The 72,089-nt window shown below is 45.5% G+C and overlaps 1 protein-coding gene across 1 annotated transcript; it reads right to left on the minus strand.

The window, feature by feature from the left end:
* Nucleotides 1-32,687: 32,687 nt before the first annotated feature.
* On the minus strand, nucleotides 32,688-51,406 carry LOC147732811 (uncharacterized). The gene is made up of 4 exons (XM_086957364.1): nucleotides 51,124-51,406; nucleotides 42,421-42,619; nucleotides 39,091-39,146; nucleotides 32,688-35,964 (listed from the first exon to the last, which is right to left on the minus strand). Exons 1-4 carry the CDS (start codon nucleotides 51,353-51,355, stop codon nucleotides 35,678-35,680), a joined length of 774 nt encoding a protein of 257 aa, XP_086813490.1. The 5' UTR covers nucleotides 51,356-51,406; the 3' UTR covers nucleotides 32,688-35,677.
* Between the last annotated feature and the right edge of the window lie 20,683 nt (nucleotides 51,407-72,089).

Raw genomic sequence — 72,089 nt, forward strand, 5'->3', positions numbered from 1 at the left:
GAACGCCTCAGCCAGACTCATCCTCGACATCCCACGACACAGCCACATCTCCGGACACCTAAGAGACCTGCACTGGCTCCCGGTCAACAAGAGAATCACCTTCCGCCTCCTTACCCACGCACACAAAGCTCTCCACGACCAAGGCCCGAGCTACCTCAACAACCGAATCAACTTCTACGCTCCCAAACGCCACCTCTGATCCGCCAGCCACGCCCTCGCCGCCGTCCCACGCATCCGCAGAGCCACTACAGGAGGAAGGTCCTTCTCCTACCTGGCCGCCAAGACCTGGAACTCCCTCCCGGCCGACCTGCGCCTGACCCAAGACCACCTCTCCTTCAGGAAGAAGCTCAAGACCTGGCTGTTCGAGCAGTAGCCCCCCCAAAGCGCCTCGAGACCCTACGGGTAGGTAGTGCGCTCTATAAATGTCTTTGATTGATTGATTGATCTTCTTCCTGGGCCCAACCCCACTGGTCACCCTGTCAAGAAAGCAAAATCACTTCTCTACACCCAGGCCTTCTTTGTCCTCTGATCTGGAAGCAGTTTCACACCTCTTCAAATGCTATTCACTGACTGACAAGAGTGGGAAAGCAACTGCAAATTTAGCATCCAGGAACATAATTTTATAAAAGTTAATTATCATTATTATTCATTAAAAAAATCTGAAATTCTTGTTGAATTGGATTTTTAATAGCTATTGAAAATAGTTTTAACATTATTTTTCTAGCCTATCTCCTTCCCAAGATGCAATTTTAGGATTTTCAATCTGCACTCTGGTTTTTTAATATACAAGAGTTAGGCCTGCCACAGTACTAGTCACTGTAAGGATATGTTAATATTATATTTATACATGTCCTACTTTTAAATATTGTTCTCACTGCCTTTTGGGGGACCAGGTCTACATTGGGGTGATATAGTAATATGTCAAATGGAGGGTTTTTTTCCTGTTAAAAGGGTTTATTTTGACAGGCCAAATTACAGTTATTATACTACTACTGTCAGCGGTAATTCTGAGGCCAGGTTTTAGGGGTCTCCAACCAGTAGCTCGTGAGCTACTGTAGCTCTACAGCTACCTCTGAGTAGCTCACCTGTGTGCAGCTCACCGTATTAAATTAGAAAGCTTTTAATTGGTTGAATTCTTATACATATAATTGTTATTTTTTTTATACAACACTAATAATATTGGTAGCTCTCAATGCGTTTAATTGAACATAAGTAGCTCTCAATACAGAAATGGCTGGAGACCCCACAATCTCTGTAGCGGATGGCATAATAGGAGCAGTCCATTGGTGGTATTCAACGTCCAAGCGCTTAAAACACTTTGGACTATGCGTTGGTGACTTATAGGTAAGTTAAAAATACCAGGTAGGAGTATTCCTATGCAACCATGTTTAAAGGGGGAGCACAGACACTCTACCACTGGATAGGAGGGTTAAAGTGCACACAGTGACAGCAAAAATGTAGGGTCCAGCAAGAGGCATAATATGGGGTTACCACACAATAAAAGTGGATTCCCTGCACAGGGCCCCCAGCCAAGACCTAGGGTAAACAAATCAATCCCTTCATGGGCTTTCCTGCTAGGCGCCATGTTCAATTCAATTCATTCAAAATATCTTTATTCGATTGTTTCGGTGCAATCATAAAAGTACAGATAAAATTTCTTAATTACATGTTATATAAAAATACAGGAATTTATTAGATTCATAAAAACAGATACAGGGGGGGGAAACAATTACAATTATAAAGTGCACATTTTATGACCATACGTTTCCTAATGATCAACACATTTTTTAAATACAAAGTTGTTGTTGCTACAAATACATGATTGTCTAGGGCTTGAATACTGATCATCGTCGCACGACAATGACGAAGTCCTAATTCTCTTAAAAAGGGCATTAAAACTATTTTCCTCATTTCATCATACAGTTTACAAAATAGGAATACATGGATGGTACTCTGGGGTGAGATATTATCACAAGGGCAAAGAGGTAGATTGTTCGTCCAATTATTAATTATAGGAAAACTAACCAATCTGTGGAAAATATTAAATCTACAGGGTGTAAGTAGAAAGCGCTCGTAATTATTAGTTACATGGATTAAATAGGCTGAATCTTAAAAGTGGCTAAAACCAGTTGATGATGCTGAACAGAAGTTTTTAAGACCTCCGCAGCAGTCCTGTGGGAATCCAAAAGGGCTAGACACTCTTTCTTCAAATCTTTTCGTGAGATTTCTGAAATATCCATGGGATTCAAAAAATATTCTTCTCTCCCGATGTCTTTTAAAAAATTAAAAACATACTTCACCCATGGTATTTTAATAGCACCCTCCAGTTTCAAAATATCTGTCAGGACATCTCTGTTTAAGTGTGTCGCTTCTTGGGTCCATAGTCTGTGCCATAACAGTACTGGCTCTATTTTAATCAGGTCAGTGATGAAACAAAGGCCTAAATATGAATGACAGTTAAAATTAGATGAGCTTTTGGGAAGTGCCAATATATATTTTAAAAAGGAGTTTTCAGGAACCTGTATAGGCGCGGGGTTAACAAAACCCCAGACCCCACTACCATAGGTAGCACCAGCTACACATTTGGCTTTATAGATTTGAGTCAATTCTACAGGAGGTCTAGTCCCTAACTAGCTTGAAAAAATTTTAAGAGCAGCGGTCGATCTAAAAAGCTCAAGCTTTTTAACAGAAATAGCTTGAGACCCCGTCTCATTTTGGGCAAAGAGTATCCCAAGATAAGAGAAGTGCTTGGCAAATTTCTTGTCCCGCTATGAAGATTAACCTCTTAGATTTATTTTGCCTACCACAATACATAGTGAAAGTCTTTGATGTATTGACTTTCAGGCCCAACTCATTCATAAAGCGGCAAAAGCTGTCGACCACCCGCTGTAAGCCCACTTGAGTACGTGACATAAGTACAGCATCGTCAGCGTACAAAAGTGCTGTTATTGGGCGGCCACCTACAAAAGAAAGGTCCAAACTATCTTGGCACAAGACATCTTCCAATCCGTTTATATACAAGTTAAAAAGGAAGGGGGCAGGGACACAACCCTGCCTGACCCCGCTCCTGATTGGTATTGTGTCTGTGCGCTCTCCATTTAAGCCAAAACGTACGCGGGCCGACGCGTTGCTATAAAAACGTTTAAGATAATAAAAAATGTTAGATTCAACCCCAAGTTGTTCAAATATAAACCACAGTTTAGAATGTACCACACAATCAAAGGCAGCCAAGAGATCTACAAAGGCCAAAAACAAGTTGCCCTGTTTTGCCCTTGTATATTTCTTGACCAGCATAAGCAAATTCAAACCCTGCTCTACTGTCCCCAGACCAGGGCGAAAGCCATACTGAAGATCAGATAGAACAGAGTTTTCCTCTGCCCATTCCAGAAGTCGGTCCAGAATAACTCTGCCCGCTATTTTAGTAAAGGAATCCAGTAGGGAAATAGGCCTGTAACAGGCAGGATCCTGTATATTTCCCTTCTTGTAGATCGGGACGATTACAGATTCTACCCAAGTGGGCAGGAATTCAGCAACGCAACTAGCGTTAAACACCTGAACCAGAAGGGGCGCCCACAGAGCAGGAGTGCTCTTAAATAGGTCTATGGGATCCCCGTCTGGGCCAGGCGCCTTAGCGCCCTTGCTTCTACTCAAGGCCTTTTCAACCTCCTCTAGAGTGAAATGCAAGTTACTATTAGGGGGATAATCATCAGAGGTCAAAGACCCCACTTGTCCTTCTTCTTCATATTCTTCTCCTTCGTAAACTCTTGAGAAATGTCTTACCCAGTCTGAGTCGCATATTGCAATGTCTATTTTCGCACTAACCTCTTCACTAAGAAATGGAGTTCTCACAATTTTCCAGAAGCTCACACTATCATTTGTTGTGGAGGCTGAATGAAGAGCCTCTCAAGCTTCGGACCTCAGAGTATTTTTCCTATCTTTAATTGCCATTTTGTAATCTTTCCTAAGTCTGCGAATTTCCTCAGCAGATCTAGGTTTGTTATGCAGAGCCTTTTTAGGGCTGCATAAGCCTTGGTACATCTGGAATCAAACCAACCTCCCTTCTTCGGATTCTTAAATTGCCTAGTAAGGGAGTTTTTAATTTCATCCGATATTACCGAGAAGGATGCAAGGCAAGTTTCAGGTGGTGAGTCTATCTCTAGACACTTATTTATTTCTAGAAAGCATTTTTCAACCACTGTTTTAATTATCTCTGCCTCGTTTATCATATCCCATTTTAAAGTGTTTCTATTAATTTTGTCAATTGCTAAATCAGCATCTAAGCTATTGCATTCTCCATTGCTAATTAATGTTGAGACAGTAAGCAACAGGATAGACAAGCGTAGCGGAAAGTGGTCGCTCAACGCTATATCAGGAACGTTAAGGGAGTGGATTCTGTTCCTGCATTTATTAGAAATGGTAATAAAGTCTATAGTTGTAGAGCAACCTCTACCGTTAAATGTTGGGGCACTTTAGGGGCAGAGATGAACATTTCATTAGCAAACCCTAAATTAAAATTAGCTAGCAAGATGTTAAATTGTTCCCCTAGTGAATTATGTTTAAAATGGAAATGTCCCTCGCCATCATCCCGTGCTATGCCGCACCTATTGTCCTTAGTTAGTTCACACAAATTACAGTTGAAATCCCCCAACATGATTACCATCAGTTTCTGCTTAAAAATGTTCTCCTGTATAAACAAAACTTTAGTCAATTTCCTTAGAACATTCGTAACATCATCACAGGGAATATTATTATATATATTGACAACTAGCAGCCCGTCCCAACGTTGTCCGGGAGCAATTAGGCTTCAGGGTCCCTGCCCGCCCCGACGTTGTCCGTGGGTCCCCCGGAGCCTTCCTCCATATATTGCAGTATTATACCTCTATGTTTACTTTGTACGCTTTTGTAACCTGCACACGTAACTTTTTACTCCTATAATGCACCGTTTGGCTCACTTTTTTAATGCTCTGTTTGCTTCCTCTTGCTACCTGCACACGTCACTTTTTCCTCCTATACCTCTATGTTTACTTTCTACGCTTTTGTAACCTGCACACGTAACTTTTTCCTCCTGTAATGCACCATTTGGCTTACTTTTTTAATGCTCCGTTTGCTTCCTCTTACTACCTGCACACGTCACTTTTTCCTTCTATACCTCTGTGTTTACTTTCTACGCTTTTGTAACCTGCACACGTAACTTTTCCCTCCTGTAATGCACCATTTGGCTCACTTTTGTAATGCTCCGTTTGCTTCCCCTTGCTCACGATGAACAGTATTCCTCCTGGTATTTGCTTTATGCAGGTAGCGATTGCCAAAATGTTGATAACAAAACAAATCACCATAATTTGCGGAATCAACATACAAATCATCAGCACCAAAGGCAGCATAATATTTCAAATCAGAAAACAAAGCTTAAACGGCCTGAACATCCCAATCATCAGAACGTATATTTTGTTTAATTACATCCCCCATAAAAACTCTTAGGACATTTATAACCTCAGTGGGCCCATGGATTTGAAATCAAATAGCATCCCACACAATCCTATCTAAGACGGACCAAGCAGTGATGTTAACAAAAGCCAGGTCCCTCTTCAGTCTGTGTAATGAGGAATGGGGAGCCAACGTTCCATTAATATGTCAAATGCATGTTCTTTTTTCAACATAGTGTCTGTTGACAAGGCGGAAAAAGTACACCACAAATCCAATAGACATGAACAGGTAAATCGAAAAAAGCACCAACAAAATGTAGGTCCAAGGAGGAATCAAAAAATGTTTTTTAAATAGTGTTGCCAGAACAGAAACCTTGGAAGGGGTCTTCGATGTGTGAGAGTCAGTGTCAAATGAAAATCTGGATTCTGTAGCCAAACAAGTTTGCAAATCAGGAATCGATAAGTCCGTGGGGTAAGTATATTCAGTCTCATCAAGGTGAGCACCAGGTAATGAGCTCAATAAAGGACTCGAAATTGCAGGCATCTCGAGGGCAACATAAGGTCTGGAATCAGCAGCCAGGGCCAAAACAGAATTTCTCAAAATCGATGGACATGAGACTGCCGGAGTCATACTAAGAAGAATCGGCCACTCTGTGTAATTTGACATTGTCAATGGATATGTACCTTCGTTCTTTACGACCTGGAAGCGGTGGTAAAATGACTGTTCTTGTGCTCTTCACGCGAAGCACTGGAACCGGAGCTCGATATGAGGGACCAAACTCTTTCTTGTTCACAATCTTCTCTCGAACCAGTTCTCCAACTTGTGGTATCCAGCCAATTACCAGAATCAGCAAAGCATCATCAGATTTGGAGGGCAAGTGTTTCTTTGCAAGACTGTCTCTCGTCTTTTGTAGATCCTGCGAAACATTTCAATGTTCATCTATGTCTAAGGAGGCAGCAACTGCCGCCTGGTCTAGACTGTCAAGGTCCCGGACAAACATCTTGATAACAAAGAGCATTTCGTATGGGGTCCGCCCACCCAAAGACCTTCTAGGGAGATTATTAAGGGCACGCTGCACGGTATTGAGGTGGGCCAGCCAGTTACTGCCAGTGCCAATAACCCTAGCTGTCAAAGACTGCTTTAAATCACGGTTCATTCGTTCCACTACACCAGGGCTCTTCTAACTGTGGGGCGCGACCGCCAGGGGGGCCGTGGAGCAATGCAAAGGGGGTCGTACCTTCACAGTTACACTTCTGCCCAGGCCCAAGGGCTTCAGCCCCCCTCCTCCCTCATCATGTTTCTCAGCCAGGCTGCTGCAGTGAAACTCGAGCTGCTGGGGGCTCGGCTGGGCAGTGTCTGGAGTCATCTCCAGCCGCCCAAGTTTTTCACAGGTCTTTAAAGACCATTTGCTTATTTACATGCCTTTCTAAACTGGTTACAGAAGCTTAGTTTTTTTTGCCTGGTTCCAGTACCCCCTGGGCCCCCACTCTGCATGTTCCTTACATTTGTATTTTACAATTTCTGTTGTACTGTTAGAATGCCTTTAATGAAAATGAATATAAAGTTGGGTGTCCAAAAGAAAAATGCCTGCCTTTTTTGTTTAAAGAGCCGGGAAATACTACCTCTTGACACTTAATAGACTTTTAAATACAAAAGTATGTATGCATCCTTATGTGACTTTTCTGTCTTTTTTCTCTTTGTCAGTCATGGATCATAGAGGCAGCCCTAGAACACAATTAAAAGTGCTTTCTATTTCTATTTGCTGCTCAAAGTATGCACAGATAAGTGCTGAAAATACAGCTTTAGGTGACTGCTTAATTTTGTACCGACTGGGCCATCAAAATAATCTGCTGGCAACCCTAACCGTAGGACTGTAAGTTTGCTGCAGGATCAGCACATTATTTATTTCCACCACCCTTGATTAATACCGCAATAGTTTAGATCTTAAACCCTACGCCGCTGTCAATAACATGATGAGTTACTTCAAGTGTCTGGGAATGCACCCTGCATTTAGACAACTCACTCCTCATTCTCACTCTTCACTTTCACGCTCACCCTGCACTCACACTAATCACCCTACACTCACACTGATCACCATGCTCTCACACCATTCACCCACTCACCCTACACTCACAGTGATCACTCTGCACTCACAATGCACTTGCGCTGTTCACCCTATACCTCACCCTGCAGTCACACGAGTACACTACTCATCCTGCACTCCTGTGACACTTCACTCACCTGTCCCCCTCACTGCTCAATATGCAACTCACTCAAACAAGCCCATCAGAATTCATACATTCATTCGTCCCATACTGAACTTGCATTCGCACCTAAATTCATAAATTCATACGCCACCTCACTCACCCTGCAGTCACTCCTCTTACCCTAATCTTGCACTGTTGAATCGCTCACCGTGCACTCACATGCGCACTCTTGTCACCCACACAGTGTGCAGAGGGTTAATGTGCCTGCTACAAAGAACGTGCACCATGCAGATCACAGAACTGAGTGTGAGTAAACTATGAGTAGCGCTATAAAAAATGTGCTATAGAGAGATGAGGTGCATTTTTGGTGAGTGGCAGTGAAGGAATTCATGGAGAAGGAGGAAACGGGGTGGGGCACCAAAAAAGACTGTTGCACCGTGTGTGATCAGTGTTAGGACCAGCCCTGCCTGGGAGTGTTAGTCCCCTCCGAAATTCTGATCTAGTGACTCCCCTGCTTCTGGCTATTATTATTATTTAAATTTGTAGTGCGCTACTGTTACCAAAAGATGTCCTGGGGCTAATAACCATCTGCTGCCTGTAGGCAAATGAGAAACACAGAAGGAGAAGGAGAACCAGCCAAATGGGGTAACCTACAGAACATAGAGAAAGGTTTTTATATCTTCCTAAAGGATAATAGATTCTTGGTGGAGCGAAGAAAAGAAGGGTGCAAGTTCCATAACTGCGTGGCCTGCACCAAAACAGCGAGACAGACAACTCAAGCCTTCTTGAATTAGGGAAAAATAAGCAGAGTGGCACAACCGAGAGGAGCATACGGGTCCGGCCCTCCAAACCAACATTGTATGCTTGCAAATGATTGCGAACCGCAATGCGACTATGCTGTGGTATAACAATGTCAGCTATAGTGACACAGAGAACAATAAGCTACAATGTAAAACTCAGTAGCTCAACTGGGTATTAATTTGAAAGGAAAACTTTTGAATCGATTCAAGCTTGAAAAGACCTATGTAACTATAGGTAGGTTTGTCCAACACCACTGTTATCCGGAAACAGGAGAGAAGGGGTTAAGGACTGAATGATGTACTACTCAAGTGTCATGTAATAAGACCACCAGCGTTGGGCGCCATGTAGCGTTGCTGCAGGTTACTATGTCCTACTTGTATTCTGTGTGTGCCCATTTATCACTTGGTTTCTGCAGGACTCCGCTGTAGTGTTTGGTGTGTATTGTTGCTTTGTTATGTACCTTGTTGGACATGAATAAAGAAATGTGAAACAAACCAGCCTCTAATTCACCTTCAATTCTCAAACAGATTTTAGCAGCAGTATTCTGTGCCAGCTGAAGACCTGGAGGCCCTGAAGCAATATGATAGGGAATTCCAAATATAATGAAATGTCAAGGATCCACTGGAAACATTTGTATCTTCAATCTAGAGGAACGCATCGAAGATTGCTCCAACAGCTGCAAGATGATCTTCTTGATTGTAAAAGATTGCACCTCTTCCTCATCCTCTGTCAACAACATTGCTGCCACCCAACAGCACTGAGGAAACCTATCCAACTTTTTCAACCGCAAAATCGCAAACATCTACAGCAACATTGCATACCAACCCAATCCCAGATAACTCATTGCTAACCTGCCCATTCCCAACTAAGATAGCTATCTGATCGAATGGGCAACCCTTACTAGAAATGACACAGCAACAAAAATGAGGAACATCTACTAAGGGGCCCCAACAAACCCATGCCCCCTCCACATCTATAACCTGGGAATATCACCTATCAGCAACACCTGAGCCACACCAACAACACCTCCATCATGTGCCACCACTTTCCCGAATGAATGGAAACTTGCAGAAATCAAAGTCTTCCTCAAGAAGCCCACAGCTGACCCAATCACCTGATGAACTTCCGACCCATCTCCATGCTCCCCGATCCAGCCAAAGTGATTGAAAATGCCATCAACAAGCAACTCACAACCCTCCTCTAACTTCATCATCTTCTGGACAACACTCATACAGGATTCAGAAAGAACCACATGTCTGAAACAGCACTCATTGCAGCCACCAACGAAATTCCAATCATCTTGGACCAAGGAGAAACAGTGGCCCTCATCCTGCTTCCCCTCTCCACTCCCTTCCACAGTGTCTCCCTTGACACCCCCATCCGTAAATTCCACAAGATTGGCATTCAAGGTACAGATCTCAAATGGATCTGTTCCTTCGTCACAGAAGAACTCAAATGCTCAGGCTGTCATACTTCACATCAGGGACCAAGAAACGGATGTGCAGATCCCACAAAGATTTTCCCCCAACCCCACCCTTTTCAAAATATACATGACACTTCTTGACAAAATCCAGTCACAAGACATGACCATCATCTCCACAGATGACACCCAACTCTTCCTCTCACTGGCAGAGAATAAAGCCACCACCAGAACCAACCTCAACTGCATGAACATGGTAGCAGACTGGATGTGAACCATTTGCCTCAAGCTCAACTCTGACAAGACGGAAGTACTGTTCTGTAGCAACAAGGCCTCCCCGTGGGAATCCACATGGTGGTTATTGGGCTAGGGCCAACACCTACAGACAGCACAAGAAAAATAGGGATCATCCTAGACAATGGCTCAAGTCAATGCAGTGGGCAGCTCCTGCTTCCACATCCTGTGCATGCTGCGAAAGATTTTTTGAAGTGTTACCTCAGAACACCAGGCGGACCGTTACGCAAGCACTCATAACCAGCAGGCTTGACTACAGCAACACTCTCTCTGCTACAATCTCCAAACAATTCTCACTTAGACTCCAGACCATCTAAATGCACTGCTGCCAGACTCATACTCGATCTCCTATGTTGCAGCTACATCACACCTCATCTCTGGAAGCTTCAGTGGCTCCCCATTCACAAGTGCTGCCATTGCTAACTTCTCATGCACACATATAAAGCCAGACACAGCAAAGGGCCATAATATCTGAACAACCTCAAATACTTTAATGACCCGCCAGACACTTACCTTCTACCTCACTTTTACTTGCACACACTCCTTACATCCGCAAAAGCAAAACTAGAGGTTGCTCATTCTCCTACAACACACCCAAGACATTGAACCATCTCCCTCAATGCATCAGAGCCTCTTCCTCAACTGAGTTTCGCAAGAAGCTGAAAACCTGACTCTTGGTATAAGCACCTTGGGGACCACACCTACACACCCTTCCAAGAGCCTGGATACTCATTTGGGTGATTAGTGTGCTATACAAATCAAATGATTATAGAAGAATAGCTATAATTAGAAAATCTGTAATAAACAACACAATGAAAAACACAAGAAAGGGAAATATAAATCTGGGAAATACATTTCATCAAACATGATATTTTGGTGAAGAGTATAATAAGGTAATGGGATAGAATTAAATTCAGGTTAGAGTCACAGTGAAATTTAGGGGCATATGTACAAGAAAACGGTGCAGCGTGGTGGCAAATTTTGCAGCGCCATGCTGTGTCATTTCCAAAATGTAGGGATGCGCTGTATTCATAAGAATACGGTGCACCCCTATGTTTTCCCAAGGGTTGGCGCTAAAAATAGCTTCCTAGCATTACCACAGACACCCTTGCGCCATAGTGCAAGGATGCCTGCTTTGCAGGGATGATTGTGCATATGCCTGAAGGTGAACCTTCCAGCAAAAAAACAATCAATAATGGCAATTTGCTACTTCTATGTGTGCTGTAGGATAATGTATTTCTCTTCGGAGCACCAATCTAATGGCTACTTTTGCATGGCGTTCATTTATGGCGCTGCTCAGATTTACAAATCCTTGTAAATCTGAGAGGCGTCAGAAAGTAATGGGTGTTGCGGAAGAGCGTCGACAGCAACACCCATTGGACACCCTTTCATGCAGATACCTGCAGAAAAGGGTACCATATTTACAAAGAGGTGTTAAGTCATGCAAAGTGTCTTAATGTTGCTTTGTAAATATGGTGCAGGACTTTGCACCACTGGAACATAGAACACATTGACGTTCCAGTGGTGCAATCCTCTTGTACATATGACCCTTAGTGGCATGGGCAATCATGTGAGGATTAAAGTTTGAGGTAGGTGAAGGTCACAGTAAGTGTGTGACTTAAAGTTCTGAATACGTCCAAGGTTAGGGTAATGACAACAGTAGTGTTACGGAATAGTAAGCATCATGATTAGGGGTAGGGTCGGGGAAAGGTTACTGTCATGATAAAACTTAAGGTCCGAATTGAGTAGGGCAGTGGTGAAGGCAGAAACAGAACTTTGAAAAAATTGTATGTATTGAACAGTGGTTGGGGTTATGAGCAAGTCTTGGATATAAAAAGGATTAGGTTAGAGTATAGTGGCTGCAGGCAACAGGGCAGAGGATGGGCTGGAAATAGAGTTATTGAGGGAGTCAAACAGAAATGTGGGTAGCACCTAAACATCCAGAAGTCTAGTTTATAACTAATCTGTTCCTCAACAGGAAGCCATTGAGGTACCCTCTTTGAAAGATGGACATGATCTTTCTGTCAAGACAACTGCAGCTGAGCAATGATAGTTGTAGACAGACCTGTTTATAGAGAATTATTGTAGCATACTCTAAAGGTAATCTCTTATTACCAATGCTTTACGTTTCAGTGATAGCAGACGGTGAACAGTTTTCAGCTTTTTAAATTGTTAAAAGCAGTTACCAGCTATCTAATCCAGCATTCAAAGTCGTGGTTTGATCAAATACGATACTCAAATACTTGTCAGTGGTGGAAATGCACATGGATTCGCATAAGACGATGCCAAATGCGGTTCAGTCACTATTTAAAGGAAGCTGATTCCGATGCATCCAAGTCTTAAGTTAAAGAGTAGCTCTTGTAAAATATGGATCGCACACAGGGGCATATTCTCAAGAACGTGTGATAATCATCACAAAAGTAATTTAACGCAACTTCCAACATTGTGGTCTATCGTGGGAAAATTACGCTGTGTTAACGAAGCATTCTCAACACGGCGGCACCATGCAATACACCCCAGATAATGTGTCAACTGACCACGTCAAAATCAACGCCACACCGCAAAAATGTGAAACGCGAACGCAAAAATAGCTGTGATGAGGCCAATCGTGATACAAAAATCAGTAAAAACCAGTTACAGGCCTGCAACCCACACACAAATTCACCATAAAAGCAGAAAATAAACCTGACAAACAAATACCAAACAACAGCGTAGCACAATGGATGTTACCGGAGCAATTACGGAGAAGAACCAGAACCCCACAAGTTCCCCGGAGGACCTGCCTGGGACCTCTGGGTCAGGGAAGGCCAAGGAGAAGAAGAGTTGAGCGAAACGCTTCAGTCCGCAGGAAAACAGGATCCTGATAATGGAGGCAGGGGCATAGCTAGAGCTTGCGGCGCCCGGGGCTATCCCTCATATTGCCGCCTCTGGGGGGGCGGGGTTGCTGGGGAAAAAAGACGGTGAGCACTTGAAAGATTTCCAAGAGACACGTAGTATTGCTGCTAATAGTTACCTCGATCATGCAAGTTACATGCACATACATGACACGGTCAAAGGGTACACAGTTGAATACACCGGTGACTGGCAGTACAAAAGAGAACACACAGACTGCATGATCTATCTGTGAACCTTCAACCTAAAAAGGTACCGGCGAATGCTTTACACTAGATGATGATGCAAAGAACCCCATGTATGCTTAAAGTCATCAGGATGAGGCAGCTATAATAAAGAATTAGGGCGCAATCTCTGATTTACAAATGTGCAGCACTAGGCGCTTTATTTTTTTACCAAATAATGTGTATAAGCGGCCCAGTATTTCATAGAAACAGCTAGGCCCTCCAAAAAAATAACTAAAAAACGGCTGAAGAAAACATGCAAATAGAGTGCAGTATCGGCACATAAAAAAAACAATTTACAAAACAAAATAACAGCATAATGTACGTGAACTACACCACTCATTCCAGTGCCTGAAGCCAGCTAAAATACAGTAGCTAATGGCTGAAAGGGGTTGTCAAAAGTACATTTCTATAAGTCTATATGTATTTCTTGGTGAATATTTTTGGTGAGTGACGACATGAACTTTTACTATACATCTAAAGTTGTCCGAAATGGATAACTAAAAAAGAAATAGTGTGAGATGAAGAATGAAGGAAAAGAGACACATGAAGGAAATAAGCCAAAGACCAAAAAAGGGGTATAGCTACAGAAATATAGCAATGAAAAAAGATTGGGAGAAAAGAAAGACAAAAGATGGTGAGATGTAGAAAGAAAAGTGAACAAAGATGGTAAATAACAACTCGGAAAAAAATCAAAAAGAAGAAAGAAAGACAGGGCGAGAAAGAAAAATAGAATGAAAAGTAAACAGAAAGGCAAGAATGAAAGAAAGAAAGAGTGAGAAGGAGGAAGAAACAAAGAAGAAAGATGGACACATTCAAGAACAGAAAGAAAAAACTGTTAAAGAAAGAAAGAAAGGAAGAGGGAAAGAAAGGAACAGAAGAAAGAGACAGTATGAGAAAAGAAAAAGAACCAAACAACCAAAGGAAAAAGAACGTAAAAACGAATGGAAGAAAGAATCTGTAAAGACAAAGTGGGAGATAGAAAGAATGACAAAAGATAAAATAAAGAAACAAACAAAAAGCGCGAAAGACAAAATGGATCAAAGACCATTATTATAGGATAACAAAATGTCCCGGATTTCCCCGAAAAAAGTCCCGATTCTGGGAAAAGGGACGGGTAGTCCTGGACATTATCTTTGCAATAGAGTGCTGGCTGGCATTCCCTCTGGCCTTCTCTTGTTAGATGACCGTGGGAACCGAAAGTTAATCGTTTTATATTTGTTAGAGTCTGCCCTTCTGTGCTCTAGTGTCTTACTAAGGTAGCAAAGGAGGATGTAAAGAGGAGCTAATTAGCAACGAGAAGACCCTCAGGTGACACCCAAGCTCAGGAGCTTTCCCTGTAACTTTATCACAAGTGGGAGAAGGGGTATTTAATTAAAGCACTGCACTATTTTCATTTAAAATGTGAAAAGTCAGCACATCTTTAATGCTAAGTCACGTTTCCAAAAAAGGGCCGGTACGTTTTATTTTCCGGCCCATATTGTAACAAAGCAAAGGCAAATATATTTTGATGGCTCCTCATTGTGCATCTCTCCACCTTCTACCTCCTAGGCAGTGCACCAAGTGCTGACCACAGAGGGCGCTGTTATTAACACATGGCTGCTGGGCGTTTCCCCCCCCCTGTGCTGGAAAATGCCATTTTAGTGGCACCATGACGAGCTCAGCTCGTCATCAGCACACGACACCCGTGGGTGATGACGAGCTGAGCTCGTCATCAGCATAGAAAGGGTTAAAAGCACCTGCTGGAGAGTTGCTTGTGTGTTCAGTGGTTTTCAGGCTACAATACAAATGTCAAGATAAGTCTGGTGATTAATGTTTCTGCTGAGAGAGATCAGGGTTTTGTCTAGAGGCAGTTTTGACCCATCATAAAGTAACTCAGAGGGTTAGTGTGCGTGCTGCAAAGAACGTGTATCATACAGATCACAGAACTGTATTTTATGTGAATAGATCAATGGGCTACTGCTTTGGTCACAGAAATCCTTTTTGTCCGATTCTTTTTTTTTTTTCCCAGTCATTCATTATCCTAATGTTGCTACAAAAGTTATTTGTGCTTCTACAGTCCGAATACTCTTAAAATGTCTACCGTTATGACATGTGGCTCCTACACCTTGTAATCCTCATTGTTTTATTTTGTACTATAATGTGGCACTGGTCGAGCATAAGGCTGGCTTGAAGTTGAGAACCACACATATGTAACACACCATATAACAAAAGATTGGAAAATGAAAGTCAAGGACGCAATGCTTGGAGTCTGCCTGACGCACTGCAGGCCTGGCAGCTCTTTGTAAATAAATAAACTAAAAGCATCAATATTTCATTGTGCAATCAAAGTAACACAATGTAGGTAGGTTTCCGTTTTTCACTCTCACCTCTCAATTAGTCTGACTTGAGAATAATAGCTGCCTGCAATGCAAGTATAGAAAGCACTGCCCGCCGGCGCCCCCAGGCCAGAATTGACTCATCATGACGAGAGCATAGCGGTGAAGCGCATAATGCATCCCTGCTAGGTTCTGATCGCGAGGTAAGGGCTGGCCAAAAATGTAATTACAGGGCCATCATTGGTAGTGCTCGCGCTTGCCACACACGCTACAACTGATTGACGGCCCTGGAGTCTGACTCTGAGGCTGGGATGGGGGAGAGGGCCAACAACGGTCGGAGGACACTGTGGACACACTAACGCGGTGGGACTTAAGCCGTGCTGCAGCCTGCACTCCTTCTGACCTGCGAGTTTGAGAAAAGGGGAGTGTGTACTACTTGAAAAGTCAGTATTGTGCTTATTGGGATGAATACCCGTTCTTACAGATTCTCATATAGGGAACACGACTACTTCAAGTTGCAGTGTGACATCTTTATTGTTGTGTTGTGAGACATAGACAGCCGACACGTGTTTCGCCCCCTATTGGCGAGTTGCGCCGGGGCTTTCTCAAGGCTATTTACACAAATGCAGCGTATAATACAACTGTTTCCATATTGTCAAAATTCCAAAGACAAGAGTTTCAATACTCGCAGAACAATATTCTTCTGTAAGATTGCAGAAGGCTGAGAAATGCAGTTCGTGCTGCAGGGACCGAACTGCATTTCTCAGCCTTCTGCAATCTTACAGAAGAATATTGTTCTGCGAGTATTGAAACTCTTGTCTTTAGAATTTTGACAATATGGAAACAGTTGTATTATACGCTGCATTTGTGTAAATAGCCTTGAGAAAGCCCCGGCACAATTCGCCAATAGGGGGCGAAACATGTGTCGGCTGTCTATGTCTCACAACACAACAATAAAGATGTCACACTGCAACTTGAAGTAGTTGTGTCCCCTATATGAGAATCTGTAAGAACAGGTATTCATCCCAATAAGCACAATACTGACTTTTCAAGGAGTACACACTCCCCTTTTCTCAAACTCGCTTTTCCTTACGAAGCTCAAGAGGTCCAGAGCTTTGAGTTTGTCTCCATTTACTTATAAAATCAGCTTATTAAGCGTTGTTTTAGCCTTGGAATCCTTGGACCTTCCTTGTCTTGCTAGTAACTACTTCTGACCTGCTTTCGGTAACTGCAGGCTGGACAGTGCACACAAACGCGGGACTTAGTTTTTGGCAATGGCAATTTAATTAAAAGCACTGTTGTTGCGCCAGTGCTTTCAATTAAATTGCCTAAAAGGAAGTCCGGCGTTTGTGTGCACTGTCATGTGCAGCCTGCAGTTACCGAAAGCAGGTCAGAAGGTCGGAGTGCAGGCTGGAGCGAGGCGGTGCACTTTTACAGTCTACTGGGCCTGGCCGCGGGCGGCCGCGGCACTGTAGGCCCTTTGCAGCCGCAGCCGCCTTTATAATTTTTTGTGGAGTGGGGACACTGTGTACGTTCGCTCCCAATCCTAATAAATTATAAAGGCTGCCGTTGGCGCAACAGCCCTCCAGTGCCGCGCGGCCACGGCCGCCTCAAAAATGGTGCTGCCCGGGGCAGACCGCCCCCACCCGCCCCCTCTTAGCTATGTCACTGAACAGAGGTGGTCGAACACCATCAACAACTGTTCGTCACCTCCACTGTGTCATTGGCAACCAAAAATGGACTATGGCAGCCATAGTGGACAAGGTGAATGCAGTCGGAGTGCTGATGAGGGCAATGGAAGAGGTCAAGAGGTGCTGGAATGAATTCAAGTGCAAACCAAAGCTGAAACTTGAAGGCAGCAATGCAGACTGGATGTAGGAATCCTGCGCCAAAGGAGGAGCTGGACGATATGAAGGAAATGGCGTCCACAGCCATCAGTGGGAAGACAGTGGCTGGAGTCGGGGGACCGGACACTGCCCAACATGACCGGACACAACAGCAGCAGGGTGAGAGGAGCTGTTGGACCTAGATTACCCAAGCCTACATATGGTAGCTTGGCACAGTAGTGGTCTACAGCTAACTCCAGGCGTTGGCTAAGTACTTACAAGTCTTACCCACAGTAACACAGTGATGAACCACTAAAATAAAGACACAACACCTCTGTTTGGAAAAATACCGTTACCTTTTATAAAAATAATATGGCTCTTTGGATTTGAAATCATACAGGTTATAACATCAATTGCTTTTAGGAATAAACATTACACTTTTACTAGGGAAATTAGTTTTCACTCCTCCAGCTGTGGAAAAAGGGCAGTAAAATACATTCACTTGATAAGAGTTCAGTAATGAGGAAGTGACACTCTTTTGAAATTAGAAGAAACCTGTTAGTTTTATACTATGTAGGGTTACACACTTGTATCACTTAACTGGCATGTACATTTTCTAACAGTTTCAAAGTGCTATTCAGGGTTATTGGCCTGCTTCAGTAGTAATTTTCAAGCCCCTAGTATCACTACCCTGTAATCAATTCTTTAATTACTCTGGGATATCAAGCTAGCTCCCAGTTCAGATCAGCCCTGGGCTCCACAATGAACTACTAATTCTGCTATTCACAATTTAGGATTTTCACTAGCAGTTCCCAATTTATTAGATTCTTTAAGGGCCCCTCTACCCTGCTCCTTACTTTAGCGTGGGGACGATGATGTCCCAGTCCCCACGCGTCACTGTTGCCTCTGGGCGCCGAACCGGTGCTTTGTTGGGGGGTCTGGCAGTAAATCGATTGGGGGCCCCGCTCACCTTTCCCTGCTCGTGTCTACTTCACACACAAGCGGAAAGGCAAACCGGAGCAACACGCCTGAGCCTTCGTTTTCCTCGCTCGCGCTGGCTCCTTCAGCCGGCGCTCGAGCGTGGGGGGGATTGGTGTTACTGACACGGCGCTCCAGGAAGCCTTCCGGCGCCTCCTCAGTCACGCCGACAGTCGCGCTGCTCCTCCGGTCATGCGCGGAAGCGCTCTCGTACCTCTCCCTCCTCCGCACTCGCTCTCAGGAAGGACGCTACTCCTCACGTCGTCGCTGCTCTCCTGGGCCTGCCCGACCCTAGGCCCCTCCTGCTTTCGATAGCGGGCGCGCTCAGGACATGCGCGGAAGCACTACCTGCTCTGCTTGACGCGGCTGGTGCCCCCGGGGTCCCGTAATCCACTAACACAGCGCCGCTACTCTTCCTCAGACACCTTCAGCTCCGGCCTCTCAGGAAGGATGTGCACACACGGCGCCCTCGCTCTTTAGGGCGCTAGGGTGCCACAGACGCCCGCTTCCACTACAGCTGATCCACAACACCGGTGAGCACAGCGCTGGGTATGGTCAATCAAGAATGCCTTCAATTAAGGGAGATCTGAGTGGTTTTACTGGGCTCTGTGATAAAAGGATCTTCTTCCTCCAGTAACTCGATTTCCTTGTCAGTAGTGGTTGTCTTGGTAGAGGGATCGGTCAAAGGCTGAAGGGGGAACAATCCTCTGAAGTAACTGTCAGCCTCAGTGACAAACTAGCTGCTCTCAGTGTGTCCACCTCCTCTCACCACTGCCTCACTCCTCTACTCTGGGGTCAGCACAAAATGGCTGCTGGTCACTGGCCTTATATAGGGTGGCCTGAGACCTGCAGAAGTCTCTAGTTGATTCCAGAAAGTTCCCTAATGTTACCCTATGGACCTGTCCTCCAGTAGTGTCCGTTATGGCAGTTGGTGGACACCATTTTAGGTCTCTGGAGATCCCTAAGGTTTCAAGGGGGTGACTAGGCCTCACAAGTGATGAGGGAAAAATGGCGTCATCGCCAAGGAACACCTAGCCTCCTGACAGCATTAAAAAAACTCCTGATGGACACATGTAAAAATAAAAATAGAAACTCTGGGAGGCTAAGGGGGACAAAAATAAATAATGGTGGTTAGAGTCTTCCCAGAAGCAGACAGGTCTAACACGCGTCCCCCCCAGCTGAAAGTGGGGAGAACTACCCAACCCCTTGGGAGTCCTCATCACTAAGGCGGAAATACCTGGATAGACCGTCTGCGTTGGCATGGTCTGCCCCAGGTCGAAGTTCCACCCTAAAGTCCATTCCCTGTAGGGAGATGGACCACCTTAACAACTTGGGATTCTCCCCCTTCATTTGCATCAGCCAACGAAGGGGGCGATGGTCAGTCTGAACTAGGAAGTGCGAACCAAACAGGTATGGTCGCAGCTTCTTCAGAGCCCAGACCACCGCAAAGGCTTCTCTCTCAATTGTACTCCACCTCCTTTCCCTGGGGAGTAGTCTCCTGGACAAGAAGACCACGGGTTGATCCAAGCCCTCATCATTTAGCTGCGATAACACTGCCCCAATGCCATGTTCTGACGCATCTGTTTGGACAATGAATTCTCTAGCAAAATCAGGGGCTTTGAGAATGGGAGCGGAACACAATGCTTGTTTCAAGGTCATGAAGGCTCGCTGGCAAGCCTCCGTCCAGACTACCCGTCGAGGTTGCTTCTTGGAAGTAAGCTCAGTGAGAGGGGCCACGATAGTGCCATACCCCTTCACGAAGCGACGGTAATATCCAGTGAGGCCCAGGAAGGCTCGGACCTCTGTTTGAGTCTTGGGGGGCTCCCAGGCGATGATAGCCTCAATCTTTGCCTAGAGGGGCTGCACCGTCCCTCTGCCCACCAAGTGACCTAGGTACACCACTGACCCCTGTCCGACATTTGCTGGCCTTGATTGTCAATCCAGCCTGTTGCAGGGCATGAAGAACAGCTTGCAGATGCTGCAAATGGTCCTCCCAGCTGCTACTGAAGACAGCTATGTCGTCCAGGTATGCAGCAGAAAAAGCTTCCATTCCAGAAAGGACCCTGTTCACCAGCCGCTGAAAAGTGGCAGGGGCATTCTTGAGCCCAAAGGGCATCACACGAAATTGGTAGTGTCCCTCCGGTGTAGAGAAGGCTGACCTTTCCTTCGCCTCCTCGGTAAGGGAAATCTGCCAGTACCCTGAAGTTAGGTCAAAGGTACTTAAGTATTGAGCAGCTCCCAGCCGGTCAATAAGCTCATCCGCCCGTGGGATAGGATGTGCATCAGTTTTGGTCACTGAGTTCAAGCCTCGGTAGTCCACACAGAACCTCAATTCCGGTGTGGTGCCTGGTGGGGCAGCCTTTGGTACCAAAACCACCGGGCTAGACCAAGGGCTTCCAGAAGGTTCAATCACTCCCAGCTCCAGCATCTTGGCGACTTCACTCTTGATGCTAGCCTTCACCTTGTCCGACAGCCGGTAGATTTTAGACTTCACAGGTGGGCTGTCTCCTGTGTCCACGTCATGGGTACACAGGTGGGTCCTACCCGGGACAAGGGAGAACAGAGAAGAAAATTGCTCCAGGATCTGGCTGTTCAGGAGTTAGGGATGGCGAGAGAATTACTCCCTCCACCGACCCATCCTTTTCTTGGGACGAGAGAAGATCAGGGAGAGGTTCGCTTTCTTCTTCCTCTGCTCCATCGGTTACCATCATCAAGACAACCGCGGGCCTCTCATGATGTGGCTTGAGGCGATTGGCATGCAGCACCCTGTGGGGCTGCCTCGGGGCCTTAAGATCCACCAAGTAGGTGGACTTCCCCTTCTTCTCCAACACCTCAAAGGGGCCTGTCCAACGGTCCTGTAGGGCATTTAGCTCTCCAGGTTCCATCACCCACACCTTCTGTCCAGGCTCCAGTTCCACTGGGTGAGCGTTGTGGTCATACCACTCTTTCATCACTGCTTGGCTGGCCTCCAAGTTGTCTGAAGCTTGCTTCCACAACTTAGCCATTTGGCTCCGGAAGGCCAGCATGTAGCTCACCACGTCCTGGGGAAGCTTTCTGGGAGTCCGTTCCCATCCGTCTTTCACCAGGCTGAGAGGTCCCCGTACAGGGTGCCCGTACAAAAGTTCGAAGGGGCTGAAGCCCACTCCCTTTTGTGGCACTTCCCTGTAAGAAAACAAGAGACAGGGTAGGAGGATGTCCCATTTCCTCCGCAGGCTCTCAGGTAGACTCTGTATCATACCTTTCAAGGTTTTGTTAAACCTTTCCACAAGACCATTGGTTTGTGGGTGATAAGGAGTGGTAAACCGATAGGTAACTCCGCACTCCTTCCACATAGCCCGCATGTACGCTGAAAGGAAGTTAGTCCCCCTGTCGGACACAACCTCCTTGGGGAAACCCACTCGGGTAAAGATCCCCATCAGGGCCCTTGCCACCACAGGTGCAGTGATGGTCCTCAGAGGTATGGCCTCTGGGTACCGTGTGGCATGATCCACCAAAACCAGTATGAACCGGTGACCAGCTGACGTTGGTGGATCCAATGGCCCTACAATGTCGATGCCCACCCTCTCAAAGGGGGTGCTAACGACAGGTAGTGGTTCCAGGGGAGCTTTAAGCTTCACTCCTGGTTTCCCACTAGCTTGGCAGGACACACACGTCCGACAGTATGTGTCAGACGCCACTTTCATTCGAGGCCAATAGAAGTGGGGGACAAGCCGGGCAAAGGTCTTGTCCTGTCCTAGATGCCCTGCCAATGGTATCTCATGAGCCAGTTCCAGTAGAAAGGCTCTAAAGCATTGAGGGACCACCAAGGCTCTGGCTGAACCATGGCCAGGTGCCTTGGGCTCACTGTAGAGGAGTCCATCCTCCCAGTAAATCCGGTAACTCCCTTCAATGTTTCCTGCTGCCTGGGCGTTGGCCTGTTGCCGCAGCCCCTCGAGAGTAGGACACTCTTTCTGGGCTTCACAGAATTCTTCCCTGGAAGGACCTCCCTCCACATGCCATTCAGTAGGGATGGGAGGTTCTCCAAGGAAGCAACATTCTCCCCTGTGGACTCCAGATCCACCTCCGCAGGTGGTCCAGCTGTCTCACGAGGTGGAGATGTCGAGGCAGGGTCCTCCGGCCTCTTGTCCTTCTCCTCTCTGGCAGCCGGCTGGGCCATTGTTCCAGGCTCCAGCGTAAGCAAACTTCCCCTTCGGGCAGTCGCTGACCTTGTGCTGACACAAGTCCAGTCAGGGGGTCCCAGCATCGCAGAGTGAGTCTGGTACTCCACCCTCCTCCAAGCATTGTGCTCCATATCATTCCCTAACAGGCAGTCAACAGGCACGGCAGGGCTTACGGCAACTCGAAGTGGACCTGCAACCCCTCCCCACTCAAAGGGAACCTCAGCCACAGGGTAGTGGCCCAATCTGCCGTCAGCCATTACGGCGGGATGGAGTACATCTGGGATGACCTGCTCTGGAGACACCAGCTGACTCCTTACCATAGTCATGCTGGCTCCTGTGTCTCTCAGAGCTTCCCCTCTACGGCCATTGATGGTGACCCACTGCTCATACTTAATAGTATTGGAGGGCAGCTGGGTCTTGGGAACAATCTCCTTATCTCCCAGGGACACTAAGGTGACACCCGCCCGCTCCCCCCCATTAACCAAAGGCATCTCCTCCCCGAGCACTACACTAGTGATTCCCGGGGCTTTTCCTCCAGTGGGAGGGGGTGGTCTTTTTGGGCATCTCACATCTCCTTTATAGTGTCCCACACCACCACACTCAAAACAATGAACAACCCTTGGCTGCTGGCTTTGGCCAGGGGTAGGGTTGCGAGGGGGGTTACTCTTGGGGATGAATCCTCTGCCCCTTCCTTGCGAAGTATTTTGTGGCCCTTTTGAGAACTCCCTCTTAGTTTCCCCTCCCTCTTTCTTCTGGGGGGCGCCCTGTCCTTGCTTCTGGGAATTCCCTCCAGTCCCCTTAGTCGACACCCGGGTACTAACCCAGATGTCCGCCTCCTCAGCAAGCTTCCTGGGGCTGGTCAGCTTGCTGTCCACCAGATGCTGTCTTAGCTCGGGAAGACACTTCTCGAGTAGGTGTTCCTTGAGTATGAGGTCATATAGTCCCTCATAGTCTCCTACTTCGCTGCCTCTTACCCAACCCTCCAGGGCCTTCCTGGAGTAGTCCAAGAAATCTACCCAGTTTTGTGTGCCCAGCTTGTAGCTGCCCCGGAACTTTTGTCTATATTTCTCAGGGGTCAACCCAAACTTCTTGAGCAGCGCTAATTTCATAGCCGGATAGTAGGTCTGTTCACTCTGGTCAAGGGCCAACAAAGTATCCCTGCCAGTGGGGGGCATGTATTTGTATAACCCACCTCCCCAGTGGACTTCCAGAATCCCATGGGCCCTCAGCGAGACCTCGTAGGCGGCTAGCCATTTAGCAATGTCGTCACTGGGTACATAACAAGCCATAATGTCTTTTGGTAGGTACGGTCTAGGTTCTCTGGTGTTGGTTTGGTTATCGCTGCCACCATGCTCTGGTTTGGGGGTACGTAAATTCAGGGCTTGCAAATCCATCTCTTTGATGGTCCGCTCATGCTCCAACCTCTTTTCCTCCCTCACCATGTCCATCCTGGCCAGTTCTATTCTCATCCTCCTCTCCTCCCTCCTGTCTTCTAACTCGGCGTCGGTCAGGCCCCTCTCTGACACACTACTGCCCACTCTAGAAGGTGTTCTAGGACCTGTTACAAGGTTCTCCCCTCCCGCCTGGTACAGTGTTGTGGTCTCCAGGACAGTGTCCTTGTCACTCTCTTCAAGATCTACCTCCTCCCCGGAATGAGCCTCTACCCATGCCCGAATACTGGTCAGCAGCTCAACTTTTCTGGCGCCTTTCTTGAAAAACACCCCCTGCTGCTGACACCATTCCTTCAATTGAGGCACAGTATAATTGTCTAGCTCTTCCACATTTATCTCCATTTTTATTTGAAGTATAAAATGCTACACAGGAGAAATCCACAGAGTGACCTGAGGTCAACCTCCACCCACCGCCAGAAGTCAATTTAGAAAAACCAAAAATGTAAATTAGGAGGGCCGCCGGGAGAAAACTCCAGGTGGGGTCTCGTGGTTGGCACTGCGTTACTAATAAGTAAGTGTAAGTACAAATCCGCTATCCCACCGCTGAAACACCAATTATGTTGGACCTAGATTACCCAAGCCTACATATGGTAGCTTGGCACAGTAGTGGTCTACAGCTAACTCCAGGCGTTGGCTAAGTACTTACAAGTCTTACCCACAGTAACACAGTGATGAACCACTAAAATAAAGACACAACACCTCTGTTTGGAAAAATACCGTTACCTTTTATAAAAATAATATGGCTCTTTGGATTTGAAATCATACAGGTTATAACATCAATTGCTTTTAGGAATAAACATTACACTTTTACTAGGGAAATTAGTTTTCACTCCTCCAGCTGTGGAAAAAGGGCAGTAAAATACATTCACTTGATAAGAGTTCAGTAATGAGGAAGTGACACTCTTTTGAAATTAGAAGAAACCTGTTAGTTTTATACTATGTAGGGTTACACACTTGTATCACTTAACTGGCATGTACATTTTCTAACAGTTTCAAAGTGCTATTCAGGGTTATTGGCCTGCTTCAGTAGTAATTTTCAAGCCCCTAGTATCACTACCCTGTAATCAATTCTTTAATTACTCTGGGATATCAAGCTAGCTCCCAGTTCAGATCAGCCCTGGGCTCCACAATGAACTACTAATTCTGCTATTCACAATTTAGGATTTTCACTAGCAGTTCCCAATTTATTAGATTCTTTAAGGGCCCCTCTACCCTGCTCCTTACTTTAGCGTGGGGACGATGATGTCCCAGTCCCCACGCGTCACTGTTGCCTCTGGGCGCCGAACCGGTGCTTTGTTGGGGGGTCTGGCAGTAAATCGATTGGGGGCCCCGCTCACCTTTCCCTGCTCGTGTCTACTTCACACACAAGCGGAAAGGCAAACCGGAGCAACACGCCTGAGCCTTCGTTTTCCTCGCTCGCGCTGGCTCCTTCAGCCGGCGCTCGAGCGTGGGGGGGATTGGTGTTACTGACACGGCGCTCCAGGAAGCCTTCCGGCGCCTCCTCAGTCACGCCGACAGTCGCGCTGCTCCTCCGGTCATGCGCGGAAGCGCTCTCGTACCTCTCCCGCCTCCGCACTCGCTCTCAGGAAGGACGCTACTCCTCACGTCGTCGCTGCTCTCCTGGGCCTGCCCGACCCTAGGCCCCTCCTGCTTTCGATAGCGGGCGCGCTCAGGACATGCGCGGAAGCACTACCTGCTCTGCTTGACGCGGCTGGTGCCCCCGGGGTCCCGTAATCCACTAACACAGCGCCGCTACTCTTCCTCAGACACCTTCAGCTCCGGCCTCTCAGGAAGGATGTGCACACACGGCGCCCTCGCTCTTTAGGGCGCTAGGGTGCCACAGACGCCCACTTCCACTACAGCTGATCCACAACACCGGTGAGCACAGCGCTGGGTATGGTCAATCAAGAATGCCTTCAATTAAGGGAGATCTGAGTGGTTTTACTGTGCTCTGTGATAAAAGGATCTTCTTCCTCCAGTAACTCGATTTCCTTGTCAGTAGTGGTTGTCTTGGTAGAGGGATCGGTCAAAGGCTGAAGGGGGAACAATCCTCTGAAGTAACTGTCAGCCTCAGTGACAAACTAGCTGCTCTCAGTGTGTCCACCTCCTCTCACCACTGCCTCACTCCTCTACTCTGGGGTCAGCACAAAATGGCTGCTGGTCACTGGCCTTATATAGGGTGGCCTGAGACCTGCAGAAGTCTCTAGTTGATTCCAGAAAGTTCCCTAATGTTACCCTATGGACCTGTCCTCCAGTAGTGTCCGTTATGGCAGTTGGTGGACACCATTTTAGGTCTCTGGAGATCCCTAAGGTTTCAAGGGGGTGACTAGGCCTCACAAGTGATGAGGGAAAAATGGCGTCATCGCCAAGGAACACCTAGCCTCCTGACAGCATTAAAAAAACTCCTGATGGACACATGTAAAAATAAAAATAGAAACTCTGGGAGGCTAAGGGGGACAAAAATAAATCATGGTGGTTAGAGTCTTCCCAGAAGCAGACAGGTCTAACAGGAGCACAATGGCACACATGGACAATTAAGTAGAGCATATCTGCCGACAAACCATGCCCCAGCCCACAACTTCCTCCAAGAGACCAATGTACCTAAGTATGCAACATCTCAGCACAGTATAAGCACAGAAGTCAAAGGCACTTCGCAGGAAAGGGATAAGGGGCAGCAAAATCGGAGCAGCAGGGGCCGCTCCCCACAAATGCAGCACACACACATTAAATGCAGAGCACATCAACACTGACAAAAATGTGGCACAAACTGCAACACGTCCACAACTAGTGCCGACTGTGTGTAGACACTGGCCAATCACAAGAGGCATGGCAGGGAAATGTGAGTTGCTAATGTACAAGTACTAACACACAAATGTCTGTTGTCGAAATGTCCACTGTCCCCCTTCAAATAGGCAGCTCCTCCCAAACAGCCACGATGTACACAGTCATAGAGTCTGTGTGTTAACATGTACAATGCAACAACATACATGTGAACACGTTGTTAAACTGCATCTCCCCTTCATATTGCAGAGGGACAGTCAACACCTCCTGCTGTGCAGCCCCAACCTCTCTTCTCCGATGACGAGTAGGACCACCACAGCTTCGACTTCGATGCCCTCCAAGAGTTCATTGACTTCCTCTGTAGCCCACCTCCAGGAGCAGGACAGCCCAGCTGCAACGAAGACACCCCACCCCCTGCACAGACCACACAGAAGGCTGCACTCACCACCACGCTGCCTCCCAGGACCCCCATGAGGAACACATGACCTACCAATGACGTGTGTTGAAGTGCCAGGAGCAGCTGGCTGAACAGGTGTGGGTGGGCTTTGACCGCATGGCAGACAAACTAGAAACCATACGTGGGTGTTTAAGTCTTATCCAGGACCCCTCACAGTCCCTAACAGACACCCACAGTCTACTCCATGCTCCCCAATGGACCATGGCTGACATCGCTGGAGCCCTAACTCCGAGAATAGAACAACTGTCTAGTCAGAGTCGCTCTAGCAATGTCAGAGAGGAGTTGGGGAACATGCAGAGGTTAATGGAGACCATGGAACGGGCCAATTTGGAAAGAGCGGCTGCCACAGTTGCACAGCAGCAAGTGGTAGCTGGGTTCCTCAATGACCTCAAGACCATCCTCATGGCATTGCTGCCACAAGGCATGGCGCTAATGTATGCTGCTGCTACTCTATCCACATCTCCGCCCCCTGCAGTGTCAGTGCCACACAGTGGGGCAGACATTCCACCTCCGGTCCCTGAGGTGACCCTGTTACACAGTGCTGAAGAAAGGCCAGCACCACCCACATGTGAGGCCCATGAAACAACAGTGGAGGAAGATGTGGATGAACCCTCCTTCGTGGTAAGAAGGACGCAGTAGCATGCATCTCCGCCATATGCCCGGTTCAGCTTGGTTCAGCCCTCTGCATCATCAGCTTCCACTGTCCCCCGATGCACTCTGCGACACTCACCTTGGACCTTGCATTGGACTGCCATATGCTGTTTGATCACCAATTACACAGCATTTAGATTGAGGACTGAACTCTTCCTCTTTCTTTAGACTTGTCATTCCTTGAAGAACTATGGCTGGCCCTCCAAGGGCCAACATCGTCATGTGGGGTTTGCATGGCCCTGTACTGCTCCAGGTGCAACAATCCACTGAATGTGCATTAAACATTCATAATCACATAGATGTGTTGTGTCTATGCTATTTACAGTGTGGGATTGTGGATGAATGTAGGATCAGTGAATTTCTCTTATGTTCATGTGGCTAATGTCGTTGGACTTGGGTCACAGGGTGACACATTGCCGAATGTTGTCCGTGTGGGACCGACATAACAGGGACACATGCATTTCTTACTTCTTTGTCTAGCCTCGTACGGAACAACGCCCAGGGCCCTGGGGTCATCATTCAAATGCTTATGCTGGTCTGGCATACGCCAGGCCAGCCCACTATGCTTGAGCACACAGAGGGGGACGACAATGCTGCATGTGCCAGGACTTCCCTGTAGTGATCTGCTGACCACAGGTCTAGTTGTCAGCATGCCACAGCCACTCCCTCATAGCTGCTTTACACCCACACCACACCCATCCAGCACACGTGTCACAGGACATGTGGCCATGCCAATTCAAAGGGTTAGGGGCACATGCGCTACGCCATTTCCAACCTCTCTCAGGGTGTATCCATGTGGTGTGCATGTAGGCAGGGAGGCCCAGGGGCCTGCAACATCACATTCCGCTGGCCCGGAGATGACATGATGGTGTATGCGCCACAATACCCAATCATAGAGGGTCCATGACTTGCGGGGCATAGACTTGGTAGCACCGGATGCACTGTGGCCGGCAAAGGCACACCGCTAAGGGACGTTGACTTTTGGTGCACTGAGGTAGGGGCACCTTAAGTGCTGAGTGGGTGTGCAGCCTGCGATGATGCCCTGTCCCAGCGGTCCGGACTTCTCAGGTTTTGTGTGCATGCTGGACCGCAGTGTAGGCCCTGAGCCAGTGGACAGCGGGGGCCTACCTCCACGTGGCATAGCCTTGCTGGTCACAGAGTTAGTGCCACCTCAAGGGCTGAGCGGGTGTGCAGCCTGCGATGATGCCCTGTGCACTGGTGTGTCCTCTGCCATGTGAAATCAAGACCCAGCACCAAATGTGAGACCTGTGGCCTGTGGTGCGGGGCTGCATGATGTGAAGGGTGCCATGTCCATGGGCCACAGTCTTGGGGCTTGCAGAGGCATGTGGTGATCCCTCTTTTCTACACACCGGTGGAGGGAGGTGATCAGTGTGGCATGTGTGGGTAGTGTCGGCACTCTCACTCCTTGTCCATCTCTTCTGTTATCTCTGTCTCTCTCCCCCTCTCTATCTGTCTTTCTCTCTCTCTCTCCCTCTCTGTCCGTCTTTCTCTCTCTCCCCCTCTCTGTAGGTCTATCTCCCTCTCGTTCTCTCTCTCTCCTTCGCTCTCTCTCTGTACGTCTAACTCTCTCTCACTCTCTCTGTCCGTCTATCTCCCTCTCTTTCTCTCTCTCTCCTTCGCTCTCTCTCTGTCTGTCTATCTCTCTCTCACTCTCTCTGTCCATCTTTCTCTCTCTCACTCTCTCTGTCCATCTATCTCCCTCTCTTTCTCTCTCTCTCCTTCACTCTCTCTCTGTCCATCTATCTCTCTCTCACTCTCTCTGTCCGTCTATCTCCCTCTCTCTTTCTCTTTCTCTCTCTCTCTCTCCTTCGCTCTCTCTCTGTCCGTCTATCTCTCTCTCTCTTTCTCTTTCTCTCTCTCTCCTTCACTCTCTCTCTGTCCGTCTATCTCTCTCTTACTCTCTCTGTCCGTCTATCTCTCTCCCACTCACTCTGTCTATCTCTCTCTCACTCTCTCTGTCCGTCTATCTCCCTCTCTCCCATTCTTTCTCTCTCACTCCTTCGCTCTCTCTGTTCCTTGATGTGTGCAAGACACACCTTCTCATCATGATTTTTGTCTTTCAGTCTGTGACCTACATTTTATCCTGAGGGAAGCCGCCATGTGTCTTCATTTCTGTTCTGTGTTTCTTTGAATAATTTTTCAGTTGTTGATTCGAAGGTGAATTTGTGATGCTCATTTTTGTGATGACACATGCATGTCACCAGATGTGATTGTGCAACATTAGACTGATTATTTGGTACATGATTCTATGTAGATGATGTGACATGTCTTTGGCTGGGGGGGCTCCTGGGGGTGGTGGCAGTGGGTGTTGTGGCCCTCTTGGGTGTCCGGCCCGCATGATCAGTTGCTCCATGGCATCTGTTGCTATTCAGGTGTGACTCTGGCCATGGCTCTCTTTTGTGGTGCAGGCTGTGGTCCGACATTACACCAGGTCAAAGCAGGTGTTAGTTTCCTGCTGCTAACGCACCTTATCACATGTTTTGTGGTCGATTAGCTGATCTGGCTGGTCGTTGTGAATGTTGTGGAGTGGTGTTGTTGCGGCTTTTGGCACAGGAATGCCTACTCTGCATCTCATAGTGATAGTTGCGGGGGTCATCTGTGGGGATGTTTTTTGCGTCTGCTATCGCAGGTAATCTGGTGCTATGGGCTGTTAGCTCCTGCTTGTGAACGAGGTGATAACTTTATCACGACTTTGGCTGCGATAAAGTGCTGTTAACTCGGTGATAGCTCCTTGAGAATATACACTTGAATGTTATCAGTGTTGGATTTCACTTACACATCTAAATTTAAGAACAAGTTAAATTGAGGACCAGGAGGAAACAGGAGAGAACCCTGAGGAATACTGAAGCCTGGCAATCACGGATAACAAAAAGGAGCTTAAACTCCTTTAATTAAAGAAGGTACTGTATCAATTATTGGCCATGGTGCAAGCATGAGCTACCTGTTGATCCTCTGAAACAGAGCCTGTTGGTCCACGGTGTCAAAGGGAGTTGATAATTCTACACGGGCTGCAGGCTCTCTGTGTTCATGGTAGATTTAATCAACTCATGCTAGATATATCACCTTTATAAACATGCTAGATGTACCTAATGGTATGCTCTAAAGCCAGATAGAAAGGAGTAAAATAACTTATGACCATCCATATTTTATTTGAGCTGTAAGACAATGGATTTCTCCGTTATATTAGACAGGTTTGAGAAACTAGCTATAAGTTTAATGTTTGAAAGAATGTTGGGGTTTTTGTTAATGGAGAGTAATAATCCCATTCTTATTCCTAGCAAGCATGGCACCCTATAAGAATTACCATTTGGTTACAAGATGAATGAGAGGGGTAAAGGAAGGGGCGAACCTTCTCAATTGCCATGTCGGCGCATAATCCATAGGAGATCTATGGGTTTTTAGTAATTTAAGAATAGGTTCTATGTGAGGGTAGTGAAAAGGCAGTTCCGCCTTAGGAACAAAATAGGTAGCTATCATTGGCACCAGAGGTTGGTCCCACAAGTATACTTCAGTTTTCTTTTACTTTATTAATTAAGGAAGCATTAAGTACCTCACAAAAAACCACTGATGGAGGCCTTTGAGAGATGGAGTGATTTGGAGGAACAGAGGTGTGCACCTGGTTAAAGCAGGTGTGGGCAAATTATTATCATTAGCATATTGCTCTATCCAGAATTTTCTGATGATTATCTTTTGATGCTTGATGGTGGTTAGTTATTTCTGCCAGATGTATGCTTCCACCATTTAGATCCTAGTTTACATTTGTATATAGTTGAAATTGAACCTGGGAGAGACGAGGCTGGCATTTTGTGTTCGCCAGGATGCTACAGGATGAGCCAAAAAATTGCAAAGCTCTCTACAGGAACCTTTATGTTTAGACATCTGCAATGCTAAGCCAGACGTGTTGTTTTCCATAACAGATGGATAAATGGACAGAGGCCACTTTAATATTAAATTTGAGGAGGAGGTGGGTCACACTACTACAAGGTCATGCAATAGATCATTTATTAGCTTTTAGTCTGATGAAATTAAAGGAGAGATATTACCAATGGAGACATTGACATAACATTATTCATAAAGACAAGGGTTAAATATGACATTTGCAGTGAGTTTAGAACAGAAAACATAACAAGCTGAAGTGCATGTGAATTGTGTATTTCTGTCCAGCACAAACTCATGTCATCAAGTAATCAGTATAAGGGATACTGCATTTCTCTGGAACTTTTCAGCAATATATTAAGCACTGTACAATGATATTTAAGTCATCATAGATTCCTCCTCACTGCCTGGGTTCATAAGTTGTTAGTGACTCTAAACAAATGTGGGATAATTTCCAAGGGGAGATTGTGAACATTTTCACGGGATTGGCTTCACTCGTATGATTTACATTTATTTTCCACTAATCACATTCTCGAATGTCCTTCACATTTGCAACCTTCACATTGTGTATTGTTGATTACTAGCTACAGTTCCACGGCTTTTAAAATGGGTTGGCTTCCATATTTTCCAAATAGGTTTTAAACCCACATCTTATAAGGTTACATTTTTTGTTTCATCGAAATATGCATGTACAGTAATATCATTAGATGATAACTGCTACATGTGATAGACAAGGTTCTACCTTGGAGCTTCCTATAGAACATTGACTATCCCGTAGGCACAAAGTAGTGCCTTGTTAATGGAAAGAAAATTGTTGAGAATGGCTTTCAGGTTATCCTTACAGTAACAAAATGTTTATAAATATAAAGTTTTAATTTTTCAAAATATTTCAGAAATACACCAAGATTGGAAACATACTTAAATTAGACATTTATTAAATTGACAGGACAAAACATCTTAGCTTCTTACAAGGTTGTTGGACACCTTTAGCAATCACAATACATTCTATGAAAAAAGAACATCTAAAAATATCAGTTCTGATAAATTTCACTTTTCTTTTTAACCATACATGTGCATATTTTACAATATACCTCAATGTGTTTTAATATCAAAATATAATTATATTTCGAAATGTAATTTACATATTTAGAAAATAACACACAATAAAACATAACTTACATTTTTAAAGTAAATACATCTTAGATACTTCCAATTTACTAAATATTTATATTAGAAATGACACTTTCACCCCTGAACAATCATTGCCATTTCACTGTTAGCATATTTGGGAAAGTAATCGTAAAATTAAATAATCATATGCTGCATACAAACTTTGCAGTGCTCGGTGAAGCTTGCCGTTATGTTCATAAACAATTTGTGCATCATTGATCATACATTATCAACAAAAGTAGGGGAACCCTTGAGCGTCAATCACTGCTTTTTCAGTTTTACAGTTCGGGTGTGTGAGTACTGAAATTATATGCCTTTGAGAATGGATTGGCATATAACCATACAACCATGTGCAAAAAATAGATTTAATACATAGAAACAGAAATATATTTGCTGATCTAAAAGTTTTAATATACCATAGTTTCCTTACAATTTCCCATGAATTTTACTTCACAGTATAAAATCCCTTGAGAAATGTACTGATATCTTTGATTTGGCCTCTCTCTGATCATATGTTTATACATGAATGTGCCATAAATTATTCACAGTGTCGGCCTCTAAAAAGGTAGAGCTACGTCAAACATTAAATGAAACATTTTCTGAAAACAAATATTGAACTATTTTATTGTATGTTGCAAATCATATTGTGTTTCACATATATAATAATGGTTTCTTGTCAGCTACAGTATTGCTAAGATAGATTCTTATTCTCATTACAAATCGACAGGAAGAACATAAAAAACAAGAGTGACAATTCGCAATAGATGCAAAAGTCAAGTAAGAAAACTTTTTAAAGTATTTGTCTAGCAGGACATTTAAAGACATTGACAAAGAATTGTGATTGGAAGGTTAGGTGGTTATTGGCTGATATGGCCTATCTATGGCCTGCCTTAAGTAGGACACATATGTTCCTTGATATCCCTAATTTTTGGAGAAGTTATTGGCTTCCTTGAATTTCATATTGGGGGAAGAACGATTTTGTTTTCAAAGCACTTATAGATTTTTGCGTTAGTATTACATGTATTCCCGTTTGTTTCATTAACATCCTTTCTGTTGCATGGTTGAATGGGGGGCGAAAGTTTGAGAGAGAAGGGAACAAGAATGTGAAAGAGAGAGGGAGAGAATAAGAAGCAGAGAAGGAAACTAGAATGAAGTGATAGAAGCAGACAGGGAGAGACATGAGCATAGAGGGGAGAAAGGTGGGAAATATCCGTTAAAAAAGTGGGGCGGGAGAAGCTAAATGTAAAAAAATATACTCAAATAATGCGTGGAAATAGAAAAAGACCGATTGAGAGAATCTGCATTTTGTGCATGTATGTCAGAGTTGGCTTCTGTTCTAGCTGTGAGTTTTAGCATGCGTGTTGTGCTGTTCTGTCTGTGCAAACATTTTACTGTCACTTTGGAACAATGGCTGGACAAGAGACTAACAAGAGTCCTATATGCTGGGGTTTGAGAGTATGCTGTTTTGTTTTTTTCTTCACATGTAGGGGAACAATATTATACCCATTTTTGTTACCCTTACATAGATAAACCTGGCTGTGACATCTGTATCTAGCACTATGCCCAATGTTGAATTTTCAACTGCCTTTTATCAGTGAACAAAAGTCGCACAAACAGGAATTCTCTTGCACCTAGCCATGTTAGAATTTATGAAATAGTCATTAGTCAGATAGCGCATTATCTGAATATAAATTACTTTAGTACCATGGCAGTCTCCAATTGTCGCAAATTACTTGGAACACGGGCGAAAACCACTCAGGCACAATGGGGCTGAACTAGGAATTCAATACAAGAACCTGTGTGCTATCATTCAAGGGTCTGAGAGTGCCTGCCACAGAGACTTGGACTTCATTCACTGCTGGAGAAAATTTGGCTTTGCCTAGGGAATGGTGCAGATTGCTGTCATTTCTGGACAGACACAAATTGCCAATCAAAACGAAACATTGTTTGAATATCCAGATTACTAGCACAGTCTACAAACAGACAAGAGGGATCACCAGAGAGCCTGCTCATGGTTTAAGATAAAAATTGTCAGGAGCAGAATGGAGTGACTCTGAAAGGGAATCCTACACAATTACCAACATCCATGCCTGTACCTCAGCCTAGCCACATTTGGGATGCTAGTACAGAAATGGCAAAATGGATCAAGTTTGGTGACATCAAAATTGTCAAAATCCATTGAAACTAGAACGCATTGATTGCATTCAAGCTTTGATCCATATGTGAAAAAGAGAGTTTGAGAAAGGATGCAAAATCGTTTGATCAGCTAGAGGTTTTACCACATGCAATGCTTGGTCAGTGTCTAGTCACAGTTAATGCAATGAATGCGCATGCTTGTGCATCCCAAGGTTTGTCAGCTTTAATCGAAGTCCCAATAACAGAAAGGTAGATTTAACCAGGCATAGCTCCACAATTCTTAAAGACTAAACATTTAATTGAGGTTCAGTGCTGGGGCACTGGCGGTTATGTTTTTTTTTCTTATCACTTCATGTATTTGCAGCCTTGAGGTCCCAGTCATTGTTGGCAGCGGTCAAGTCGAATCAAATATGGCAGCAGGTATTCCATTGGCCACTCAAGTTCCCTCTCTGGCAGAATGACTTGGGCTTCAAAAATCACAAGTGGCACACAGTTCAAACATAGGAGATTTTACTCTTGGAAAGTCAAAAGTGCAGTGATGATAAGTTGCCCCTATACTGGCTTGTCACAACCTGAGTTCTGATAGGTGCCTAGGATGTCTGCCGGCCATTGACAAATAGGAGGAAAACAACTTGGAAGGCTGCAATCAAAATTGAGCTGGAGTATGATGACTTCCCTGAACCATTTTTTGTTGTTAATGTTGGTTTAGGGACTGTCACATTTGAGGGTGCTTGTGTGACAGTAGACACATTTGGAGAGGTAGAGTTGCCGGTTGATGGACTTGCGGTCGTTTGGTTGCTTCCGGTTGCATTTGTGGATATGGTCACATTTGAAGATCCTGTGGCGTTTGAAGACTGGGGTGGAACTGTTGATGAGACTGAAACACAAAAAAAGTTAATTTCAATTCGTTTGGAGACCATCAAAGTTTCTTAATGTTTCACATAAGAATCACAATATTCATACACAGATCAATAGATATTAATAGCAGATGTAGAGAGTTATTACTACCTAGACTGATATTCCCCTCCATTCTGAAATATTGTCAGCACTACTTATGGAGTCAGTTAGATCTAGGAAGTATCAAAAGTGCAAACATTATTAATGCATATACCATTAGCCCGGGTATCGATGTGATTTTGGACTTGATTATCACCTTGGTTGTAACTACTGCAGAATAACATGTTCAAATCGCACCAAAGTTGCCAATCTTTTTACCCCTTGAAAACTGTTTTGCAAACTGAACCAGGCAACAGACTAAAAGAATCCTTTGTCCTGCAAGTCGAGCAAGTTCTAATAATGTTTAAAATGTTCATGTTGAATTATTTCCTAGGGATGTTCCAAAAGTCTTCACGTATATTAAACTGTTGAAAAACCAGTTAGCCCATTTGGGACTAATGTGAAACAGAGAGGCTATATGTAACTAGGTCTCCTAGAGAGTCACTAAGAGTAAGCACAATATCTTTGCTACCTCTTTATAATATCTATTTAGAAGACCTTCAAAAAATGATCCGCTGATTAATAGGCATAGATTGTAGGCTCATCCACATCAAAGGGATGATACAAAAATACCTGAGCTTTCATCTTTGAGCCAAAATATTTTATAGATAAAAATGTGCTCGCTCTTCAAAACAAGGATTGGCAAAGCCAATAGATCTCAGCAATGCTGGAGATATTGGCTTTGTCAATGTGAATGTCTTTTCGCCACGTTGTTTAGCAGCACGTTGGCTCTTCAGCATGGTAAAAAGTCACTCACAGGATGTTGAGCTGGTGCCACGTTTCTTCGCCCCTCAAGGTGAATTTATTTTCCAGCCCCTATTAATACAAAAAGCGCTATACAGTGACCTGCACTTGCAGCATCATAACACTTTTTTCAGTGACTTTCAGCCATGCTGAACAGCAGATATGCTGCTAGATAAAATGGCTAAAAGACATTCATATTGACAAGGCCATTGGCTTGGGCATTGCCAACATCTATTGGCTTTGCCAAAGCTTTTTTAGTGTTTATGGGTCTTGCTGAACAACTGTGGATGTGATAGTGAAAAACATCTGAGGAGCTTTGAAGGGAAGTGAGGATGTGGCATCACTGGCTAGAGTCCCAAGAGGGGAACTGGGAATTAGGTTTGAATCCCTTGTTTCCGGGCAAATTAATTACGCTTCCCACTGCATACATCAATGACTGTGTCATTGTGTAATGTAACTGATGAGCACTTAAAGCGCTCCAATACCATCAGCTGGTGTTAGCACAATGGTAAGATGAGGATAGAACAAGCGCATCAATGCCATCGGATCATGCAAAAAATAAAAAAATAAAAGCAGCAGCGACAAGGGAGGTAGTGGGGGGTCGGCTCAAGCAGGACGGGGTGGGAAGATGGGCAAGCAACAACGGGAGAGGGCAGGAGGAAACTACAATGAAGGGGTAAAAAAATACCATAATTGAAGCAGGATCAGCAACAATAATTATTGTGTCTTTGTAGAATGTAACTAGTGAGCACTTAAAGCGCTCCAATCCCATTGGCTCTTGTTCACACTATGGCAACGGGGAGGATGGAGCGATCGCTCCAATACCATCAGATCATGCAAAAAAAAGCAAGTGCTGTTCGTGCTTCAACAACTTTTTAAGAAATGCATTTGTTTATGTACATTAACATGCATTTTTGTAGTGTGTGTCTATGTGTGCAGAGAATATGGCCTGAAAACACAAGAACTCCTATGGAGTGCTTGAAAACAAAGAATAAATAGCAGCGCAAACTGGGAGCAGTGTAAGGAGATGTGTACTTGTTCCATGCACTATGGGAGAGCCAAATACAAGAAGAGGGCATGAAGCCTGCAAGCCATAACAAATGGAATCCAAGTAAATGAGAGTGAAGCTGAAGTTTACCAATAGTAGGAGATGGGTGGCCTATAAGTCGACATATACAACACAACATGTCTCTTTGAGAAAGTGCATGGTTGTCTAGTCGAGCACTGCACGCGCTGTGTAACCAAGACTTAAAAATAATAGAGTTCACTCATGCCAAACCAACTGGCTTTGCCAATGCATATTGTGTTTAGAATCAGGGAGATTATGGTCCTCATTAGGATGTACGTTGGAAACCCTCTGACCGCAGGTCGAAAGCCTTCCGAACAACATTCCTGGTTTGGCTTACGGCCGCCTAATTACAATGTAGGCAGTCTGAAGCCACACCGGCCGGTCATTCCAGCTGGCTTCCAACAGGTTCCAGGAGCCCATCGGCCAGCCGGAAACCACAACATAATCCATACGGATGGGTTTCCATCATCAGGATTATGATGTCCATTTCGGACAGGCTTTCCAACATGGAAAACTCTTGGAAAGCAACTTTGGCGCCCCTAGTAGGGCCCTTTCTCCTTCTGGCATCTGATTGTGGGCAGAGGGGACACATATGGTGCCCCCCTATAAATCCCTGCGCTGTGTGGCAGGCACCATGAGGTGGCTGCCACACGGTGCAGGGATTTACACAAACTCTCATTCCTGTATGGGAGCGTGTGCTGCGGGTGGAAACTGCCCACAGCAAAAAATTAGAAATTAATAATGCTTTCAGCTCTGCATCAATCATATTTTAGTGTTGCTAAAGTTGCACTAAGTGGGAAGGGTAAGCCCAGATCTGGGTCCAGTGCTCACCATGCCACTGGATTCCAGCTAGATTGAATGATGAGGAGAGATACATCAACACAAGTCCCAAGATGCTTGTTTTCTGGTCCAGCAGTTCAAGCTGCACTGTTCCATTAGGGAGCAGTCTCAATATTGTTTTTCATATGGCTGGGTCCAAACTGGGGTGGCATTGTAAGCAAAAAAACAATGTATTTATCTCACACCTAGGACTGGGGGTGAGTGTTTGACAATGTTCAGCATTCCGTCTATCATCTTTTTGTGTTGCCATACTGCCCTTTAAATCATCTGACTACAGTCAAGTGCAGAGGTAACATAGCTTCTCCTGTTCTTTTTTTATACACATGAATGTAAGTTAGTTTCAGATGCTCTTACCTGCTGCTAGTGCTTGTTTAGTCATATATAATGTGTTTCCGTCTTTGATGTATGCCCTGTAAAATGTAATAACATAAATTGTTGGTCAGGTTAGCATATTCAAATCAACAGCAACTTACAGATATAACTAGTGAGCATTCTACACCTAAAATGAATCTCAACGGGACTCCTGTTTTCAGATGGATCTTTAATGTATTTATTTATATCCTAAATGTCATAGCATTCCCTTCAACGTGCAGCATCTAAAGCTAGTGAAATGAAAAAATCAGTTCAACGTGGCAGAGTATCACCAATCTAGCATCCACCTTTCTCAAAAGATAGTGGGATGGAGTGGTCTTTAGGAGTTTTAGGGTTACATTCCAATTTTTCTGTTATTTCGAGCAAGAAAGATTCGTGATAAATGTTAATATGGAAACCAGTGGAATCCACAGTGGATATTTCAGGAGATAAGAAACAGGCCATAGTTTTGTGGACTTGGTCCAAGTTACATAAAATTATATACTGGCACACCATTAAACTACCTTAATTTGATAGACTTCCATTAAAAATATTCCAGTAGTGGGCCAATGTGAGTCCATCTTGTTTTCCACCAGGTTCAACTCTTTTTAACTTTCGCACTCCACCAATTTACAGAACTGCGACTGCAATACTCATTAGTACTGTTTTTTTCAATATGGCTGTTCGTAAAAATAAAATCTGATAAATGTTCCCAGATATTACTTTAAGTGTTGCCATTTTCTTTAAGGGGAGTTTTTTGTTTGAGTTCTTTTCTGTAGCGCTCAATACTTGGTGGCCAGTGACATGTTTCAGGGCCTGGGAGTGGGCTGTATAGTTCTGGGATGGCTGTGCAATATTTTCAATCAGTAGAAGTCTTGGATTTTGGATCACCAAATAGCAGGCATAGCAAAAATAACATTGCATGTCCTTTGGCGTCTGGTAACGTTATATGTTTGACCCTTTATCCCACTATTAAACCCTCAGTGGCCTACACCTACAGAGGTGCGAATGGGTAGAAACTGCAGAGAGTAAACATGGATCTTATGCTCTATACAATTTGCTCGTTCCACTGTCTTCACAGCCAAGTTCTGACAAAAATAGGCCCAGGCACCAAAATAATAATAGCAAACCAGATATGGCTAAAACAATGGCCACCATTTTTTAAATTAGGTCAAATTTGGATTCGTAAAGTCACGCTATTACGGGTATTTTGCAAGCTATGTGAGACTGCATGCATTTGTTCTAGCTGCAAACAATGTTTGTGTTAGTATCAGGGAAATCAACAGTAAAAACTAACCCACAAACCGGTAAGAAGCCGCCCCATACACAGATCTGCCACACCAGCCCATCAGGCACTGCCTGATTGCCCTATAGACCAGTTTGATACTGTTCACAGCCCCTTAGGCTAGGAGGGTGAGAGGGACTCAACGGCTGTGCACACTAAAGGGTGAGCCAGGGATAAAGTGCATAATTTGTGCTGGTGTTTGCTCGCCTCTGTACTGGCATTAATTTCTAAACACAGGCACTTATTAATTTATGTATTTATTTGTTTATTTATTTATTTATACCAGTAAACCATATGGTGGGGATGTCTGCCTATTTTATGATGAATACTGTGTTTTACAATCCCATATAATAAAGGAAATAGCGCTGCGCTGCAGCAAATTTTGCAGCGCACCTTCATTTAAAAACACAGGGATGCGATATTTACAAGAATATGGTGCACACCTCTGTTTTCCCCTGCACTGGTAGTAAAAATAGCTGCGTAGCGCCAACAAAGATATCCTTGCACCACGGAGTATGCGTGCCTGCATTGCAGGGATGATTGTTTATGTGCAGTAAGGTGACCCTTCCTGCACATAAACAATCAATAAAGTCATTTTGCTCTTTCTTTGTGTGTCTATGTGTGCTGCAGAATGTGTCACTCATAGAAAAAACAATAACGAGTTGGAATAAAAGTACTATTTCTCATTACACCAATCTAATACCTGCTTATGGATGCCATTAGTTTTTGGTGCTGCCTCAAATATACACCTCCTTGTAAATCTGGGGCATCATCAGAAAGCAGTGGGTGCTGCGTTGGAACGCCAACAGCACCCCTCCATGCATGCCCCTTTCACGCAGAAACCTGTGTGAAAGGGTACCGTATTTTCAAAGTGGTGTTAAGCTATGCAAAGTGGCCTAACGCCGCTTTGTAAATATGGTGCAGGGCACTGCGCCACGGGAACGTCGGAGAAAAAGATGTTCCAGTGGAGCAATTCCCTTGTACATATGCCCCATAATGTATCTAGAGTGTCTATACCATCCTTGCAGCTTCACATGGCCTACAACAATCCAAAAGGCCACACTTGTAGATGTAATCGTTGGTAGGTAGAGCTAGAACCGGCATTTGGCACAGATGTCAGGGACAGTGAGTGGAGTGCGCTGTGGTGGCATCCCGAGAAGTACCGTGTGACCTGTCACTTACATTTTTCCAAACTAAGCACTGAAGGTTAAACAACTGAGGGGCATATTACCAACAACTAGCGATAATTATCGCTATGTTGGCTTAGCGGTAATATTTTTATCGCCGAGCTGCGGTGATTTTTATCGCTTAGGAACCTTGCTATTACCAAGGTTTATCTCCTAAGCGATAAAAATCGGCCGCAATGCATGAATATCGCTGAAAAGTCAGCGATATTCATGCATTACCGAGCTAATGCTCTTAGCCATGCTATCCACCTCCCATTGGATAACATGGCTAAGAACTGCTCAGGGGCAGGTATTAGCTTTTGGAGATATTTGCGCTTAGCACGAATATCTCCAAAAGTTGGTACTAGGAGATAGCGATGTTAGCGACTGTTTCCAGTCGCTAACATCTTGGCACGCCCACTTTGCATGTCATTAGTGATAAATAACACTGACATGCAAAGTGGGACCCAAGACGGTCGCTATCTCCTACTAGCTGTCGCTAACTGGTGTTAGAGGCAGCTAGGTAATAGGGAGATCATTTTATCTCCGCTTTCTTGGCTTTTAAAGCCAAAAAAGCGGAGATAAACCCCTTTGATAATATGCCCCTGAATATTGTTTTCCTGCGCTCGAGAAATTCTCACCGGTGTTATCTTTCTCACGTCCCTTTCTTTTGATAAGCCTGCAGACTCCTGAAACTCAAACCATGAAAGCTACTGAGACAACGTACATCTAATCTACTTTTTTTCCTTTTGACCTTCTTTTTTTTTCAGTGAGATTAATTGAAACATTGCAAAAACACTGGCATCCTTTTTGAAGGCAATACATACATTTCCCCATTAGAGCACTAAACCATACTTCAGGCCAGCTGAAAAGGTCCCTCACCGTATCTCCACGGACTGTGCGGTGCCAGGGGACGTCCACTGTGCAGTGACATTCATGCTCGAAGAGTTGGACAGGAGAGAACCGTTGTTGCAAGATCTGGCGTCGGATGCTCCTCTCCACATTCCCACAATCATACTTGTGTTTGCGTCTACAGCTTGAAGCTGAACAGTGGTGACGTTTGCAAGTCCAGAAACAGTTACTGAAAAAGAGGATACCAACCTGATTGTTACTGGTACAAAATAAATGACTTTTTCACACAAGTGACTACAAGCATTCTATTTCCAACTTCCTAACAGGTGGTTGGTATAATGTAAGAAGCAGGCTTATGGGTAGGACTTAATTCCACTTTATCAGAACAAAATTATTTTAAGAATCCAACCTCATGCACAAAAGTCTCTTGATACGATTGGCCCAATTCACAAAGGTAAAATCTTACATTTAAATTTACTTGTGTAAATTTACTTCTGCTCCAAGGTCTGGTTCTACTCTTTTGTGTCAGTCACCATTTCCTAGTGCGGCAGCAGTACGCTTTACATGTCAACAGCCCTCAGTTCCTTTGTGGGTGTGTGTTTATGTTAGCATGTCCGTTCCTTAAACCCCTCTACATTTCCGTAACTACCTCCTGTCTTTGAGTAATTTTTACCCATGTTCTTACCACACCCCTAGTCCCTCCCACTTGCACACATAAATAGTATAGTTACTTTTAAGGTGTGCTTGACATCTCCACAAAGAAAAGATCGGAAAGGCAGACGTCTCTGTACATAGGTTTGTGAATAGCATTTCGTAGTATGTGAGCAGTACCAGTGGCAACCGGCATGGCTCGTGGGTGGTGGACGGTGAGGAGTTCTACCAATCCTCCCCATCTCTTCTGCCGCGCCCCATCATGCAAAGCTGCTGCAGCAGGAAATCAAAATATATGATAATAACATTACGTTGTAATCGTTTTCTTTTTTCCTTTTTTTTTCCTGCTACAAGGCAGTGGGGCGACACTCCTCCGCCTTAGCGGAGGACCCGCAAATGAGAAGCACTACCGTAGTACTATTTAAGACTTCAATGTGTAGTTTGTGAATTGACCCCAGCGTTCAAGTTAAAACAAGGATTTGTTTGGGATTACGCCAACCGAATGCCTGCACAGCAGAATTTGCCACTAAGACATCTTAGCCTGAGGTGATGTACTGGTTTCCCTATTTGACCCTATGATCCTCCAAACAACAAAGTCCTCATCTTGCTAGGAAAACCCTGAAAAGTATCCCATTGTTGACTATCCATAATCAGAAGGATTGTTTTTCTTTGAATAAAATGTAACTCTATCTACTCTTCTCATTACTATAAATAGTATTATACCAGTAACAGCTGTCTCTTCTTAACTCACTGATATATTTATTGAATACTTGTGTTCAGTGGCACTGCTTTTTAGACAACATTATTAGTCAAAAATCGTAGCTGTCGCCAAAAAGTCTCCAAATTAAGCCACCTTAGAACCCTCCATGTTTTACACTATGTTTCAACTGGTGGTGGGCTGGACAGCTGCCCATCTCTCCGTGTATACTATAGATTTCACGTATTGTATGCTAGTCACTACAAACAAAATAGCAGTTGTCTGAAGGGTGACCTCCTCACTCCAGTTCATTATGGACACTGCCTTCAGTCCTGATCTTCTCATCTGATCATCATTGCTTTCAGCTGTGCTAGTTCAATCGTTTCAACTGAAGCAAATCAGGGCTACAATACTCAGAATGCACGTGATGTTCACATTAAATTTCAGGGCCGGAAACAGGGTACCTAATGACACAGAAGGAGGCGGTCGTTATAGTTGTAATTGGACTTTCAGTCATAAGAACAATCGAAAAGGTGGAGTGCCTTGAAAAGAACAGAAACTGCAGGAATAAGAACATTAAACAGGGACAAACAATGTTGCGAAAGGAGGAAGGAGGTGCAGTTCACAGTAAACAAATCAACAACTGAGGAAACAGGGATCGATCAAATTTTAAATCAATGTAGACAGGGGTCTAACAAGAGATGTAGCCATAAGGTAGATGAGGTGAAAGTATCAAGAGGGGAGGCGACCAGAGTATTGGATGACAAAATAGGAAGAGGAGCTAATAAGGTAAGAGGCAAGGGCGCCAAAGAGGTGCAGAAACAATCAGTGGAAGGAAAGGACGAGCGCTACATATGAGCAATTGAGGTTAAAAATCCAAGTAGCGTCTGAATACATACGTTTTTAATTTCACGTAGACTTTTAGGAGATTTTCATGTTTTTTTGAGGAATTCTGTTAGAGAGTTCCATAAAGAGGCAGCTGCCACACAGAAGATTGAGTGGCAGGCAGGCGCCATGTAAATGTCCTCGTTTCAAGTCTGAACATCTTTTTTGCTACTGGGATTTTCTCCCAATCAAGAGATTTTTAATGAAAATACCAAATAAGATGGGGGTTGCTCACCCTTGAAATGATGACTAGGGTAATGTAGTTATTTTTGCACCAGAAATGAGTCTGGCTGTGGAATGGACAGGTGCCAAATCGCATCTATGCCTACCTGTTAGGATGGCATTTGCTTAAACCAAGCGAGGCATGGCAAATGCTCAAACTAGCCCACAATGTACAGCAGGTTGATGAAATGGTTTCAGTTTTTTCAAAGAGTGAACAGGTGATCTAAAGGATTTGGGGGCAAGAGCAGTGTCTGAGCTCCTGGACAGATGTTGAATTTCAGGTCACATGCCAGATTATATGTGGATTTGTGTGGCAAAGGAAGTTTTTCAGGACGAGAACGCCTATCTTGTGGTGCCACTCTGCATCTATGTGTCCATCAGGTATTCTCTAACTAGCTCTACCCAGAATCCCTCTCTCTCTACATGTATCACACCACCCACGTAACGTTGTAGCCCTTTCTCTTTCTAGCTCTCTCTCTCTAACCAAGCCTCTATCCTTCACACACTCTCATAATCTGCCGCCCAAAGTACATTTCCCTTACTCCCTTTCGCTCGTGCTTTCACTCTCTGCATGTCTCTCTCAATCTTGCTCTTTATTTTCTACATGGCTCTCTGATCTCCCTCTCGTCCCCTGTCTCTCAATTATCTGTCCATGTTTATCTCACTCATGCACTCTCGATCTTCCTCTCTATGTTTCCTTGTCTTTCTGTCTTCCTCTCTCAGTTGGTCTCTCGTTTGTGCTGCCTCGCTTACTTCCTGTGTGTGCTTCGTTTTCTCTCAGTCTGTTTCTTTCTCTCTCGGTCTAATTTTTTCTCTCTCTGTCCGTTTCTCGCTCTCTTTCTGATGCGCTCTCTTGTGTGTCTATAGTTCTCAAGTGTTAATGGGTGTTTTGAAAAGGATATTCCTCAGCCAGGGACATTGTGTTTTTCCATCGCCGTTCCGGGTGACAGCCCCCGCATTCCACCTTCACCCGCCAGCAAGGATTGGTGGAAACCGGCTTGTTCCGCCATCAAGTAGCTCTTCTCAAATGCAAGAGCAGTGTGGGAGTTCCGGTCGCAGAAATGGGCAGAATGGATCACATGATTGCATGTTGTTGTTGCAATCTGCAATTCAAATAGGGCAGGAGTTATTTAGCAAAGTCGCCACCAACGCTATAAAACTGCCGAAGGAAAGAGGCGACCCCGCCGCCGAGTGGGTTTTATGCCACAATGCGAGAACAAAAATGTTTCTGGGGAATAAATTATCATTCCCTGAATATCGTTTACAATAACAGTTCTCAGTTGGGTGTAGATTTTGTACTATAAATTCCTGATGTGGATATATTCGTAAATAAGCCATAAACACAGTTAAGAAAGCCAGAAATCGTAGAGTGTTAAAAAACGAAGTGCTCCTGTTTAAAAGAAACTCGGAAATCTGCTCCTGAAGGGTTACTACTGTATTTGAAGAAACTTTCAGACTTTATTTGAATTCAGAAAGGATTCCAGATGTCTTCCGGTGCAGCTGCGAGTGTTGCAGTTTCCTGTCAGTACTGACAGATGTAAACATGCCAACATTTGAAAATGTGAACTTTACATATCCAGCTAATGAAATGTAATGCAGTCATATATTGACTCTTGCTAACTGTGATTTCTCATCTATAAAATTAGTTTTACACATGGAGGAAAATCTCTCCCCTGTACCCCCAATTTTATTGGTATTCCTGAACTTCTCCTGCCCTGATTCATTTATGCACTTTTATAAATGTGACTGATATGGGGCTGAAAGCTGAAGACCGGTACTGGGTCGGTAACTCCTCTCCCTTGAGCGATTGAGCAGGTACTCGGATGGACTTGGGATGTCGAAAATAGGACGGGGATTGCCTGATTTATGCAAACCTCTCAGTATTTTCAAGGAAAATGTATTTGCATACGGCGCATTTGAATAGACCTCGTTTAAATGATAAGCTGTTTCCTGCACATCTGGTATTGTTCCTTCTCCCTGTGACCTGCGTTTGGAACCCCTGAGTTAGATACCCAGAAATCAGTCCAAGCGACCCCAGAGCCACACCACTGACATATATGTCAGTCACCTGCCACCATTAAGTCCACAGTGCAACTTCCTCGGCCTGGGAGTCCTCCGTAAGTCCAGCCGTTCCTGCTTTCTGCCAACTGGTCAGTATAACCGCAGACTATGCACACTAGTTCCACGGACTTTGCGCACTAGTTCCATGTATATACATGTATTTCAGGACAAAATCTGCAAATCTGTCTGTGGCCTGGGCTTCCTTTACCCACTGCATTACACTTTATAAAACTCCACTCTAAAAATAGACGGAAACAACCCAAGGTCCAAAGATAATGTCAATAAAATGGAGACAGAAATTATCAACCTCTTCCAGACAGACAGCTGGTAATTTAGATAAGAAATGTACCGGTGTCGTCCATAATTTACAGCATGCAAAACCCACATCAGGCGCGGGAACAAGATATGGAAGCCGTGTTCTTTCCACTAACATCCCGTTTCTGGCTACCCATTAACCTGAAGTTCTCAGATATACAGGTACAATTTAGGATGCAAGACACACCGCCCTAAAATGAGTGTGCGGTGCGGAGGTTTCGGTTCTCATTTTTCCGCACGTGATGCCCTCATCTAGTCCCGGTTTTTTATCTGCATTCTGGTCCGAGATTTAATGGACCACAAGTACCAGGATGCAACGCGAAACCCTGGCCAGCTTGAGGGTCTGGCGCATAGAACGGGTCTATTGCGAGCTCTGATGCAGACACATTGCGGGGAAAATAGACTCGATCATTCATGTATTTCTGAATCTGCTCTTTAAGACTGACTACCGAGACCATCTATACATCATTCACCAACAACGGAGAAAAATCTATTTCACTTTATGCTCCTGCAGTGGCAGAGCAAGGGTGACACGTGCCCGGCGCAGGGGCGGAGAATGGACACAATACACTTGCTGAATGGCAAAATATAACACATAGCATTCCAGAGCTCCGGTGCCACTGCACCTGCTGTACCATTGATAGCCTCGCCCCTGCGCTCCTGCCATCACACGTGAGAACGTTCGCATACTGACAGCGATCAACTTCCAGCCTTAAAATGATGGTCTTGTGTTTGATGATAATAAATCATTAACAAGAAATAACGGTTCGAACATCATCGACTTGGAAAATGGCGCCCACGGGGAAGAGGGAGGGAGAGGAAGAGGGAGAAATCGGGAGAGAGGTGGAAATAAAGGGAAAGAGAGAGAGAGACACGGGTGAAAAACCAACACAATAGAGTGGATTAACAATTGAGGCTGGAGGGAGTGGTTACCCTGAGATCACAGTGTCGAGAAGCACCGAGACATCCTAGAATGACAGAACGCGGCGCATCTCCTGCAGGCCGCCCCATCCGCCTACAAGAAGGATGTGTGCTCAGCCTCAGGCGGTAGCGGAAAGAACCGGGGGTAAGGGAAGGCCAGCGGAGGATGTTTGCTTACGACGCGTGTGCTCTTCGCTCGTGCACTGGCAGTGCTTTGACTGTGTATACAGGGAGCACCTGTGTACATTGGAATCCGCCGGTACCCATGTGTACCGTCAGAGGTTCTGCGTCCGAGTGTTGCGGACCACTGTGCACTTTAAGGGCCACGTGCGCCTCTGTGTACTATGAAAGACTCTGGGGCTTATATACAAGCCCCGTGCGCCGCTGGTGCGTCACTTTTAATATGGCAAGCAAAAAAGTGACGTACCGGCGGCGCAAGGTGCATGTAAATAAGCTTCTGTGTACAGGGAGAGCCACTGAGCCACTGATTACACGCGTTCCGAGAGTCCGTATCTATGTGCACTGTAAGAGCTCCTTTGCACAAGTTTGAGTACATTTGTGCTCAGTGAGGGCGTTCACCCAGTTTCTGCCTGCATTTATTTCTGTGTACACCGTGCTTGCGTGCGTGCCCGTGACTCGTAATTCTGTGCCTATATCTGCGTGCAGTAAGTGACTGCATCTTAATATACAGTGACTGAGTGGCTGTGTACATTTGGGGAACAACCTGCACCTCCGTGTGCAGCGAACAGGGCTTTAAGTGGGATGAAAAAACTGGGAAGTCTCTCAAAGTGGCGTGGCTGATGTAATTAAGTGAGTGCCTTAATAACACCTAAACTAAGTTAACAATCTGTCCTTAGCTTAGTGACCCGCACGAATGCTACTGCATCTGTCATTGCATCCAGATATATAATACACCAAGTAATATGACACCTACACCAAGCCAGGACTATTGGCTTTGTCAATGGTTGCCAGTTGGATTCGCTAAATAAGCAACAACTGTGGCATCGTTGTATAGAATATGGGAAAATGCTTCAGTTCTGAAATGATGAGACTGTGAAATTACTATACTAGTCGCTCTAAAGTTACACCAAAGGCAGTGAAGGATGGAACTACTGCAGAGTTAAAAAAATAAATAAAATAAAAAACACTGTGGATGGGGCAAAAATGGAGAGCCTGATAGGGGTCCGTCTCAGTACCTGCTTTTTTGCACAGATGGTGCCGATCACCGCCAGGACCCGGCCCACTTAAAGCCCTGACAGTGAATGCATGTCGTTTATGTAGAATCTGTGCTGTGAGCATTGTGAGTGCTTGTGTCTCTTCTACTGTGACTGCCCGCTGTGTCCAGTGAATGCCCGTGTATTTATTTACTGTGGAGTCCGCAGCTGAGTACAATGAGTGCCCGTGCCTCTGTGCACTGAGTGCCTGCGTCTCCGAGCACTCTTTCTGCCCGTACCTCGTGTCGAACCTCTGTGCAGAGAGTGTCTATTTGTCAGTGCTCAGTATTTGACTGAATTCATGTGTACACTTGTCTCTTCTGTACCGCTTTCTGTCTAACCCTGAGACAGACTCTGCCTCACTGTACGAGTGCTAACACCAAGTGTGCCATGAATGTCGTGCATCTCCGTTCACACGTTGGCAGCGAGTGTACAGCGAGCACCCAGGGGAGCACAGAGCCATGTTGGGCTCGGGGGCTCTGCTTTGACCACGCTGTACCGCCTGTTATGTACCTCTGGGTTCGCGTGTGTCCTCGTCGTTGTGTTAAATGATAGCCCAGTAAAGCCCCCCTCTACTTTCATGTTGTCGAATGCCTCGAACCGGTGTGTACACATGTGGCACTTCCTTTGTGTACCATGCACACCTGAGGACAGGGACGGGGGCACCTCGGTCTAGGGGTGAGCATGGAAGACGATGTAAGCCCACATGCTAAGACTGAATACACTGAAACACACATTATAGAGGAGTGTTGCGCTATGACGACTTGAGCACCGTTACTCGGGCGCTGTGTAGAGAGATATGAACGAACACGTCACCAGAAGAAGAGACAGAAGTGAATCTCTGCAGTCCTGACTCATCCTCCCGACCTCGAAAGGTCAATAAAAATAGAAGCCTTTTGTCATAGAAACAATAGGTTCCTGATCTTCACGGTGCTACCAATAGGGAAAAAACACAGAAGTGCAGTAGCACGCATTATATAAAACAAAATATGATGATGAGAAGGTGGGTTGTTGTTATTAAGGGAAAAAATGCCACAGCATGACGTAACTGCCGCACTTGGGGAACTCTCTCTCTAGATATATGTATACAATATATATATATATATATATATATATATATATATATATATATATATATATATATATATATATATATATATATATATATATATATATACACACACATACATATATATATGTATATATGCACACACACAAATATATACACACACATATATATGTATGTATGTATGTATAAACATGCACACACACATTTATGGCACATGACCACCTGTACTTATCGACGCTACGACGTGTTCAAAACTAGTAACAAACACTAATAAAGGTATTCTTATAATAAAAAATAATACCCCTAAGCTTGGTTAACAATGCTTTAAATTGTTCAAAAGCAAACGCTTCAATAAAACAATGTATTATTATTCCATAATCACTATTAAAAAGCATCTCCTTTGATTTGTAGTAATAATTGCGCCTGCTTCCACAGCGCCAGATTTGGCAACGTGGAGTTCTACATAAAACGTATTCTCACTTACCACTATTTTGAAAAACCTACACGAGTAAGAGTGGCAGCTGTTCCACACAGCGGTATTTATTGGAAATAACAAGCGCTAAACAAACAATTGCAAATCAAGGTCACTGATTGCGAGTGACAGGAACGTTTTGTTTTCGCAGGAATACGAATCTTCACACACTGCGGTGTAAAGCACCATGCGTATGTACATTTATGATTGCAAAGCCTCAACTTACCTGTGTAGGTTGTGTTGGCCACGTAGGTGCCAGGCGTCACCGTCAGGTTAAAAGGCACGTTGGAGGTGATGGGGTTTGCTGTGCTGCAAGGGTCCGACTGCATGCGGACGGGCGTGACCAGCACGCCAACCACGAAGAGCAGGGCGTAGATAGTGGGAGCTGCCATAGTGTTGGACCGCGTCACCTGTGTACTGCACGTCTGGAAGCACACCTGTAGCACTGATGCACTCATCAGAGACGCGGGCCATTTTATACCCGGCTGGCAGGTGAGCAGAGCCTGGAAATTATTAGCAAACACTGGGCGCGCCCACAATATGCCAGTTTCTTTACATCCTGCTACCTGGGTGCACTCGTGATTCATAATCACATGAAAACGGGAAAGCAGAGGTTCCCTGTCGTGCGCAATAATTTAATTCAAGCGTGACGCAATTCGACATTTATCGAATGCAAAAATAAAAATTGTGGAGTATGTGGCGGAGAAAATGTCGTTGCTGGATTCTACTTTAGAATTAGCATCTTCACCAGAAAGATAAGGATTTTCTAACTCTACCCTGCTCTAAATAAAGTGCTGATAACTAAAATCTGAGGTGCCTGTTGATATTTATCACTAGGCCAAACAAGATCCCCCTCTCAGTGGCATTCTAAACACCGATATGATATTGTCTCCTAAGCGCACCAACAGACAGTGCAAAATCCTGTTTATTTCTCAGTTCAAAGACGGTTTGAGCTTTGGACATGTCCCTCATATGCCACCACTTGACCTCGAGGTGGGGACATTTTTAATGCACCAAACGCATGTTGTTATGTTTATTTGTACAGCGCACAACTCACACTTGAGGGTATCCTGGCACGGAAGCAGGAGCTATATGGGCCGAGTCAGGGTCAGAGATGAGACAGGGCTTTCATTTCGTGTGCATGAGATTAAACGTGCTTGTTTGTGCATTGTGAGTCAATGGATCTCTTTGAGGTGCAGGGTGATGTGAGTGCAGAGTGAGAGTTTGAGGTTGAGCCTGGCCGCTGAGTGTTGTATGGTCTGGATTCTTCTGGTCAGTTGTGCGATGTTGCTGGTGGTGTGGTGGTGAGAGCTTGGGTGATGGTTGTGCGGTGTTGGTGGGGAGCCATTTGAAGAACTTCTTGAGAACCTGTAGTGTGTGGAAGTAGAAGATGGATACTGAGTTAACTTGGCTGGTCATGGTTATTTGATTGGCTATGACTATTCAGAGTTTCTTTGCGTGGGTTGCAGTGAAGGGCATGGGTCCGAGTTTGGCAGGCCACCAGGTGGAGTACCCTGAATGAGGTGTCTTTGTTGAAGATTACTACTTCGAGCTTGAAAGTGCTGAGTTTGAGGAAGTTGTTTTTCATCCATCTGGGGACTTTAGTCATGCTAGTGTAGAAATTGGTCTGGGTGTTTGGGGTCTTGTTGGAGACGGAGAGTATGAGCTGAGTGTCATCAGCATTGTCTATGATGTTGATTCCGTAGGCACAGATGATGTTGGCAAGTAGGGTCATGTAGGCGTTGAACCGGGTGGGGCTGAGTGAGGATCTATGTAGAACTCCGCAGTTGAGGTTTGCAGCTCTGAGGTGAAGAGGGCCAGGCTGACTGACTGGGTGCGGCCTGTTAGGAAGGAGCATGTCCAGAAAAGTACATGAACTTGGAAACAGTGATGCAAGGGTAAAACTGCTTGTTGACAAATTAAACGTGCTCCGATTTGGGTGCAGATTTTTGGTCTCAGTTAAAGGAATTTTGGTTTGTTTAATTTTGCACCAGTACTGTCACGAATCAAGTTGATTTTGACAAATTCACAATGACAGAGCTTAGTGCTGGTCCATTCGGTCCACCATTTTGAAAATCTAAATGTGCAATTTCACATTATTTTTTTTTTTGAAAACCTTTATTGTGCATCAAATCAGAACAAATACGGGCCTACAACCGTCCGGCCGGCCACGGAAACAGTAAAGCACCAATGCAACGTTACGGCGACACAGTAATATCTCTCATTGAAGCAAGCAGTAAAAAAAGTTACACTGTAGTTATCGTATTACCATGTCTCAGAATCAGTGAAGGTTAAGTTTAAAAGTTTTCATCGCTACCATTAAGAGCAGGTCATATTTCTCCGTACTAATACAATGAAGAGAAAAGAAACGAGGTCCGTGTAGGTGGGACTCACTATAGACCTTTACCAATCAGCGCAGTTCACAGCATGCAGGTCCCAACCAGAGGATGGCCACAAAATATGCACACCCCTAAAGAGGACGCAACATCCCAACTAATACCACGCTACCACCCATCCCCCAATATGCCTAACACGGGCCAAGAGGAAAGAGAAAAAGCATATAATAGCAAAAAAGGCACCATAGAAAGAAACATGAACTAAAAATTACCCCCCCACCCTACACACATGCAGAGGCTACGGCCTACCCCCCCCCCCTAGCAGAGTGTTTGTCTCCCCATAACCCGAAATATAGCGAGAAAAGAGAAAATTGAGAAGGAGAAAAAGACAGGGAAAAGGGAAGAAAGGAGAAAGAGTACAGTTCACCTAGAGAAGAGTTCCGTTAGGAAAGAGAAATAAAGGAACATAAATCACAAAAGACCGGGGGGGGCCATAAGAACATGCCCAAAACTGCCAAAGTACATTATTCCGGCCACCCTTACCCCGACTCCACCACCAATACAGTACCAACATATGAAATCCACCGGCAGTCCATCAGTGTCCCAGCAGTACAAGGAAGACAGTTCCGAAGGGAAAGAGGATACCCTCAACCTTGCCCCGTACGATAGGATGCAGCGACGCAGTCCAACTGGATCGAAAACGACCCAGGTGAAATAAGGGGATGAAGGGGCCTCGTCAGGATAGGAGAATGGTCCCAATCGAACATCCAGCCCGTTGCCGAGAAAACGGTAATGACACACGAAGCGTTGCAAGGTGCAGGGTCACCCCGTACAGCCAGTCTCAACATTCGCCACCATTCCAAGGAAGTGTATTGCATTCCGCTAGCCGCCATTGAGGGATCTTCAGAAAATGGCGCCCGATACCGTCTTGCCATCCGGAAAACTGCTTCAGACATTCCGGGTCTACCCAGGGGTGTTTTCTCCAGTACGTTTGCAGGATCGGAGTTCCGCGCCGTCTCCATGTCAGCAGAGACCGGGGCACAGGGGCCACAAGGATGCTTCACCGGGTGTGGCGTAGCGGCCAGATGCTGCGGATCGTCACGAGCAGGCAGGGGGGCCGCGGACAATATCGCGTCCATCCGACCCCCCAGTTCCCCAGCGACGGTGCGTAGGTCAACCCTCAAGGCGGACAGGGCGCTCAGGATATCACATAGCCGCAATGGCGCCGAGGGGAGAAAGGGCGCAGCATTGTCCTCCAGTCGGTGCAAGTGCGTGCATTGTCGCGCCGCCCGTCGATAGCTCTCCTTGCCAGCATTCCCAAATAGTTCCAGCTGGTTCATGATGAAGTGAGCCCAGACGGGGGGGGGGTGCAGGGCAATAGTTACTATCACCCCCGCAGCAATGCTGTAACAGACCCAGTCCCGGGTGTTTACCTTCGGGGAATGAAGGCAGGCGGCAAGATGGCGCTCGTCCCAGCCCTGCAGCGAAACAAAGTAGCGGCGGAATCAATGCAGGTCCCAGGGAGTGCTACAATGTTGCTTCTGGGGCTTCTGCGCGCAGGTCGGAGAAAGCGGCAGGTAGGGCTCCAGAATCCCGAAGCTGCTGCGAGGCACGGCAGCCAGCCCCGTCCAGCAGCCCCCGGCGATCGTCGCTGCACTCGGGCCAGGCGCACATCAAGAACAAAGACCCCGAGCCTGCCTCGCCGAGTCCGGAGGAGGTGAGGGCGTTGCAGCGCTTCTACTGCCGGGAGCCGACTTCGAGACACAGCGGCAGGATCGGGCTGCCCTCCCGGTTCCGCCAGCGCCGATTATTCCAGGAAGTGCATGCAGGATGTCGCGGAAACCGGGAGAGCAGTTCAGCGGTAAGCGGAGCCGAGGAGTCAGGCGGCCATCATGGTCGCTGGCCAGGCTCCTCCCCCCCAATTTCACATTATTGATGCTGATGGTAGCATGTCAATTGATAGTGTGCACTGTGATATGTTGTGTTCCCATCTTTTCAATGCAGTTGCTCACAAAATCATCTTTCTCTCTTGTTCCACCTGCTTGGTATATAACATTTATTCGTGCTCCCAAGTAGTACATTGAGTACTTCAGGGTCTCCACTTTCTCCTCTGTTTGCATTTGCCAACTCCTGAAGAACCCTGGTGTCCACAACATACACTGTCACACCTGCATTGATGACCTGCTGCTCCACCTAATTTGATGCTGGCCAAATTTGAAATTTTTACTTGAAAGAACATGTTGAAAACACAGTCAACTCATTGTGACCTGTCATGATATAGTGATCAATCAATCATTTCATTTGTAAAGTGCGCTACATACCCGTGAGGGTATCAAGGTGCTGGGGGGCGGGGGGGGGGGGTTGAGGAGGGCTGCTACTGATCGAAAAGCCAGGTCTTCAGAAGTCTTCTGAAGGCCAGCAGGTCCTGGGTCTGTCGTAGGCCGGTAGGGAGAGTGTTCCAGGTCTTTGCGGCGAGGTAGGAGAAGGATCTGGCGGTGGTTTTCCGGATGCGTGGAACTGTAGCGAGGGTGAGGTTGGCAGAGCGGAGGCTGTGGGTGGGGGTGGGGGTGTAGAAGCTGAGTCTATCGTTGAGGTATGCTGGTCCCGCGTTGTGTATGGCTTTGTGTGCGTGGATGAGTTAGAAGGTGATCCTGTTGTTGACAGGGAGCCAATGCATGCATCTCAGGTGGGGTGTGATGTGGCTGCTTCTGGGGACGTCGAGGATCAGTCGTGCAGAGGCGTTCTGGATGTGTTGCAGCCGTCTCAGGAGCTTGGTTGTTGTTCCTGCGTAGAGGGCGTTCCCGTAGTCCAGTCTGCTGGTGACGAGGGCCTGGGTGACAGTATTTCTCGTGTCGGAGCGGATTCATTTATAGATCCTCCGGAGCATTCGGAGGGTGTTGAAGCAGGAAGCGGAGACGGCATTGACCTGCTTGGTCATGGAGAGGGCGGAGTTGTGGATGACCCCCTGATTGCGTGCGTGGTCGGTGGGTTCTTTGGCTGCTCCTATTAATGTTGGCCACCAGGAGTCGTCCCTGGCTGAGGGGTTTGGGCCGAGGATGAGGACCTCCGTCTTGTCTGAATTCAGCTTCAGCCTGCTGTCTTTCATCCATTCGGCGACGGCCTTCATTCCTCTATGGAGGTTGGCTTTGGCGGTGTGGGGGTCTTCGGTGAGGGATATGATCAGCTGGGTGTCTTCGGCGTAGGAGATGATGTTGAGGCTATGTTGCCATGCGACGTGGGCTAGTGGTGCCATGTAGATATTGAACAGCGTCCAGCTGAGGGATGATCCCTGTGGAACACCGCAGATGATCTTGGTGGTCTTGGAGTGGAAGGGTGGGAGGCAGATGCTCTGGGTTCTGCCGGAGAGGAAGGATGTGGTCCAGGCCAAGGCCTTCTCCTGGATTCCGGCATCATGGAGGCATGCTGTTAGGGTGCGGTGGCAGACCATGTCGAAGGCTGCTGATGGGTCCAGAAGGATGAAGGCGGCTGTTTCTCCTTTGTCCATAAGGATCCTGATGTCGTCGGTGGCGGCGATGAGGGTGGTCTCGGTGCTGTGGTTGCTGCGAAAGCTGGACTGGGATCGGTCCAGGATGTTGTTGTCTTCGAGGTAGCGGGTCAGCTGTCTGTTGACGATCTTCTCAGTGACTTTCGCCGGGAAAGGGAGCCGGGAGATGGGCCGGAAGGTCTTGAGGTCGTTGGGGTCCGCCTTGGGTCTCTTCAGTAGGGCGTTGATCTCGGCGTGCTTCCAGCTCTCTAGGAAGGTTGCTGTCTCGAAGGAGATGTGGATTGTTTTCCGGAGATGGGGTGCAATGGCTGTGCCGGCATTGTTTAAACTGTGGTGAGGGCATGGGTCAGATGGGGATCCGGAGTGGATGGATTTCATGGTCTTGATGGTGTCTTCGTTGCTGATGTTGGACCAGGCTGTCAGGCGACTGGTGCGGGTGGTGGCCGCAGGGGTGGTGGTCTCGGCGGTGGATGTGGGAGTGGTGGTGTTAAAGCTGTTGTGGATGTCGGTGATCTTGCGGTGAAAGAAGGTGGCCAGTGAGTTGCACAGGTCTTGTGATGGTGGAATGTTGGTGGTGTTGGAGCTGGGGTTGGAGAGTTCTTTCATGTTGTTGAAGAGTTCTTTGCTGTTGTGTGCCTTGCTGTCTAGGCGGTCCTTGATGGCGGTCCTCTTGGTGGTCCTGATGAGTTGGTGGTGTCTGCGGGTGGTGTTCTTGTGGGCTGTGTAGCTGTCTGGTGTTCGGTCGCGGAGCCAGCTCTTCTCCAGCTTCCGAAAGGTCCGGAGGTCCGGAGGTCTTCGGTGAACCATGCGGCTTTCTTGTTGGTGTGATTGGTGGCAGAGGTCTTGAGTGGGGCGAGGTTGTCGGTGTAGTAGTTGATCCACTGTTTGAGGTTGATGGCGGCGGTGTCAGGGTCGGTGGGGTCGGCGGGTGGTCCCAGGGCAAGGGTGGTGGTCAGTTGGTCCACGGTGACCTTGCCCCAGCAGCGGCGTGGCATCTGTTGGGTGCAGTGGTGTGTGATGGGTTTCCTGAAAGTGAAGTGGACGCATCTGTGGTCTGTACAGTGGGGTTCGGTGGTGTGGTTGAAGGAGACGTGGGAACTTGCAGAGAAGATGGGGTCCAGTGTGTGTCCAGCGGCGTGGGTGGGTGTCGTCACGAGCTGTTTGAATCCGAGGTTGGCGAGGTTGTCGATCAGGGCGGTGGAGTTGGCGTCGTTCTTGTTCTTGAGGTGGAAGTTCAGGTCCCGAGGAGGATGTAGTCCGTGGAGGCGAGGGCGTGGGTGCTGATAAGGTCGGCGATCGAGTCGCTGAACTGCTGTCGGAGTCCGGGTGGTCTGTAGACGAGTGTTTCTCTGAGGGTGGTGTTGGGGTCGGTGTGGATCTGGAAGTGCATGTGCTCAGCGGTGGTGAGGGTGTCGTCGGTGTTGGTTGAGACTCTGAGGGTGTCCTTGTGGACGATGGCGATTTCCCCTCCAACTCCATTGGTGTGGTCTCTGCCGGAGATATTGTAGCCCTCTGGGATGGCTATGGCGATGTCTTGTGCCGAGGTGGTGTTCAGCCAGGTCTCCGTCAGGAAGGCAATGTCGGGGGTGGTTGAATCTAGGAGGTCCCAGAGTTCGATGGCGTGCTTGCAAGCGGAGCGGGTGTTGAGGAGGATGCATCGGAGGTGGTTGGGTTCTCTGGTTGATGGTTTGGCGGTCCGGATGCTGGTGAAGCTGCAGTTCCGGCAGGTGAAAGGTCCTTGGGTGCGCTTCGGGGTGGCCCGGTAGCAGGAGTGATCCCGTCCGGGGATGAGTGCATGGAGGGTGCCAGAGTTGTAGTGCAGTCTGGTGTTGTGGCGGCTTCGGGGTCCAGGGGTTGTGGCGCTGGGCGCGGTCTAGGCATGGACGGGCGCAGACGGGCCTGCCTTTATGATCAAAGGATTGGTACAGAGGAGAAGGTATGGGTAGATTGGAAGTACTAAACACTGCAGCATTCTACCCCAGTCCTCTACCTACATTAGCTTTTTTCACCTACCATGATAAAGGAAATAGAACAAGCATTGACAAAATAAAATCCAAAATGGCTGCAAGTGTGTTGTGCAAGCATGTGCCTGCATAGCTGATCACCTTGGACTATTTTCTCTTTATTAAACAAAAATGCCAAGATGGCTTCTGGCTCATCACAAAGTAAGTGCAAGTATGGACGGCCACCTTGGAATGTTTTGTCCCAGAATTAAACAATCATTAGTAGAGTCAATATGTCTCACATGGCTGCTGTTCATCATTGCTAAATGTTAGTGGCATGAAGGCGAGTGGCACAAAATGGAGTTGCGCTGATTGCAGTGGCATACAGTGGAGTGGCATGGAGTGGCGAAGAGTGGAGTAGAATGTGGTGGAGTGGAATGTCATGGAGCAAATGGGAGCGGAGTAGAGTGGAGGGACATAAAGTAGAATAAAGTTTCATAGAGTAGAGTATTGTAGAGTGGAGTGTCATGGTGTGGCATAGAGTAAAGTGTCATGGAGTGAAGTAGAGTGGAGTAGAGTAGTAGAGTGAGTTAGAAAACAAAAAAGAGACAGATTCTGGTACGGAATGCAGAGCAAATCAAGCAGTCACCCCCAGCCAATAGATCTGGGTGAAATCTATTGTTCTTTTGCTCACCATGCCACCCCAGTTTAGACCCAGCCATATGTAAATCAGTCTTGACCCTGTGCCTCATAGGAAAAGTCCAGCCCAAACTGCCAAGTCAGGTCCTCCCTGGACCAGAAACAAGCATCCTTGGACTGGTTTTGGGGTATCAGCCAGGCTAGCTTGAATCCAGCGACACAGTGGGCCCGGGACTCATGTCTGGGCATACCCGTCGCACTTAGGGTGAGAAAGCAAAAGACACACAGATAATGGACAGAATGCAGAGCAAATCAAACATTCACCCTCAGTCAATAGGTCTGGGTTAAACCCATTGTTCTTTTGCTCACCATGCCACCCCAGTTTAGACCCAGCAATATGAAAAGCAGTCTTGACCCTGCTCCTCTTGGGAACAGTCCAGGCTGAACTGCCAAGCCAAGTACTCCCTGGACCAGAAAAAAACCATCCTAGGACAGTTTTTGGGGTGTCACCCCTCATCAGCCAGGCTAGCTTGGATCCAGAGAAACAGCAAGTCCAGGGCTCACGTCTGGGCATACCCAGCACACTTACAGTGAAAAACCAAAAGACAAACAGATAATGGATGGAATGCAGAAAAAATTACACATTCACCCCCAGTCAGTAGATCTGGGTTAAATCCATTGTTCTTTTGCTCAACACGCCACCCCAGGTTAGATCCAGCCAAATGCAAATCAGTCTTGATCCTGTGCCTCATGGGGACAGTGCAGCCTGAACTGCCAAGCCAGGTCCTCTCTTGACCAGAAACAAGCATCCTGGGACTGGTTTTGGGGCATCACTCCTCATCAGCCAGGCTAGCTTGAATATAGTGACACAGTGAGCCTGGAACCCACGTCTGGGAATACCCAGAGCACTTAGGGCGAGATAGAAAAAGACACACATAGAGTGGATTGGAGTCAAAGAGTGTTTTGGAGTGGCATAGAGTGGAGTAGCATTACCTAAAGAGCAGTGGGGTAGAGTAGAGTAGAGTGACATATAGGGGTACAGAGTGGAGTAGAGTGGCCTAGAGTGATGTAGAGTGTCATAGAGTGGAGTGGCATATTGTGCTGTAGTGGGGAGTTGCATTAGGTAGCATAGAGTGAAGTACAGTGTCATAGACTGAAGAGTCATAGAGTAGGGGTGGGCAGAATTTGCGTAGTCGTGTTATGCAAAGTTCTGCGAAACGGTTGAAAATCTCCGAAAGCTACGCAGAATTCTGCGGACACGTGGAATTACTTGTTCTGCCCGTTCGCGATGCTTTTTTCCTGTTCGGGGACGTTGTTTACGTGCTTGGGGGGAAATATCTTGCAAACTTGCCCATGCGGTCACGGCCATCTTGTTTCACTTGTCCCGCCCGCATGAGATGAGTGTTTCCTGTTCGCGAATGCAGATGCCCGAAGGCGCATCTGAATGATATGTTTGCAATCGCACACTCTTGCGGGATCGCGCGGCCGGAAGCAAACGGATAGGAAAACTCATCTGCAAATGCAGGGATCCCGGTATGTCACTCCTGCTCGCGGGAACACACATTTTGTAAGCGCAAACAAGGAAAAAATTCTGCTACGCAGCGGACCGCAGAATTTATGGCAATTCCGCGTTCTCACCAGAAGAGCGGAACATGCCGCCCAGGGTTAGCATAGAGTAATGGCCATAGAGTGGAGGGGCATAGAGTGGAGGGGCGTAGAGTGTAGTAAAGTAGAGTGGTGTAAAGTGGAGTGCTGTAGAGTGGATTGGATTGTTTTAAAGGGCCATAGATTGGAGTAGCATAAAGTGGAGCAAAGTGGAGCAAAGTGGTATGGAGTGTCGTAGAGAGGAGTGTCATAGAGCGGAGTGGCGTAAAGTGATGTAGAGTGGAGTCAAGTGGAGTAGTGTGGAGTAGAGTGGACTAGTTTGAAGTGGCTTAGAACAGCATACATTGGACAGAAGAGTGGTGTTGTGGAGTGTTGTGTTGTGGAGTAGAGTGTCATGGGGGTAGTAGAGTGGAGTGTCTTAGAGTGGAGAGGCAAAGAGTAAAGTAGAAAGTTGCAGATTCGAGTGGTGTAGAGGGGGAGTAGAATAATGTGAACGATGCATGGTGTGGTAGCGCACTGCCACTGTAGACAACCCATTTACAAATGAAATTACACTTACACATACAGTTTTACCGATAAAACTATAAAGTGCACAAATAATAATGTGTGGAACTGGTGTAGTGATTTATTTTGATAGTAACAAAATATTTGTTTCCACCACACTTCCGATTTACAAGAAAACGTAATTCATTTGTGCTTTTGTAATTCTGATATATTCTGAAAAATGTGCACAGTTAATTTACAGACATTTGCTTTTTGTTGTGTGCTAGAAAAAAACATTTTCTTTCCCAGTACCTGACAAGATTGTCACACACATCCTCTCACTGTGCATTCATACAAGAAAAGTAAACACCAAGCTTCTATGGAAAAAAGAGCCTGACATTTGACCACTGTGTATGAACGCACAGCAAATGTGACCAGTTAGAAGCAAAATTTAAAGGCCTTTTTACAAAAAGAGAGGACTCCTGGAAAAATATAAGGAGCGATGGTGAATAACGTTTGCTCAACGGGAGTGAAAAAGACATGTTGGACAGCCCAAAACAAATATAGCCAGAAAACCTAAAAATACGTGTTGCAAATAGTTATAGTAAACATTGGGTGGGATGCATTCCCTTGGAAGATTCATAATGCCCACAAGAAGTCTTTTTACAACCAGACAGTGGGTTTCGACCTAAAAAGGGTAAACACCAGTCTCGCTGTGGGAAAATCGCATCAAACCTAACTATGCATCACTTCAAACAAAATAATAATATCTGCTCAAAATCCCATAAAATGATCAAATTATTTGCTCTTGTAGATCAGGGCATGTAAACAGGGCATATCATTTACTCATTGGGTGCCACCTCTTTGAGCCATGCTGCCGCTGGCTCACTGATCATGTGTTACAGCACCCCAGACCCAACCAGAGTGAGACTAGGTTGACCCTATATGAGGACACCATAGATTCAATCATAGGGAGACCACACGAGTGCGTAATCTCATTATCGAAATTTGACTTGATATGATTCGCTCTGGGTAGACAAACTGAGCATCCTGGAGGCTTACATTCCGAGTTCATTTCTAGGCAACAATTGACCTGCCCTTTTAATGCTTTGGAAAATTCTCGGTATACTGGCACGAAGCATTGAAATAAGAACAGAAACAAGTAACAAGTCCTTCACTGGTCATCCTGGCGGGACACAATAGGACCACCCTGGCCCTTCATGGGTGCCAGTGACCAGCCATGGCTGCTGCAAGAACGACCCACTTGTGAAGTGTAGGAACCTACACGGACCAGAGCGCCCTCTAGAGTCCATGCTGTGTCCTCGAAGAAGGGTCGCGTGCCAGACTCACTGGCTTCCTTCCTTTTAGAACCAACATTACAAGTAATTTAATACCCGCGACCTACTGCCCACAGTGGAGGAAATGCAATCCATGGCATCTGCTCAAAACTTTCCACCCTCCTTGAATCATGCAGCACGATTTGCATTTGCACCAAGTGAATCACAGACGTTTCCTTGAAACTTCCTGGCACCCACAAGTTGTCAATATCTACACCGAACTGCCCACAAAGATTTCTTGTTTGGGATTTTCTACCAACACTTGGATTCACTGTAGTTTCTGCTGTTCATGATTTCTGGTGTTGCACAACGCACGAGTGCTTTGGCACGTGCCATCATTTACAAATTCCCGGGCAGCTCTGATATTGGAAGGAATGCAGTATGGCTTTCCTCCAATGCCAGCGTGCTTTCCCATTCCCGTTATGTAGGTCAGAATGGGAGTCACTTGGTATCACCCCACACTGGGCCTCATTTATGAAAAGTGATGCATCACTGTGTGAAAACAGCGATGCGTCACTTTTCATTGCGCCCTCCTTGCGACACCAATGAGGCGTCATATTTACAGTATGACACATCATGTCACAAGGAGTTACAGATACCTCAGTGTTTCTGACATATCTCTAGGTGCAAAAATGACACATTGCTACAGTGTGTCACAAAAGTGGCACAACTCTAGCAATGGGTCATTTGAAATGGGCAAGTCCCATTTCAAATGTGCCTGCGTCAGTCTTACGCCTGCTGTGAAGCAGGTGCAGGGCTTTAAGTGGGCCAGGTCTCGACGGTGCTGAGCACCAGCAGTTTTTTAAGGAGGCCTCAAAACGGGTCTCTATCAGGCTCGGTTTTGTGCCCTGGCACAGGCGATCCGTTTTTTCCAGATGGTAGTAACAGCAGGCACATTAATGTGCGCGTGCTCACACTGCTTACTTCTCACTTGTGGAGAAGTTACGGCATGACGTCATGCCAGGTGAGCATTGTAGGGAAAGGGAAATCCTTTAAAGAGAGTCATTTTCTCTCTGGATTTCCCTTCTCTTTTTGAAACTGAGGAGCAGCAACATTGTCCTGGTGTCACCAGGGCTTTAGGTGGAAGCTTTTTCAATATTATACACAAGCCATACTTGCTGCTTATTATCTTATGCAGCTAACAACCATTGACAAAGTCAATAATACTGACTGGCTGAATGGTATGATCTTACTTGTTGAATGATATATCTGGATGCAATCACAGAAACAGCAAAATACAAGTCGGGTGGCACACTATGCTAAGCACAGATTTTTAGATTGCATGTTTTTAAGCCACCCCTTATTTGCATTTGCCACGCCCCTTTGTGAGACCCCCCAGTGTTTTCATTCCACTTAAAGCCCTGAGCAGGCATAAGATATTAATGCATTTGTGTCCTAGAAGTGGTGTAGTGAATTCTCATAGATTTACCTGCATCACTTCTACGAGGCTTAATTGTATCGGAACGCCCATCCTGCATACATTATACCTAGCGCAGGTATAATGTGGCTCAGGGGTTTACCCCGTGACGTATCTACCTAGATGCATCACTTTGTAAATATGACGCAACATGGCACATTTTTTATGCCGCTGGTGAGTCACAAAAAGTGATGCACCGGTGGCGCAAAAGTGAAGCAAGGGCTCATAAATAAGCCCCTGAAGGTCCTGTGTGTTGCCCCAGATTAAGACACATTGAAATATTTCACCAGTACATTTTCCGATATGTGTAAACATATGGGGGCAGATTTGTAAGAAATTGATGCATCTGTAAAGATGTGTCACATTCCCTGCGCTACCCTGAGAAACCCTTGCGCCGCTATGGATATGCTGTATTTAAATTCAGCACATCATGGCGCAAGGATTGACAGATGCGTCAGAAATCCAGACGCATCTGTTGACGCAAAAGTCAGGCATTGCTGGAGTCATGTCGCAAGCACGATGCAACTGCAGCACTGCAGGGGAGGCTTATCGTTCTTGTGCTGCATCACTCCTTATGCCTACTTCAAACAGGCGTAAGAATTTGATGCAGTGGCGTCCTAGAAGTGGTGCAGAGAAATCTTGTAGATTTCACTGTGTCACTTCTTCAATACCTTTTTGCATTGGAATGTCCACCCTACATACATTATACCTGATGCAGGTATAATGTGACGCAGGGCTTCACAACGCGACACATCTCCCTAGAAGCGCCACATTGTAAATTGGCCACATTTTTACGCTGCAGCTGCGTCACAAAAAGTGACTCAACAGTGGCGCAAAAATGACGCAAGAGGCTTTTAAATCTGCCCCATGGGTTTTAACCCTTTTACCGTGGTGGCAATTCCGCTGTGGTGTGGTGGCTTCGATGAGTGGGCGGGGCCACGTCGGCCATCGAACGTGCACAGCACTACGGAGGTAGTGTGTGCGACGGCCGTTGGCCAACAGCGGCTAGCACCGGGTTAAGTAGAATATTTGGAATATTGTTGTATCCAATGCACTATTTTGGCCGACCTTTTGGAAAATATTCCTGGTGGCCAGACATCTCTCGAAGTCTCTGGAGTTCAGGGTTTCGGGCTTTGCATATTGGATACAAGTGTGGTTGGTATGAACAGATTTGTGTATGCCTATTTCTTATTTTTTTCTGATTCAGAGCAATTTAGGTTACCAAGACTGTAATACATTTGTAAACTCCCCCCTCCCACTGAGTTACCAATATTGGGGTATGGGCAACTCTGAGGCGGGTAGAATGTAGTAAATGATTATGGAAAAATGAGGAATTACCATGGTGATTGTTAATTCTGTGCCCAGTTCTCTGATAATTTTCCTTTTCTGTCAGTTTTCCTACAGGAGATGTCAATGATGTAAACACTGGATCAGAAGCAAAAACCATGTAGCTTAAATTTCGATAAGGCCAGTGATGGACTCCCTCAGAAAAACTAGGACACTAGTAATGAAACCCTAACATGTATGAGCAGAGGTGTGACAAAAATGTCCAAAAATCAGATTAGCTACCTAATGCCGTCAACTATATGAATATTTGCATTTTTCTGTATTACTAAGTTTACTAAGCTGCTTCTTTCTTGTTACTATTCACTGCATTCTTTCATTTACATCTTGTTTTCTCGTTATCCTTCTCTTTTTCTTTTTCCTTTTCCTTTTTCTCTCTTCCTCTTACTTTAAATTATAAAAAGCAATATTATTATGGTACAATATTCTTTATTCAGGAAATTCACTTTTTATTTTTGATTTGTTTAATGTACAACGTTTTTATCTTCAATATTTTCCTAAACTTGGCTAATGTTTTCATTTATGTAATTCAATTATTATGTATATTATTTCCTTTTCTTCATTATTGACATGTTGCCCTAAGTTGTACCACTTTTGTTGAACCTATGCTAATAAAGCTTTCAGAAACTTGAAAAAAAAATCAGATGAGCAGACATTTTACCTGCTGCACTCTTGGTATAGCAGTCTTTAACAGTGCCTTTTTTCTGTTTCTCTTGCCTTTTTTATATTCAGCCGCTTGTCTACAGTTGTTAAATGGTATTGTATTGTATTGTAATTGCATTGATATAGCTCTTACTACCCCTGTCGAGGCGTCGAAGCACTTTTTCAGCGAGTAGCACGCTACTCCGGGACCATTGAGGATTAGTGTTGACTTAGTATAGTGAAACATGCAAGTGCATTTTAAGTGGTGGATAGGTTAGTCAGTTATTTGGATTTGGAATGATAGCAAAAGGATAGAGGAGGACAAAGGTTTGTATTTATATGGCGCCTGTTGATGCACGCTATTCAGGAAGCCTATAAAGGATTAGTGGTGAATTAATATGGTGAAATATGAAGTAGTTTCAGTGGTGGATATTAGTCAGTTATTTGGAGTGAGAAGGATAGCGGAGGGATAAAAGGGGAAGAAAGATTTACATTCATATAGCACTTGTAACCCCTGATGGGTGTTGAAGTGCTTTTCTGGCGAGTAGCACGCCACCCAGAAGCCATAAAGGATTAGTGTTGAAAATTAGTATAGTAAAACATGAAGTAATTTGAGTAGTGGATATGGTATTCAGTTATTTGGGTAGAGAAGGGTAGGTGGCGGGATAGAAGAGGGAAAGAGGTTTGTATTTGGCTGAAAACTCAAGACAGATTGGCTATCACCCTCCTGACATGGGACCACTCGGCGGCTAAGTGAGTTATATGTGTGACGACTAGGAGGACGGAAAGCAAGGAAGTCGGGGTGCAAGGTGACAAAAAAAGATGAGAAGGAATTGTGGTACGCATACACAGGTATTTTCGCACACATAAGAAGACATCACCAAATTATTAGCAGTCTCAGTTTATTTTATTACATCAGACTTAACCCTCTGAAGTATTGGGTGAGACAACTTTAACTTGCTCACAAAGCCTTGGGTACACATTTTGAAATGTGATAAATACGAAATAATAGACATTAGGACCATATGCAAGTGATAACCTATCTTGTAGATGTTGACATCATGGCAACCATTGCTAGTCTCAACATCTTGAGCAGCTTGACATAACTCCTTTTTCTAACATCATTGTCAAATATATAATATAGTGCATTATAGTATTTCCTTACATTGAATTATATCAGGAATTGTTAAGACTGACGCCAAATAACCAGGGAGAGCCACTCATGATGAATCCATATCACAGGCCCCCAGCAAATGAAGACACCATGATGTGAGCAACTGTGGGTAGAGCTAGAAGGAAAAGGCTAACAGAAGGCCCCTTGTCACATCAGGCCAGTCCGCAACCCATGTTAAATCAGTTTATACCAATTTAATTTGGCAGCAGGCACCATAATGTTCACCACAACTTTTGTTCTTACCGCATTGGTGACATTAACAATTTTAGGTACAGGCTATTGAGGAAGCAGCATGCCTTGAAACAGGGGTCTTTAATGGGTAGGGGTTGTTGTGGGAGGAAGGACCCTCTGGATTGTGTTAGCTGTGAAGATGACTTAGTTGGGGAGAGAGGGACATCAAAAGGGTGATTAGCATCCGTTAAGCACTTGAGTTGGGGGTCAGAGTCAGCCTACTTTGGGAGTTGTAGTTTTTTTCCCCTTCCATCGAACCAATGATAGGCACCCCCCTGCCTAGGGGAGGGGACCGTTAGTGGGATTCTGAGCCTAAAGGAATGTTTTTGTTTCTCTGGAAGCAGTCATGGGGAGGGTCGCTGGGTAATGTGAGACGTTAGGGTGGTACGTCTACAATTCCTCCCTGAAGGTGATAAAAATGCGGGTCCCGAGGGAGAAGCCCTCTTTGTCTCCTCGCCTCTGGGGGTTGCCTGTGAAACGCAGCTGGAACGGCTGTCCACCCACGGGCCCGGCAGCGCTGGTGGTGATTCTCGAGGTGAGGGGCCTCATGCGTAGCGAGGTGTTAATTAAAGCGGCAGGCGCGTTGCAGGTTTTGAAGCCGAGAGCACGTCGGGGATAATTTGCTTCGTGTGAAGCACCGTAATCGTTTGCAGGATTATCCCCCACATGCATCAATGCTTGGTTTTGCGAATCGGTATATGCAAAAAATAGGGAATCGCAAATACCGATTCGCAAAAAGCTATGCATCAAAAAAATCGAATTTTTTAGTGATTCGGTAAAAATCACAATTTTTACCGAATCGCAGGAAAAATGCAAATTCGCAGATTGCGAATTCGCAATTTGCGATTTTACACACATGATGCATCTCATTGAAATCACTGCCTGCAAGCAATTAGACCCACCTGAGGCCCAGTTTGAACTGCTGGAGAGGCATTTGTCAGTTGGAACTCAGCCTGCTGGAGCAGTAAAAGGCTCTCTGTGTGTTTATTGTGGATTTTGTAATGGCAGAAAATCAACCAGAGGAGCCACATGGCAGGAAAAGAAAAGTAAAATTTAGCGATCAGAAGCTGGAGATTCTGATAGAAGAAGTGACTGCACACAATGATCAGCTTTTTGGAAAGCTTTCCCTGAAGGTACCTGAAGGGGTAAAAAGGAAAATTTGGCCTGGAATACAATCCAAAGTGAATGCAGTTGGTGTAGCGCACAGGGACATCAACAACCTCTAAAAGAGATGGTATGACCTGCGTAGTAGGGCCAAGGAGAAAATTGCGACACGCACCAAGTCTGCAAATCAAACTGGCGGAGGGACTCCCAGGGACAGGCCAAACACCCCTCTGGAGGACCTTGTTGAAGGGACCCTTTCAACAGAAGCAGTCATTGGTGTAATTAATATTGATACTTCAGATCAACCAGGACCATCTCAAGGTAAGAATTTTCTATTTGTTAATGTGTAGTTATTGTTAGTGTGGCACACATGTCCTGGTGTGTAATACTGTGCAGCACCTGTGAGTTTTTTGGGCAGTCGGTTAAGTTCATGAGTTTTTCATTGGGAAAAGCAGTGCATCATGGGACTTGTAGTTTCAGTCATAGGAAGCTGACCAAAAAGATTTTCTGGAAACTTAAAAATCATTACCCATAAAAGATTTAATGTTGAAAAATAAGTAGGCTTGACACAAGAGTAAGTTTCAGAAAGGTTTTTAATTTAAACTTCACAGCGCAGAGTGTGTCATATAGAACAGTCAGATTCTGATGAGGATACCAATGTCATAGTTCAAGTTCAGAACTTGTCAGAAACCCCAGCTCCAGGACCAAGTCAAGTAGGCAGGCGACAGAGGATCCAGCCATTTGTGAGGCGGAGGGCACACCCTTCAATGCGCAGTACATCCACAGATGGAGACACAAGTGCCAGTGCAGTTGAACTCAAGCTGCTCAAAGTTCAGCGTCTGCAAGGCAAAGACCTAAGGGTGATAAAAGGTAAATTTAATCAGGTCACTAAGGACATCAGTTGCATTAGCAGTACTCTCACTCACATGACTAAAGTTTTTGAAAAAGCCCAATCTGTGTCACCAGACAAACTGGACAGGATGGCACATGCCATGGAAGCTATGTGCAGCACAATGCAGAGTCAGCAAATTGCAAATACACAAAGAGGTATTAGATCAATGTTGAGTAATCAGGCTTCTTGTAGGGCAATGAATATGATGTGCCGCACCAATGGCCAGCTCATAAAATCAATTGTGGACATGCAGAAGGATGTCTCACAGTGCTGTGGGGACATCTCCAGAGGGGTGAATGCACTTGAAACCATTGCAAATGAGATGCAAAATAGTACAGCAAAAACATTGTGCAAGGAAGGGTCTGTAATTGACGTAACTGCAAGTAATGATGCTGATGGAAGTAGCAGTAAAGTAGGGGAACGCCGTAGCAAAAGAAAATGAGAAACAGCAGTTGGCGAAGACATTGGCACAGCCACTACATCAGCTAAGGCTTTAGGGGTGCGTGGTAGAAAAAAATACATTTCTGACCTCTCCAGTTCATTCCATTAGTTATTAAGAAGTTAAGATTTTTTGACCATTTGACAAGTAATGCATTATATGTTGATTGTGGAAAAACAAATTATGTTCTAATTTTACTAAGTACACTTGTGTTTATGAACTTAATAAACAAAACATGCTAGCACACTATAAACATTTTCTGCGTCATACCTCTGTTAAAAGTAATGTTGAGTGATCTCCGCTCTCCTCCTCCTCCCCTATGCTGCGTCTGGTCCATGTGCTCTTGCTAGAGGTTGCTGGGGTTGATTGTCATTGTTGAGTAAATTTTCCTCTATTTCAAGTTCCAGTCCTCTCTTGGTGGCTACATTGTGAAGCATGGCACAAGTTGCAACAATTTTACAACGTACATCTGGCCTATATTGCAATGCTCCTCCTGTTTTATGCAGAATTCGAAATCTGGATTTCATGACACCAAAAGCTCTCTCTATGACATTACGAGTTGCAATATGGGCATGGTTATATTGCTGCTCTTTGTGGGTAGCAGGATTTAGAAATGGTGTAAGTATGAATGTTCTCACTCCATATGCACTGTCACCTTTGAGTTTAAGGAAATGGAAAGAAAATGCATGAGTATGACCCTATAGTAGCATGTATTGCTTCTGATTTGTAAAAATGTAATGTTACTTACCAAGCAAATAACCATCATGAAACTCTCCTGCCAGTAGTCGCCTATGGATGGCACTTTATCTGAAAATATAAGAGTCATGGGCACTACCAGGGTAGCTAGCGACTATGTCTGTGAATATTGTTTTAGCATTGCACACTGCTTGTATGTTCATGGAATGGTAGCATTTTCGGTTGCAAAATATATACTCATTTTCTGAGGGTGGGGATATGGGGATATGAGTGCCATCTATACAGCCAATTACATGAGGGAAGTTAGCAATATTGTAGAAGTCTAACTTAGTTTGCAGTATTTCATGTTGTGTATTGGGAAAAGAGATGTAATGTCTAATCCTAAGTAGCATGGCATTTAAAAAGTTACTGAAAAATCTAGACAGGGCTCTCTGCGACACTCCACGAGCAATAGCAATGATACCCTGAAAAGACCCTGAGGCAAGAAGGTGAAGGGAACACAGCACTTGGACATGAGTGGGAATGGCTTGGGTTCTAAGGGTGTGTCTTTGGAGAAAAGGGTCCAAATCTGCTATGAGCTCTAAAATAGAATCCCCATTGAGCCTGTATTTGTCATAAATTTCTGCCTCAGTCTGCCCAAACAAGGTAATGCGCACTCTAAAAATCCTCTCATTGATCCTTCTTCCCCTTGCAGCAGCTCGCAACCTCCTCCGACGTGCAAATGCTATCACAGCAGCCATTGTGAAAAGGTCTAAAGTGCATTATCACACTCCTTTTATACAGCACAAATGAGTTTCAGCTGATTTTCAACATGTGCCAAAATTTACCGCCAGGTCAGAGGGCTTCTAAATATAAGAAATGCAATTTGCGATTTCTTAAGGAATCGCAAATAGCGATTTTTGATGCATGCAGTTTTGCACCTTCAAAATGCAATTCCTTAAGAGTTGCGAATATTTAAGGAATTCGCAAAACGTATTTGCGATTCGCAAATTTGCGAAATTTCTAAAAAAATTATGCATCCAAAAACGATTTTGCATTCGCAAACGGCCGATTTTTGCGAATCGCACCATTTGAGAATGCAAATCACGTTGATGCATGTGCCTGTAAGTGCATTGGGCGCGATAAGGGGTGGGTCTGAAGTACTTGCGAAGGGAACAGGACAAGTGAGCAGGACTCGATGAGAATACAGCCCATAGGAAAGGACGGTGGTGGACGCATGTGGAGTGGCTCGCAGGGGGGGGTAAGATAGTTGCTGGCAATCGCAACAACGCGCGCGCATTTATTAATGGGGTTCTTTTGCACGCGAGAGCAGAAAAGGGACCGCAGCAGCGATACTTAATAAGAAAAGGTGGCGGTAGTACAGTGAGGGAGAAAGACAGTCATTGAAAAGAAGGTGGAGATCGGA

The sequence above is a fragment of the Lissotriton vulgaris genome, chromosome 2_1 (genome assembly GCF_964263255.1).
Source record: "Lissotriton vulgaris chromosome 2_1, aLisVul1.2, whole genome shotgun sequence".
NCBI lineage: Eukaryota > Metazoa > Chordata > Amphibia > Caudata > Salamandridae > Lissotriton > Lissotriton vulgaris.

Coding starts and splice junctions, on each gene's coding strand:
- LOC147732811 (XM_086957364.1), bottom strand. CDS start 51,355: ATGAGTGCATCAGTGCTACAGGTGTGCTTCCAGACGTGCAGTACACAG. Junction 42,620..51,123: donor GGCCAACACAACCTACACAG/GTAAGTTGAGGC, acceptor CCTCTTTTTCAG/TAACTGTTTCTGGACTTGCA. Junction 35,965..39,090: donor TAAACAAGCACTAGCAGCAG/GTAAGAGCATCT, acceptor TTTGTGTTTCAG/TCTCATCAACAGTTCCACCC.